This window comes from Mya arenaria, chromosome 12 (assembly GCF_026914265.1).
Source record: "Mya arenaria isolate MELC-2E11 chromosome 12, ASM2691426v1".
NCBI classification, from domain to species: domain Eukaryota; kingdom Metazoa; phylum Mollusca; class Bivalvia; order Myida; family Myidae; genus Mya; species Mya arenaria.
Genome location: NC_069133.1, coordinates 60,403,143 through 60,455,089, shown reverse-complemented (window position 1 = coordinate 60,455,089; position 51,947 = coordinate 60,403,143). Strand labels below are relative to the sequence as shown.

General features: G+C 35.9%; 4 protein-coding genes across 5 annotated transcripts; 2 read left to right on the top strand and 2 right to left on the bottom strand.

Moving 5' to 3' along the window:
- Positions 1-1,577: 1,577 nt before the first annotated feature.
- On the top strand, positions 1,578-11,750 carry LOC128210306 (solute carrier family 49 member A3-like). Its single transcript, XM_052914572.1, has 11 exons — positions 1,578-1,758; positions 3,297-3,455; positions 4,240-4,342; positions 4,773-4,886; positions 5,327-5,403; positions 5,678-5,812; positions 6,105-6,221; positions 6,884-7,036; positions 7,697-7,854; positions 8,724-8,860; positions 10,166-11,750. Exons 1-11 carry the CDS (start codon positions 1,606-1,608, stop codon positions 10,324-10,326), a joined length of 1,467 nt encoding a protein of 488 aa, XP_052770532.1. The 5' UTR covers positions 1,578-1,605; the 3' UTR covers positions 10,327-11,750.
- Positions 11,751-15,984: 4,234 nt separating this feature from the next.
- Positions 15,985-30,465, top strand: LOC128210853 (cell surface hyaluronidase-like). Its single transcript, XM_052915206.1, has 23 exons — positions 15,985-16,162; positions 16,252-16,427; positions 17,207-17,321; positions 18,369-18,557; positions 18,756-18,965; positions 20,119-20,223; positions 20,559-20,746; positions 21,046-21,249; positions 21,507-21,646; positions 22,201-22,408; positions 22,976-23,105; positions 23,339-23,402; positions 23,664-23,699; positions 24,258-24,362; positions 24,711-24,918; positions 25,245-25,466; positions 25,641-25,837; positions 26,468-26,647; positions 27,899-28,067; positions 28,346-28,402; positions 29,078-29,174; positions 29,486-29,596; positions 30,013-30,465. Exons 1-23 carry the CDS (start codon positions 15,985-15,987, stop codon positions 30,198-30,200), a joined length of 3,477 nt encoding a protein of 1,158 aa, XP_052771166.1. The 3' UTR covers positions 30,201-30,465.
- A 150-nt stretch (positions 30,466-30,615) lies between these two features.
- Positions 30,616-34,728, bottom strand: LOC128212391 (uncharacterized). Of its 2 annotated transcripts, none has more exons than XM_052917829.1 (5): positions 34,586-34,728; positions 33,147-33,522; positions 32,490-32,890; positions 31,419-31,574; positions 30,616-31,296 (listed from the first exon to the last, which is right to left on the bottom strand). In XM_052917829.1, the coding sequence occupies exons 1-5, from the start codon at positions 34,643-34,645 to the stop codon at positions 31,237-31,239; spliced, it is 1,053 nt and encodes a 350-aa protein (XP_052773789.1). In that variant the 5' UTR covers positions 34,646-34,728; the 3' UTR covers positions 30,616-31,236. The 2 variants fall into 2 exon arrangements, with proteins under 2 accessions (XP_052773789.1, XP_052773788.1); XM_052917828.1 differs by having other exon boundaries at positions 30,616-31,137.
- A 6,681-nt stretch (positions 34,729-41,409) lies between these two features.
- On the bottom strand, positions 41,410-47,819 carry LOC128210265 (uncharacterized). Its single transcript, XM_052914490.1, has 5 exons — positions 47,656-47,819; positions 45,505-45,880; positions 44,815-45,212; positions 43,974-44,126; positions 41,410-43,668 (listed from the first exon to the last, which is right to left on the bottom strand). The coding sequence occupies exons 1-5, from the start codon at positions 47,713-47,715 to the stop codon at positions 43,552-43,554; spliced, it is 1,104 nt and encodes a 367-aa protein (XP_052770450.1). The 5' UTR covers positions 47,716-47,819; the 3' UTR covers positions 41,410-43,551.
- Positions 47,820-51,947: the final 4,128 nt, after the last annotated feature.

The window sequence follows — 51,947 nt, the reverse complement described above, 5'->3', positions numbered from 1 at the left end:
TTCTCACTGACTGACGACCAAGCATTGCCATTGATTAAAGCATTTTTAATTATATGAGCCGAACGAATCTGTAGTTTCGAGTGAAGACAATAGAGAAAACTTCTTGCAAGGAAAACAGTCAAGAATACACAGTCAAAATGTTAAACTATGTTCTATATAAAATAACCACACTTTGAAATATATGACGCATATATCTTTGATTGCATTCAACAAAAAAGAATTTATAATTTAATATCTGAACAGTTCGAATTTAGGCAGATAATGATAGACTTCATTTTTTCTTCTTTTTTTAAACATAATATTATAATTATATTATTTCCAAGCATTTTGTGCGTACGCCTATGTCGGAGCATACCTGTTTCTTTTTATATATTATCCTTTCAATCATGTTTGTGCACCCACCCAATGGGCTATGGCGTAGCGAACATGTAAAATCATAACCATCGAATTAGCAGAAGAGCTTCTTTTTCTTTAAACATGTGCAAACACGGTACATTTGTAATCCTCTCACTGTTAGCAACTTGCAGAATAGCTTGTTAATTTGTTGAAGTAACTTGCTGTTAATTATTGATTTAGATATTCTTTAAATGTAGCACATTTTGTTTGAAAGATTTATATAATTCGCAATATATGTATCGATGCATGTAGGCAGTTACGCAAAACTGAAATTTATGGTGTAACCCAAAACAGCGGCTCGGCTTTGCGATGGTTTATCATCGGAAAGGTAAGTAAATGTATTGCCGCCTTTCCTGTCATTCAGATCGCAACTATTCCCACCTCTTTGTCCACGGACGATAAGGTAGAAGGTATCTGGCCCTGGTACCCGGACCACAAACTGGTGCACATCCAGCGGCTACCCAAACTTGACGCTACGCCAGCCATAGACAGGAAGCAGTCAAAAATGCGGCGTACCATATTGTTCAGAAGTGCTTCTATCAACAGCAGTAAGACACACAAATATAGCAAAAGCAGAACATTAAATGAGCCGCAGCTGTAAATTTATAGCTATAGCTGTACTATAAAGTACAAGAACATTCTTAAATTACAGCAGTAGCTATTTTTATAACAGTATGTTATACATGTACAGTCGCTGTCACAGACATGTATAAACCGACATGAAGAGGCAGGTGAAACGGACATTAATAATCTCCTATTACGTTATTGTACATCTGATATTTGTAACCATGATAAATATTTGAAAAAAAAATCATGAACAATTATTATTTTTTTATCTCCATGCTTTAATTCTCGTAGCCCCCCCCCCCCCACATGAGTTTTCACACGCACGCACGTACGCTCGCTCACACACACGCACACGTGTATCCCTTCCTCCTCCACAAACAAGGCTACTCACACTCAAACTAGGAAACAAAGTAAAGTAGACTGAGGTTTAAACAAATGGGGGACTTCAGGTTCCGTATCTCTCTGTTTTGTTATTTAGAAAGTTAATCTAAATTTAATTTAAAACATCTTGGGTCAAGTTATGTGCACAAACTAGTTTAATACGGGTATACAGAGAGACCGAATACCGGTGTTTACAATAATAATCCAGTGGAAACCAGAAATCCGAGTAGTAAACTAGACACGGAGTCACATGACTAAAAAATGGCAGCGCCCATGGAAGATACTGAACGAAAACGGTTATTAGATTCATCCAATTCAAGTGTGAATGATGAGGATGATTCAGAATTTAGAGTTTATGGAAGGAGATGGTTTATTCTGGCTGTTGTATTTCTTCTAAATCTAACCAATGGAATGGCATGTATTACTTTTTATCTTTGTTTTCTTCTGTGTTCTGTACCGTAATAATCTCTGTTTATTTGTGTGTTGAATCTGGGAGTAGTGTTATTGGTCTCAGGTTGTACCCTCAAGAAACATAAGTTTATTCACATGCTCAGTGTCCATAGAGAATACTAGGTAAGTACCAATGATGCAAAAAGTTTATCTGCCAAGGCGGAAGAATTTGTCGGGTAGACGCATCTCAGGGCTTTATCTGCCCATTTTGGGAAAAAGACCCTAGACATTTTGGGAAAATTTGCGTCATGAAAATGCGGAAATTGGGAAATTTTTCAGTGAATAGAAAAAAGCTGTCTAGTCTCCTGTGAATTAGGATATTATTTAATATTAGTTTATTTTCCCTTTAAAAGACCCACAATGGCTGAAATATCAATCCTTGGGGTGTAAATATCTATTGCAATAAATCATGACAGATAATATTTCATATCTCTAAATGTGATGAAAATCAATGATTTCTGAGTTCAATTACCAAAAATACTTCACATCACATAATTTATTAGGATGTTGAAAATGAACCAGTACAGGTAAAAAGAATTTCTAAAAAAAAAAAATATGTATATTTATTTATTTTATTTTTTTGATTGGGATTTTTTTCTGAAGATTGGGAAAAATATCTTATATTTTTGCTTTGGGAATGGGTCCGATAGTCGGACCCGTGGGTACTATAGAAAAAGCCCTGCATCTGCATTGCCAACTCTGCTTATTACATTCTTAATTTTTGTCCCTCTTGAGCAAAAATCATATATTGTGTTATCTGGTTTCTGACATGTTTGGAATAATTATCATGTAATTGCTCATTATATTTTTAATCGTAATCGTTGCCATGGATAAGGAATATCATGGGATTTTCAAAGCAAGGGACACAACTCATTGTTAGCTGATTGAGTAGCAAATGTAACAGATAGGAAAAACTTTGTACATCCTAGCCTCTGTTTATTATAGATTTGCATTGGATTTGGTATGGACTTAGAGCCTATGTCTTTTAAGAAACAACACTCTTATAACACAAAATGAATATTTTTTTCATATGTTTCCATTCACCTAAAACAATTTAAGTGTTCTAGCTGAGTACAAGTATATGCTTGTGGTGGAGACGATTTCAAAGTCACTAAATTAAAAAGTGGACATACATATGCAGTAAACATTTTGTTAGAGAAAATGGACCTTCTGAGGACCATCCAGACCCTGTATTTGCCACCATTCACATACATCAGAAATTTGAAAACTAAATGTAATATAGCCAGATAGATTTTATCAAATACAAATATTTTCGTTTTGTATGCTTCAATGTATAGAGGCCCTAACACTAACAGCTGCATCTGTATCAAAGAATACATTGGTTTAAGTTTCAGAGGCTCTGTTGCAGTATCAAAATACCATTAGTACATTTGATATCAAATTGGATTTCCGTAAAGATTTAGGAATAAATGAATTCCAAACACAGTTTATTATATGCATGGCAGCTTCTGTAATGTTTGTTGTTTTATGCTATATTTCAGATATGGATTACCTTCTCCCCCATCGCAGACACAGCTGTTCCATACTACAAGATCACTCCATTCCAGCTGAACATTCTAGTTCTAGTGTTTGCAATAGCCAGTGTACCATTTGGCTTTGCTGCATCATGGTTGTTGGATACCCTGGGACTCAAAATGAGTGTAAATACTTTTTGTCAATGTATTTATTACCATAACAGTTAAGACTGCCTTTTGTAAGTAATGATATTGGAAGGGTTGGAAGTGAAATGGATATATCTGCTTCTATATTTAATAACATTTAGGACCTTTTTGCTTTTAGTCTTTGATACATACAGTAATTCATTAATAATTATTACTTCTCAGAACATTTTTACTTTTACTCCTTCATACGTCAATCATTTATACTAATACTTCTCAGAATCTTTTTTTCTCTTTTAGTCATTCATATTGATATTTTTCCTGCAAAAGATTCATTTTTGTGAAGTTAAGTGTTTTAGAGAATAGTAAACGATACTGTAGATGTTTATTTATATTATACATTTATAAGTGATTGGAATTTATATATAATAATATTTGTAGTTTGTGGCTAATGTAAAATCAACATTTTCAAGCTGTGAATGTTCTCACAATAACTTGACTTGGAATATCGATACAAACATAGATTCAAAACAATAGGTCTACATGTTCTTCTTGTTGAATTCCTACATTTTTGTTCATGGAAGGAATTGTCAGAATAATAGCTCATGCAACAAATGTTTTTGTTGTTAAAGACATAACCCAACTCCAGAACTGATGTTTTTGTTGTAAAAGAAAAACAAAAACATATTAATATAGCTTCTTGAATCTTGGAATCATTGACCAGTTCAAAATGGTCCATTGAAAACCCAGATGTATAAAAGTAAAACAAATTTGATGCCATTTTAAGAACATTGTATATAAGATAATCATGTTGTTTTATTTTCAGCTTATTTTAGCAGCCTGGTTGAATGGTTTGGGAAGCTTTCTAAGAAATGTCAGCACCTTTGAATCTGTCCCTGTTGACTATAGGTTCACAGTCTGTCTGATAGGTAATATATTTTGAGGGGAGGGGAGCAGAAGGGAGGGGTTTAATTCTGACCACAAGATATTATCATTTATAAATGTGGCACTGAAAGGAAGAACTGCAATTGAAATATTTTGTTTTAAGGAAAGGTATTTATTCTACTGTTCCAATCCAGGATATTGAATATGTAATTTAAATTATATTGCCATGTTGTGTACTTTAGCTCAATAAAACTTGCTTTAACCAATTGAAATATTTTATTATTCAGTCATTTTAGTAGTATGCATGAAGTAAACATAATTTTATACCATTATTTTAATGTATTTTAAAATCTAAAGATGGTAATATGCATAATTTTATGAAAACACTATATCCCATTAATGATAAGACACATCTGCCCATAATTTCAAAAGGTAAAGACGCTGATTTTAAATTGATCCCTTTCTTTACATCAGGACAGATTCTAGCAGCCTGTGCTCAGCCTTTCATTATGTTTTCACCAACTAAGCTGGCCGCCCTTTGGTTTGCTGGGGATCAGCGGGCAACTGCTAACATGATAGCATCTATGGGTGAGATATTGTGTCTATATTGTAAATTAAAGTCTAACATGAAGGAGGCAGCCCAGCCTTTGATAATGGTTTCCCCTACCAAGCTGACACCACCTTGTGGTTTGCTAGTGGGACCATGATATGGGGGAGAGTTTAGTGCCAACAATAAAACACACTTACGTATTTTGGGATAAAGGCAGTTGAAACTGAATTTATCAACTTGGTTTCAGTATGTAACTTCAAAAGAAAAAAATGCCTCTATCTTATCTATTGTCTTTATTGCCTGTAAACATGGCAGACACGTGCATAGGGATTAACTAACCCAGCGTTCTTCTTAACTCAATAGATAAACATTTTATGAATGTTTTGAATAACATAAAGAAAATTGCCCTGTGTATATATAATTTATATGCATCTAGATCTATAACATTTGAACCTCAACTGTTTTTAAATTATTTCAGCTAACCCTCTTGGCATTTTGGCTGCTAATATTCTTGCTCCAGCTGTTGTTCAGCAACAGAAGGATATTCCAACACTGGTATGTTTGGTTTATGTGTTAGAAGAGGAAGCAAATGAGAATTAGTTTATTTTTGTTAAAATTAAGAGGTATTTTATAAATGTTCTAAAATGTTTGAAGCATAGAATTGATAGCTGTGTAATGGCCATGTAAACTGTGACTGTGGTTTATCACATGATCACAGGTATGTATCTATTAAGTGATGGTAATTCATATATTTTTCTACAACTTTAACCTCCAGTGTTGAGGAAATGTCTGGACCATTCTTATATACATGCTTTTACGTTTCTTGTAGTTGTGGGTAATAACTGCCCCGACTCTTTTTACCATGGTGATGGCCACATTCGGAGTACGTAGCTCCGTACCTCCTACCCCACCAACCTCAAGTGCTGAAGAAAAGTCAGAACCATTCTTCGCGGGGCTTAAAAAGGTGAACATGTTTATATAGAAACATGTAGTAACAAAATCTTCAATTTCAGGGTCTTAAACCGTGAAATGTTGACTGATTTTGTTATAACTTGATATGACAGCTTTTCAGAAATTGAATTTAGTCAAAATCCGTAGGAAATGCTGTTTATCTGTCCTTTTGTCATTATTTTGGTTGTTTAGACATTTTCATCCATATGTCTTTGATTTTTAGACTTTTTTTATACTTTCAAATCTTGTTAGAAGACTCATCTGCTTCTTAACTATGTAATCTTCAGCTGATTTTCTAATTGCAGATAATAAAGAACAAGAATTACTGGGTGCTGAACTTTGTGTTTGGAGCCGGCCTTGCCCTGTTTACTGTGTTCTCTTCCTTCCTGGATCAGATGCTGTGTCCTCGAGGATATACTGATGTATGTACTGGTAGAACAAATCTGCCTCGGGTGAACCAGTAGAAATAAAAACTGGTTGGTCCACTTAGTTGGTAGATTACACAATATTATGTAGACCACTAAAAAGTAAAAGACTGTTAGTATGCACTTACACAAAGTAAATGGTTAGCAACTGCCTCCCATATTACCATTTGTTTTAGTAAGTACATACTAACAATCTTTAACCATTACGAAGTATTGATAAATCCATTAAATAACATAAATACTGGTAGATGCTATTAATAACTAAGTATTGATTTAAAACCATAATTTATTATGATTGAATGCTATAAATAGCATTAATGGTAATGAACCATAAATTGCTTTAAAGAAATGCAACATATAACATCCAATTGAATTGAACAAAACAAATGAACTAAATAACTAACACCCAATTTAATTTATAAAAAAATTCTATAAATTAACACAATGAATTGCAATCAGTAACCCTGATACCACACAAGTATTGAATACAACACTAAATTCTCATGAAAAAATGCAATACAATGTACATAGCATACAACAGTGAAATACCCATATTGAATAAATCCATAAATGCAAGATGATAGATGTTAGATTTATACAGGACCTGTGTTCAATGACCCTTGATGGTCAATATTGCCAGGTCAAATGGTTGATTTCAGACATATGCTGGCATGTGTGGAGCGCTGATGATAGGAGTGGGGTCTATAGGGGCCGTGTTTGCCGGCTTGTACGTGGATCGCACAAAACGGTTTGAAGAGGTTGTGAAATTCTGTTGGTGCCTCAGTACTGTGTTTGGTATAGCCTTTACTCAGGTAAGATGAAATAAAAAAACATATTACGATAGTAGTCAGAAAAATATTGTTTATACTTGCAAGAATTTTTATTTTATGTGTATGATACATCTTCATTTGTAATATAATATACCTTATTGGATACCAGTAAAACATTTTAAGAACATTATAAGGAATTCTACTCTGTTTTGAAAAATAGGATTCAGTACCGGGATATGCTGTAGTTATTCAAGTATGTTCATTTCTGTCTGAGGTAGATTTATGTCATTTTGGAGTAAATAATATTTTGTCGCATTGTAACTTCCATTGGTAATATAAGAGCAGATTATGTATATGTACATGACTATTTTATAATCATTCGTCAAAAACATACTTTCACCAAAATTTGACTTTAAGCCAAGAATCCAAAGATGCTACACATTTTGGTAATAAAAGAGTTAAATAACACTTTTTGACATAATGATAAAGTAGGCCTTTTAATTTTGATAGCAATAATAAACTATACAGAAATGTTTTTCTTATTTCACCCAGGGTTCGAAGTTCCGTCACCATCAGCTCCTGGTGGTATTGTTGGCAGCATTGATCAAGGCTTTGAGTTTACTATCTACTAAAATGTTCATGTTTGCTTTATGTAATGCCTTACTTTTGAAGTAAACCTTTGCTATGATCTGTTCCATTCAGGTTTCGAGATTCAGAGACCAGCAAGTTCTAGTAGCTTTGGCTGTAGCGTTGTTTGGGGGTTTTGGGTTCGCCATCTATCCGATATGTATGGAACTAGCTGTAGAGGTCACATATCCTATAGCTGAGGCCACTAGTGCAGGTCTTATGGTCATATCAGGGTAAGAGGCACCATTTTGGTTTATATTTATTCAGTACATATGCATTCTATTCAAATTATGCTTTTGAGTATATTTTTGAAACCTTTACATTTCACTAAAAAATGACAGGTTTTACACAGTTCAGCCAGTTTTGATAATGTTAAAACAAAAAATGAAAAACATATGTATATATAACTGAAAAACCTTTGCTCTACTGGAGGTGAAACACAACATAACTATTCCATTTCCATTTATGAAACATATCCTTGGTTGATTTAAGTACAGAACCATTCAATTGAAATTTCAAGGTAATGTCATTGCAGTAAAATAAAGAATCTCGGTCACTATCTATATGAGTTATTTTAGTGCACAATATTCCAAACATTTAGCAATTTAATGTTCAAATTCAGTTAAATTTAATTAATCTTTGTTCTGTCTATACATAAAAGTATTTTAAGCTTGACTATTTGAAGATTAAGGTGGGCTATACTACTCGCCCTGAGGTCAGCGGCGACCGCCAGTTAAAGGTTTAGAGCAAGTTGGCATTTTCATTTATATAAACACCAATGCCTTTCATTTAATTTACTTCATACTTCAACAGTCATACAGGACCATCACATAATTAGGTGTAATCCCCCATGCATCAAAATGTGTGTTTTGATAAAATACATCTTTATGTAATGTTAATCTTTAATGATATACAGTAATTCAATTATATACCATATTATGAATCTAATGTGTCAGATTTAATGTGAAGAATACTAACAAGTTTAACGTATGTAATTAAAACATATTACTGATTTTTTATGATAGGCATTTGATATAGATAGTGACCAAGGTCCTTTCTTAGTGTAACCACATTACATGAAGCTAATCCTTACCTATTACAGGCAAATTCAGGGCATCATCTACTTGCTTCTTATGCAGTTTATAGCCCAAGATCTCTCAGAGGAAGAGTTGGAAAAGGGAACTGGTTGCAGCACCAGTAACCAGAAAGCCAATGACTTCACACCCCAGGACTGGACAGGTAATGTTATCAGCTTGGTTGCAGTTCAAGTACTGTGAAAGGCTTGATGTGGTCGGAGGCCTTGTTGTACTGAAAAAACTTTAACCTTTTCCATACCTCAAAAACAGTCATTTAACATGAAACCATCCTCATTCATCAGAGGTTCGATCGTAGTATGCATAGCATCATCAGGCTGGTGAACGAGAATGCATAAAACTTGTTACACTTGTTTCTAGTGACAGTACACACATTTATAGCAATATTTTATTAATTGTTGAGTTATGTCCCTTGCTTGACTGAAAAATAACTTGACTTCACCCTTGTAATATTACCGTTCACTGCCATATGTAATAGTGAGAGTGTGCATAGTACTTACTTTAAACTTCATATTTATTCAACATTGATAACTAAACAAGTCCTAACAGAATAGTGTGTATTTCCCTCGTTGACATGGTGTTGTGCAAGAGTGTGGTCTATACACAGATTTTTTTTTCACTTGGTGATCACAAATAGACTTCACATATCACAAGTTGAGAAATGAACCAGGGATGCCTTGTTGAAAATCGAATGCGTTAACCACTGTGCTAAATGTACAAAGACAGGTGATCTAAGAAATCTAAGAAATGCCTTCAGGAGCATAGTAAACCTGATGTATGTGGCCGATCTGGTCTTACGGAAACTCTCGCACTGGACTTTCAACCAATGAGTTACAGGATTACCCCCCGCCTCATTACTAAATCATTTTAAAAATCATCATTGTGGGGGTGGGGCTGGGGGGGGGGGTAAATGGGGTCCCTGTGTATTAGTGCTATATAGTGGTGCACATTCAAGAATCAGGATAGCTCCAAATATAGTGGACCTTGGTCTTATTTTCTGTTGTAGCTTACCTTTATTGTAAAAGATCAGAGCGATGTATGGTTATACATGTTTGTTGTGAAGTTGATAATTGTAGTTATTTCCTCAAATATGATAAAAAAAATCTTCCAACTAAAATAACTTCAACTTGGCGTTGACATTCATAAGAATGTTTAATTAAACCAAACAATATTGCTTTACCCTGTCATGTACTTTGAGTGAATTATTGCCTCTTTGACAATTCTTCACTGTCGTGCAAAAAGTAATTTTGGCCATAACTCAGAAACTGTTAAGATTATAACATTGAATTTGGTGCACACTTTCGCTATGACAATATGCTCATGTTTGACAGGTTCTTAATAGACAGTGTATAAACTATTTTCTCAGTTTCCCCTGCTTTGTTTATAGATTTTGCCCTGACTGACTCAGTTAATCTATACTTTCTTCAATGAAATTGTGTTTTCATTTCAGTGCCAGGAATGTTTGTGAGTGGAATCGCAGCCTTGTCTTCAGTGGTACTCATAGCCTTTTTCAGAGCTGAGTACAGACGCATGAACGCCGAACAACGAAAAGCTGCCGAGAAAATTATGAATCAAACTATAGTTATATCGCCACCTTCATACAACACGTGATAGTTTTACTTTTACTGTTCGGATATTATGGGTATGTATGGGAATGTATGGGAGTATGGGACCATTTTGATCAAATATCCTAAGATAAAAAAAAGCTTTAGATGAAAAACAAGCATCACACATTGAATTGTATGATTTCTGTGCAAAATCAATTAAACATTTCCAATAAAGCTATTGGTTTTGAAATAGATATTCACACTTCACAGAAATGTCAATTAAAAAAAATCAAATGATGCACTGTTAAGTTGACTCTGGTACTGTGTGCTTTGGCTGTTTAAGAATTGTTTGTTTGCAATGGCCCGTCCAGCCACATACCAAATGCACTGAATGGATTTTTGTTTTCAAATGTCTTTAGAGTAAGCATAGATTTTCTTTTTCTGTTCTAACTTCACTTTTTTAATATTCAGTCATGATGACACATAGTCAATATATCCCCATCCACAGGAAAGTCCAGGGTCAATATATCTCCATCCACAGGAAAGTCCAGGGTCAACTTTGAAAAAGATCTTTATGTACACTAAACTTTAGCTGGTATTTAAGATAATTACAAGGTTGAGGAAATGGAGAAATAAACCTTCTTGTCATTTGTGATGTTCCTACATATTTAAGTGTTTTTTAATATATGACTAAGGCAGGGTTGTGACCCTCTGGCTGTGCTAGAGTCTTAGAGATGTATATTTGTTTCTCAAGAAAGGTAGATTTGAGTTTCTTTAGTTGTTGTGTATTTTTGTGTGTTTTAGGTACACTTTATATAAACATATTGCCATGGATGCATTTACTAGATGGAAAATTCATACAAAAGAAATGAATATTAAAAAGATAGTGGTAAGCATTTCAATGGATACTTTATGGAGTAGCAAAAGAGTTCTTGTCTGGTGTTTCTTCTTGTCTTTAATGTCACATTTGTTAAAAAATCATCTAGTGCAAGGGTCGAATCTTATTTTGGGACGATTGTCATAGGGTACGAATGTGACATTCAGTTGTGTTTGGGCTAAACATTAGCTTGACTTTGTTTAAAACAATTAATATGCTGACATTTAGGAATTAAATAACATTTTAAATGACTGTCTTTGAAAAAAATCATTCATTCACATTAGAATGCTAAAAAACAAAATGACTAAGATCCATGGAATGGAATGGAATGGAATGGGGTACCTAGTTACCACTGCAAACAAAACAATACTTGAGTCTGGCCTTATCTTACGCTGAGATTATTCTGTGTATCAGTGCCAAGGACCTGGTGTTATACACCTTTATAAACAGTGTCTGTAATTATGACTTATTATTACATTGTATCTTGATTCTACCTATAAATGGCCGTGCTATTATGTTTGTAAAATACTCTTAATGATTTATATGTTTATATTTTTTTAATTTGTTGTTTATTGTAATGTTATTAATGACAATAAAGTGATCAAATTTTACTGTGCCTTTCGCTCCCTGTTTGTAATGGGGTATATATATTGGAGATCCTCGTATAACGAAACTCTTACATAATCGATTTTAGCTTGTTTATTATGAGTAAATGTTGAATCATTGAAATTCATGATGGGCATTTTAATTAATTACAGGGATATAATTAGTAATAGTAATTGTAATGTAAAATGAAAATGGGACGTTAGTATCATGTACTGTATTATTATATTGAATTTCATATGGTGACCTTCAAATGTGTGGTTATACCCCTAGCTTGTGCAGAATAATAAAGTATTGAACTGTTATAGAAGTACATTTAACCGCTGTATGTAAATATTGATGGCATGTGTTATTATGTTGTTTTATCGCGTAATCTTCATGAAGGACAATGGCCGTTCGCTGCCGCTTTCAATGTTTATTAAAACAACAGAATGCGTTTCAGATTTGAAAGCAATTTAGAATGATATGACATCTCACCAATTGTCTTCCAACGCAAAAACTTCGAAGTTAATTGTCATTTCCGATTATCTTTTTCACCAATCAAAACAGCCGTACTTTTGCTGATAACGCTATTATATGACATCTTATTTACGTATATCAGTGGGTGAATTACTCACGAGTGGCCGCCGGCATAAAATGTTTCACCACTCGCGTCGGTCAGTTTGTCTAAACAAGAAACTATCAACCTTGAAAGTACATTTGGTTTAACCAGTATTTATTTTGATGATATAATAAATTCTAAACACATATAATAGCAAGTAGACGGATCATCACAAAGTAAACATGATAGTCAATGTCTGTAAGTGTAAGACAGAAAGAATAAGGCCTACTAGCAATTAAAGAACACATACAGAATTGAGAAGTAAGCATACATTTTTTTTCTAAGTCTCTTCTTTCATCCATTTATTATAGCATTGATCATTCTGATTTCAAATGATTCTTATTGATTTGTACAATGTAAAATGTAATATAATTAAACGGACATTGTAAAATAAGAAGTGATATGCTATTATACCACTCATTTAATCATGTATATATTAGAATGTGAGAGTTGAGAAACGAAATATGAACATTCGCGCTCACCATGTGCTAAATTGTTATGTTACTTCAAATTTCCCTTCAATCTAAATTAAAACTTTATTAGATAAGCATACAAGTATGTTAACAACTTCATGGAGGCCAAGAGGGCTCAGACCGTGTTTAAAAATGCTATATAAAGTGAGATAAATTTTGTGTTAAAGTTATAGCACATATTATTTCGTAACATGTAATCTTTAACAACCATAAATGGTTAATTACTCTGTTTGAGATTTTCGCGAAATGTTGTTTTTGAAAGAATTCGAAAATATGGTTGAACTTCCTTGTCCTCAAACAGTATTGAACCATTGACGTGCTGCTGCAGCATTGTGTAAGTTCAGTTTACATTTTATTTAACTGAACATATCTATGTTGCGAAATTCGTGTGTGCAATTGTTGTCATACGAAATAATGTTTTGTTTTATTTACATGCCCATTAATGGTTAAACTAGGTAAGACTGACGTGGAGTAGTTGGACCTGGACGTACATGACCGGATGAATGCCCAAAGCCCAAATACGTTCAGTTTCATTGGCTGGGCATAGTTCAATAATTAAGCCAAGAGCGTCTAGCGTAAAGATCAAATATTATGATGACCTCGACCGCCCGCCATAAAATCTATTTAAAATAACAAACACCGCTAATGAACCGTGATGTATACGTACGAGCGTAGGCCACTGAATGTATAAAAGCCTGATACAAACCATACCTCACTTATTGGCTCACGAAATACTTCTGATATTAGTACTTTATATTTCCAACAATAATTTTCAAAAACTGCTTAAAACCTACCTCTTAGGCAGGCAATAGATAGAATAGACACTAACAGAAAAAAACTTCGTCATACGTACGGACGGACGGACGATGTTCTCCGGAATCGTGCTGATCACGTGCCTCGTCGGTGCAGCCTTTTCCAGTTGTCCACACGATGCCGGTTACCGACGCTGGTCCAGTACCGCCGCATGGGGAGGAAATAAGGTCGGTGTCTATTTATTACTGCTTAATTTTTTCCAAATTTCTGTCCATTTACCTTTTGGTACTGGCATTTTCTCGGACTCTTGGATCCGTTAGCGCTTCTTGGGAAATTCGCACAATCACAATCGAGTGTCCATGCGGCATTTACGCACGTGAAAATATGCAATCCCTGTATTTACAATTTCATGAGGATATCTTAATTGTTTTCCATTAAAGATAAAAAGTCCGGTAAAATTAGAAAATAAAATCTTTCTTTTTTTTCGCCATCTAATTTCTGTGAAAATGAAACGGCCGATATTTGAAACGTCGTTTATCACTGTTCAAATGAAGTCGCGCTTGTCCAATCACTGAATAGCAATCAAACTATTGCCGACACGTCCATGTATTTATCAATTACCAGATTGTTTTCTTTTTTTGCATGAATTAAGTGAATAAAAGTATTTACATGCAATATGAACGTCAGTTTGTCTCTAAAGAATATTACGGTGTTCCGTTTGGACCATCGTTTCTTCGCCCTTACGCGACAGCGTCAAGACGCGAAGGGACGAAGGCCAAAACTCGAAAGTACGAAAGCAAGGATACGAAGGCGCGCCTTTAACGTCGTCCCTTCGCTCTTCGTAATTTCGTGCTGTCGTGTCTTCACTATCGTCCATTTGCTTCTTTGCTTAAGGGCGATGACAGGGCGGCTCTTACGAAACATGGTACGGACTGAAGCACGAAAAAGAGGCAGTTATGCATATGTAGGCCGCGTTGAATTCCAGCGTAGTTAAGAGATGTGCCTACGCTGTCAAAATGTACAATTATACGAGCTCGTATATTGTTAAAAATCAAATATTATTGGAGGTTTTACCCGGAATACCGCCCAAAATGACCCGAAATCAAGCGTAACATGGTGGGAGAGGGGCATCCTCCAAGATTGAAAGCGTAAACAGTAAATTCTTAAGTTCTTTTATTTCCTTTCCTCTTTTGTGATGCTGTAATTTATAGGCCCGCGCAGTTCTTAAAACCCAATATGTGCAAAAACATCGAAATGCAATCTGGGCGTGACAATTATAATTTTCGGTCGCATTCCATTTTTTTTCTCGCTCCGTTTGTCCGCTTGTTATGTATAGAATATTTGTTATTTCTGTATAAACTACAGTGTCAAACCCATTCGTCAAAACCTAGGACCATCTTTAGTGTCACAGGGTTAATGTCTCAAAGAAATTTAAAGGTTTCATAATGCAACTATTATTAATTCTGGTTTGTACTGGATTACAATTAAACTTTTAGGCATTATGTTACTACAATGTACTTGTTTTATTTTTTCCCAAATCTCTCTTAACACATCCTGATGTATTTTGTATTGATTATTGTACAAAAATACCAGAAAAGCCAAGAAACAAATAAATATTTGAAATCAAGCTTCAATGTGACGTTTAATTCAATATTTAATGAGGCTAAAATTAAGTTAATGCTTGCAAAATGTAGGCTTTAAATCGAAATATGTATTCGAAGGCGAAGGGACGGAATTATGGGAGAACGATGGCGAAGGAGCGAATATTGGACGAAAGCGAAGGAGCGAATTTACCTTCGCCTTCTAGCTTTCCTGCTTTCGCGTCTTCGCGTTCTAGTATTCGCCTTCGTACTTTCGTACAGGCACTATGGCCCAAATGGAATTCCGTAGTCTAGAAAATGCTAGTTCACTATGGACGTTTTCCGTTCTTTGGGCATATTCACATGGCGTATATTGTCTCAATGATAGTCGGTGGAAGCATTAATGGTCTCAATTAGTTTAAGGACGTCGCTAGTATTTGTATCACTGATTGTCAAGCCGGAGTGGTGAAATCAAATTAATACTTTTTTATACAATGCTGCATGTTTCATTTTATGTAAGACTATAACATGTATACAAAATAATATAAATGGTATTTGTAATATACGAGGACATTTATTTTACCACATGCGACGAGATAATTGAACGTATGTTGGTTTTTCGTTTTTGGTGTAACATTATGTCTGTAGGACGAGACTGAAAAAAAGCAAGCATAGATTTAAGCGGTGTTTTTGTGACTAGCACAAAATGATGCAATAACGATATTTAAACCAACATTATGGCATTATGATTTCCTTTTTGAAGTTTAGTCGTCCTTAACGCTTAATAAATCCACAGCCTGCAGCTGGATCAAACGTGCTGATCGCAGACGCCGTGATGGTGGATGAGGCGACCCCAGATTTCTACAACGTTACCATCGCGGCATCCGGAGCTCTAACCTTTGACCCGGAAGTGGCTATTGAGTTCCGTGCCGCGAACATATTGGTTTTCGGTCGGCTTGAGATTGGAAGCAAGAATTGTCCCTACCCCGGGGATTTGACCATCACTTTAACAGGTACGATAAATACACGAGGCCGTGTCTATTGAAATTAATCTGTTTAGCGATTTCAACAACATAATCGCTATTTTTCCCTTGTTACATAGGCACCCGAGAAATACACACTGGGGAAACAAACCCGAAGGCGATCTTGGTTCACGCGGGTGGCACATTAGACATTCACGGGATGCCAAAACGAGCCTGGACCAAGTTAGATGGCAGCGCACTTCCGGACAGCCAGAATCCTAACATTATATACGACCACGAGGTAAGAAACCTAAAGAACTGTTTGTAATTTGCAATAATTTCTTAAATTTTGATATACGCCTCCAACATAAATGACGAAACGCCATTGGTGCAGAACAGGTCACGCGGTGACCCCATATTTTTCCATATTGGGTCACCAAATTTATATCGTACCAAAATGGCATGTTTTTGTCCAATTCCGATGAATATTCCAATGAATTAATGAAACATTTAAACATGAAAACGGGTTATCGACGTGATATTCACGTTACGGGGTTAGTAGGTATGGGGTATTCGGGCCAAAGGAAACCATATCGGGTGAAAGTGAAAATCTAAAAAACGTATCAATCCTCTTGAACTATATTCAACTGATAATCATAAATAACAGATGGGGTCTATTTTTTCATAATACTAAAGGTAATGTACATAAACTCAAGTTCCTCTGCAGCTCAGTGTTTTTTAACTGTTACATTGAAATGGAATGAGCCATTATCATCTAGTATTTATAAATATCTTTGACTTTGTATTATAAAAACAACGATTTAGGAGCTTGCATATAAAAGAAGTCACAGACTACCATGCCAATCGGTACATACATCGAAAAAAAAGCTACATATTGTATATATACGTTATTAGAAACGTGCTCAAAATAGGCAGGGCTCAAACGTACTAAAAGGGGGAGGGACCCCATAAATGAAAACTAAAGTAAAAATATAAAGTAGCGATTAATGTACGTCTACCTGTAAGTTCTGCAAAACGATGTTTTATTATTTAAAAAAAATAAATAAACATTTTCAGCGGGACCCACGGTTTGGCAACACGACGTCGGAAGGTATCGGTGCATACACAATGAGCGCCGACGGTACAGTTAAACGCTGGGGGTTGTATCACCTCAAGAGAGATGGACAGGAACTCGCCGACCACATGAATAGTAATTATATATAATGTGTTGTAATATGTGTATACATTTAAACGGTTCTTCTCGTATACATGACCCGACATTTAACAGGCCGACGTATTGTTAACAAACCATATACTATTATAATGACAAACCGCTCTGTAATGGACCAATTTTACGAAAGTTCCTATTCTGCTAAACGGCACTTGCAATGTTTCAATACTTCAGGGACCATATCTTTGTCCTCATTTTCATAATCATTCGCAAAAATTCCAGGCACAAATTACAGTGTAGTAACACTTTTTAACGATACGATTTAGGTTTATGTTCCAATAATATTGGGTCTGATCACACACAATTATACCAACATTTTACCATGTACACGACACAATACGTTGGCATTTACATTTTACTCTTTTTTAACTATTTTGCGACCAAAAAAGTTTTGATCTCAGAAATCAGCATGTTCATTAGACTTAAACACTTTTTTTCTTTTTCATAATAAAGACTTAAACACTTTCCAAAAAGATGGAACAGTCTTTCATGAGGTCGAAGGGTTCTTAAAATTGCTTTATTATGCATCCTTCATATATTCGAGGCAAAACTATATACGTACTTCCAGTTGTGTATATTTTCCACATAAAACATGCACTTGTATAGACATAAGTGCAGTTAATCTACAATTCAATCCGTGCTTGGTATTTCGCGTATCTGGTATACCAGATAATGTTCTAAGTAGAAGGTTGTTGTTTGTTTTTTTAAAACGTGCCTTTCTTTTGATAGCATTACGATTGAACAATTTGTTAAGATTCTGATTTTGGAGTTTCTGATTATCTCCCATTGGCTTTTTTGTTTCCCAAAATAATTTATTGTGTTGGATTCAAAACATGTTTTTGCCTTCATAGTCATATACTAAGGCATTGCAGACATATAAGTTAAAATATTAATACATTAAGAAATGATATCAATTCCCATTCATCACAGGTAAGATCAATACATGGATCTACGCCTGTGTCACATACGAACTACCATAATGAGTTTGAACTCTTCTTTTACACCTATTTACCCGTGTTCCTGCAGGCGTACACAGTGGCGAGATCCTGATGATGGCAAGCCAGAAACAAATATCCAAAGAAGTAGATCACCTGGAACAATTCCTCGTGTATGACGCACTGGAAACATTCACTTCCGGTGAGCCGACCGGAAAAAGTCTCCTACGCGCCGTTGCACCCTCCGACGGCAGCACTTGGGCGTTCATTGGGCAAAAGGGTTTGTAAATGCTTAAATCCGTTAGACTTTATATAAACGTTGCGTACAAGTCTTAAATTTGAAAACAGAAATATTTAAAAATTATTACATTGATACTAGATCACATTTTCAACATTTCATTGACCAAATATCAATTTTAAAGTAAGCATTTGAATGGTTGGTTCTGCAGTATATTTAACACTGTATCTTATAATCCAGGATCTCCTCAAAGCCACGTCGAGGTACACAATCCAGTAGGGGTCACGTCACAGGCACTCTTCACGGCCCCCAACGGATTTGTGTTCATGGCGGAAGCGACCGGAAACGAGATTATTAATCGCCAGGTTGACAATTTCCGCGTTGCGTCCGATCTGGACGGCATCCACCCGCGCGTCAGCGTCATCGATGACGTTACCACGTGGCAACCCGGTATGTACACTGTAATGAAAACAATTTTGACTAATTGTTACATAAATTGTCACGTTTTGGGATGACATTATGCGATTCTCAGAAGAAATCATTGATTCGGAAACTAACATGACGATTTGCCATACGATGTTTGATATAAATGCTATATGGTCTTAAAGATACACGCTTACTCCCTAATAAGATTTACTACAATTAATATAATAGTTTTAATATACAAAAAATGATGATAAATGTCGAAAATAATGGTTCATATGAAGAATTCCCAGTTTAATTTGAAAGAAAAGTGCAGATAACATGGTATTTCTACCTTATGAGACGATAGTAGACCACAGTAAATATTTTAGCACTCACCAATCATTTAATATTTGTGCGTTTTCAGCTACTAAATACACGGTCACAATCAGTAATTAATGTTTTTCATAAATGCATAACTTAGTAAGTAGTTAAAGGTTTTGTCTTATAAAATTTATGTTTGTTATACATGTGTATGTATGAATTTTGAATAAGTGTGTCACTTTAAACTATGTCTGATCATGAAGTATCACAGCTAGTGTCTCTATTCAAATGGTTCATGTCTACATTTATTTATTATTCATCATTTGTGCATGTAAAAGTGGTGCTAGTATCCATGGTTATGCGTGCCGGGACTGCGTGTAACCATTGGGGAAAGGGGAGCTGTTCGTAAATAGTTCGACGCCACTGGGTCAATTAACCAATCGGCGTTGGACTCAGTAAGCGTAGTAGTACGGTTAGGTTGTGGGACATAGCGTATGGAGATGATGTTATCCCGGTCAGAGCCACTGTGATGTGGTCCTTTAACGTGCACCGGTGTAAAGCACTGTGACACGTGACCGACGTTTAATGTATGTCCTGGAAGGCGGTTACTTTATAAATGCTAAGGCAGGGGATCAAACCTTCAACCCATGGATTGTCAGTGAAGTGTCACAAGCCTACAGGTCTGACAACTGTTAGTTAGTTTGCAGGAACCTGTTCATTTTTATAACAATTTCCTAGGTAACAAGTTGTGTAACAGAGTAGGGGAAGGTTTTTTTAATATTGAAGGACCACCAAACTGCCATAACATCATTTCTAAATGCCCCTTTCTAAATACACTTGTTCGATTCGTGTTCATTTTCGATTTATATTTTGCAAGGTGACCGTGTGGTGTTGGCGTCCACTGACTACGGCCCTGAGCAGGCGGAGGAAGCGGAAGTTGTGTTTTGTGACAACTGCTCCCCTCGACAGTTCCGCATAAACAGTGAGTACTTCCGGTATTCTATGCTTATGTATGTTAAAATATCCATTGGTATTTTCTGATCTTAATAAGTTGTGGTTTTCTTTGAATACTGTTCTGCGGAAAGTTCTACATTTACGGCGAGAACATTTATTTTAGTTCGTGTTTTAAAGAAAACTCCACACCGCTGGTTAGTTGTCATAGTTGTTTTGTTGTCGTCGAACAATAACTTGGACAAAATGGAAAATTGTTAAGGTCTTAGAATGACATTTGGTACACATGCTCATTTTGGCAATACGCATATATACCGTAAGTCCCATAAAACTGATTGAAAGATTGGATGACACTTTATTACTCAGAGCGTCTTGAGTACACCCATTTCGGGGAGCTCCTCGCGGGAGGCCGGATGGACATGCGCGGCGAGGTGGCGGTACTCACGCGTAGGGTGGTTGTGCAAGGGGAAATGGAACCAGAGTGTCCAGCGTTTAACGGAAACTGTGATAACTTCATTGTGGATGGGCGTGACACGTTTGGCGCGCATATCAAGGTAGCGTGAATATACTGTTTGTTTTTGCATGACTCTTAAAACACAACACTAATGCAGAATTAAGTTACATAAAAAGTCAATAATAGAATGTTTATCGTCAAAATTTCTTCATGAAATGATTTAAATATTTTGTTTTACATATAACAACAGGGCTGATATTTATTTTTTATCTCCATTGGATCTAAGAACGATGTAGCTAATCGGATTATTTGTTATTAATAACTGACCAATAGAGTATATGAAGTCAATGATGTATGATCATAAGGTTGACTAAAGTCACACATTGAATGCTACCCCAGATCCTGAAGGACTACGCAAATGCCCGCATGTCCAACTTCGAGCTACGTAACGCCGGTCAACAGACGGACGAAGGACGCTATCCGATCCACTTCCACATGACATGGAACAAGACGGCAGCCGCTGACACGCCTTACATCCGGTCTGTCAGCATCCACGACACGTTCGCGCGCTGCATCACGATCCACGGAACTAACGGTGTCGAGGTATGGCAGAGTGGGGTCTTCTTGTTAAGAAAATATTTAACCCGTATTTGTGTAAAATGTTGATAGCCGGTGACCCTAGATTTGTATTTATTTTTATTTAAAAGCAATTGATGAGAATAATGAGAACACAGCTTTGAGTAAAAAAAAGTCTTCACAATAAGTTTAAAAAATAGATTTAAAAGAAAAAGAAATTTCCTCAACAATCCAACACTGTATTTCTGATTCGTTATTTATCGTGTTATACATATATCTGTCAGATCTCAGACAACGCGTGTGTCAGGCACATGGGTCACGGTTACTTCTTGGAGGATGGAGGCGAGGAAAACAATGTGTTCGATGGTAACCTTGCTGTCAACACCATGAAGGGCACGGGAAACATCGAACCCGTCGATTTGACGTAAGTAATCGTACCGTGTCCCGTACCGGAACGACGTCTTTAATAAAAAACTTTAAGCCACCTGCTGTAAGATCCGTCAACGCGAAGTGACCGTTAGCTCTACAACATATAGGAACATTCGGACCCCAACTGCGTTATCGTATACTTGACATGGCGAAGATCAAGATTTTGCTTATAATTAATTGTTTCCACAAAATTGGAGGAAATATGTTTTTTTTGGAATCTCGCATCTAACAATACCAGTTGTTATTTTCATTTCAATAAAAACCTGATATAAGTTTTGTCATAATCGCTGGATAAGTGGCAGATATGTGCCCATGTATTTTGCTTTATTACTTAAACATTTTAAAATTATTGGGCAACGGGCAAAAACTTTTTATTATACACAATATTCACTGTGCGAGCTCCCCGATGAACAGTTAGGGGCTAAGTTTAGAGGAAAATGGTACATTTGGGTGTATTTACCTCCTCCCCGCCCCCTTCATGGCATCCGCTTATTGCAGATATACATGAGTTTTTATCCATTTATAAAGATCATCATACTATTATCATAGGCGTCCAGCGGCCTTCTGGATGACTAATCCAAAGAACTACTTCCGGAACAACGTGGCGGCTGGCGGTCAGGGCAACGGAATCTGGTTCCTGTTTCCGGACGCGCCTCTCTATCCATCCAGCGAGGTCGAGGGCGTTATGGGTTTCCGGGAGGCCCAGCGGACTATGATCTCCGAGTTCACCAACAATGTGGCACACTCGCAAAACTTTGTAAGGGCACATTTTTTTATGATTGTTTAGTTCGTACTAATCATTTTAAAATCATTAAAGAAGATAGCTGTAAGCTGATATGAGTCATTCACAGTGAGCTATTTCTGTATTGTCCCTTGCGAAAAAGGCACTCTTTTAAAAAAAAAATCATCATATTTTCCATATGTAAAACAATGTATTTATTAAAACTGAAACAAGTTCTTCACTAGATCAGCTTAGATGATTGACCACAGCATTCACTGTCTTTGATCTCTCACACGAGTGACCTACAAGTGGAATATTTACTTTTAGTGATCACGGGGGGGGGGGGGACTGTATTGCAGTCTTGCTCTGAAACAAAAAATAGTTTGCCTTTTAATAATATAAAATAATTGCAGTTTTTCAGAAAAGTCCGCCAAAGTGTATGCGCACACAACAACACGTGGCAGCACTGTGCGAGCTGTCGCTTGGTCGGACTAAAATGAACATACAGTATCAATATGATATTATCACTACTTGAAACAGTAAAGTTAATTCTCTGACAGATCTATGTAAACCAATGGAAAGCATGTAATTAAACTATTTCAGATGGGTGTCATGATTGGCAATATTTTGAATGATGACCGGACGACAAGCTGCTGTAACAAATGGCAGCCACTTGTAGACCCCAAGGACCCTACCTCAGAAGAGTTGAACATCCCGCTTTCCGGCGTAACAGGTCATATATAATAGCTTGATAGTCTTAATTTAAAAAAAATGTATTTGTCTGTCTATGGATCTGTCTACCTGACCTGACCTGAGTGACCGTCTGTCCGTGGACCTTGTTTGCCTGTTTATCATGTTTCGCCCAACGAAATATATGTATATCGGTCATTATTTCATTACACTAAAATTATTTCGCCTCAACATGCTGCAAGATTCCATAATCTGACCATGACTAATACCTTTCAGGCTACAAGAACCGAGTATTCAATGTGTGGATTGAGGGAGGACGTCTCGACGTCACACAGATCTCGTAAGTGCATGGTGTTTCATAACCTCAATCGTAACACTTATTTTACAAGATTCGAAACAATTTAAAACGACATTATAATTATAACGCTTGTGGAGCGCCAACATCAATCCAGGGTTAAACCACTGCTTTAAACGTACTCCCTCTCTCTCATTTAGATTTTTGTTTAGTAAAAGCAAATTTAATTTCTATCTATATATATGTAGCTTCCGTAGTGGACTTTAATATCTTTAGTGCTCTTAAATTGATATATTTAATTTTTAGATCTGCAGACAGTATGAACGGTGTTCTCGTAACTAAGTAAGTTCTAGTACTAGTCGAGAAAACTATTGAAGGGCCTTAAACAGTGCAAAAATGGGTGTGGGGTAGGCCAAAACTGAATATGTTTCAAATGTTGAATAGTTATTTAGTTTTAAGGAACAATCTTTTTCATGATTAAAATATACATCATTTGCAACATGTCTTTGGTATTATGGAGTTAATGAAATTTTAGGTAAGAAGATTTTATCAGATTTTAGATCCAAAAGTTTTTGAAAGTTCTTTTTCGATAAAGTATGTCGATAATAAAAATAAGTAAGTCAAGTCAGACTTTCCAGTCAACTCATATACTACCCAGTTAACACTGAGATGGTTTCTTGATGATATATTTTCAAAAAAGAAGGATATTCTATAAGATAATGAAAAAATGGATTGAATTCATTTCAATCGATCAGCGTACCGCGTCAACCCGCTTACGCACAGAACAATTTTTTTGTACATTTGCAAATCACTTGCTCTAAATGTAACCAATGTTAACACATGATTATGACCACATAAGCTTTAGGATACCCGAAAAGAAACCTACCATGTTCATTTCAGCGAGGGACAACAAAACGCCCGAGGTGGCAAGTTCAGCTACGGCGTTATCATCGGTGAAAGTGAGAACCGCGGAGTTCCGAGTGTCGACGGAGTGACACGAAGTTTGCCCAGCAACGGCGATACGTAAGTGAACATAAAAAACTAGTTAGGAGTTTGGCTCAACCTTATTGCACTTTGTTGAAATGAGAGATAAATAATCTGTGTTTTTAGTGGACTTTAAACGTGCGGAAAATTACTAAGAAAAAGACGCATCACTTCACATCTAACGTCCGAAATCGTCCATTGCATGTGCTGAAAACTGCCCGGTGTAATGATAAATCACAATTACATTTCCCATACCTAATACAACGCTCGCTTTAAACATGATTTGGCGACGATTTTTCTTTGGGTGGGCGCCCATTGAACTGGTTCTTCCCGTTAAATAATTATGTCATAACTGACATGATACTACAGAGATGGAACGTATTTGTATTACAGTGATGCCGTGCAGTCCGGTCTTACAATGTGGAAAGGTCCCACCAAGTTTTCCAACCTGTGGTTTGACAGTTTCCAGGACAACGACTTATACGACCTAGCCGCCATTGCTAAGAAACGCAATTCCCCTTACTTTTTCTCCGTTGTCAACGAATTCACCAATATCAGCTTTACGTTCGATGACGGGGTAGGTTTAACATCTCGACTTAACTTGGCTCGATTTTCTCGTTTTTCTCGATATTTATATAAAATAATTGTGAAGATGTCTTTATTCAAATGTTCATTTTGAATGTTCACGGCAACGCAGCCAAATGACGAGTTGTCAGAGGTTTTAATAATGTCCACATTGGATCAAAACTCGGCACTCATGGATGTGTTAAATTGCTCTGTTTCCGAAAATCAATCATTTGCTCGCAAAACATCGATGCAATTTTATTTTTACAATTTCTGATATAAATACTATAATATCATTTGTCTTATCTTTATTTATACGCTTCATCTCTAAATTTAAAGGTTGGTCAGGGGACATACGCCATTTCCGGCGATAAAACAGATCCTGGCTGGGAGAAGAGCATCGATGGCGAGCTCATTTCAGGGTTTACGTTTAACCGAGACGAAAACGGACTAGATGTAAAATATTACGTCGTTAAGCCTGACCCGCTTTCCGCCGCTGCAGCAGATTGCCGTGTCAGACCTAATTGGCGCCTTGCTCTGTGTTCCACTAAATATGGAAACGTAAGTATTTTTGTACGACACAAAATGCAGTTCTGTGTCTATTCCCTAATATATATTTACGAAATTAATTATTTTGGGTCCTCTGGTCTGATTTGGTTGCATAACTATTACACCAAACTGCATTAGAAAAATGTTTCCGGATTGCATGGACTATATTGGTCAGTATCTTGTCAGTTGAGGACATCTGGCGTTACCGACGCCACAGAAGACGTCATATTCGTGCGGGACCAGGTTCCCGGCTCGCCACTTCATTTTGATATGAAGACGACCACTGGACCACAAGTTGTCATGGACGGATCCTCCACATACACTGTCCACTTCCGGCCCCAGATGCCATCCTTTGTTCGCTTTGAGGCACCTGGGCTCGACAGGTAAGCTATCATGCACTTATACTTGCCTGAGTAAATCTATATAAGGATATTATATCCAGATTTACATACAAAACAGCTATAAATGGCGCTCATATGACTTACCGTGGTAACGTGATTAAAGGGTCCTATACGAGTCGTATAAACACATATCATTTCAATTCGACATGATTTATACATGCTAGCAGTACAAACCATATACCCGTGGTTGTGTTTTCTGTGTTCCTCGTACCACAAACCGACAGTATCCATGACGATCAAGTGTATGCCATCTTTCGAGTTTATAATCACAAAACAAGATTTCACATCCTCTCAAAACAAATACAGCTATTTCGTGTGCTTGTTCGTGTGTACGAGAATAGTTCGTGTTCGACACAAGGAAACTTCCGGACTCAGTCGTGTTCTACATCAAGTGCTTACACTTCTATGAGAGATAGACCCTTTTTCTTTCCTAACGACACGTTTGCCATATAATAAAAATAAATCACACATTTAAATCCCAAAATTGTTAATCAAAAACAAAATTTTGATTATCCGAAAATTAACGGCAATGTTGATTTGATATCCGAAAGTTAACGGCAATTTTTAAGTCGTTTAATGAAACTGAAAGTGTTTTTTTTTCATTATCGTCAGGGGTGACAAACTACGTATCGGCGTATGCACACCTCTTGGGGCGGAGCTAGAGGTACAAACCTTCCACCCGTACCGCCTGAACGTGAGGTCAAGGTTCACACAGGTTGACTCTCTGGCCGAATTGGATAAGGAGGATCCAGAACTGGACGGGAAGAAGTACTACTATGACAGCACGACAGGGTAGGTTAAATAGGAATAAGCAAATTTAATCACACAAACATATCGAGGGGTGAGAGCGAAAATGTTCTATCTGCTTCTTTATTTAATGTCACTTAGAACCTTTTCGCATTCACCCCTCGATATACTTGTACATGTATCTAAGTTATTATTTTGGCTTGTCCAGAATCTCGAGTGCATTTTCAAACTATTCCAAAACTCTTTTTAAAAACATGCTAAAATAAACAGTGGAATAATCATCAACAAAACTAAACCATACTTGCGTGCAATCACGGTTGTATAACATTTCGTAATATCTATATCTTCTCACTATCCCCATTTTTACTCTCGTCCCAGTCTCCTTCAATGCCTCATTGTATTATCTCCTGACCTCTATTTTCTGTTTTCATCTCATTCTTATTACCACTTTCTCACATTGTTCAGTTTCCCCTTTCTTTTCCGTCTCACGTTCGTGTCCCGACCATAACATTGACATTCATGGCGGTATTTCGAAATCATTTGGTAAAAGTGACGGCCATAAAATGACCACGAGTCGCGTTCAAGACCCGGGTCTCTAGCTCTAACATCCAAGTCGTTGTGTGCCTAAAATCCTTCGTCAGACTTGCATTGTGGCTGGTCCTTAAAATTGTCATTCGTGGTTTGAATTCGAAATAATTTCGCAATAGTGACCACCACAGGATGACAACATACGGGACGTTGTCAATTTTACTATATTAGTCTTACATATGGTTGTGGTTTGTGTTCAGTCACCTACATTGTCACTGTTAAAAATCCATGTTTTCTTATCCATTTTTAAGTAAACGCTTCCTTCGTTAGTCTCAGTTACTTTCCTTTTTCAATTACATCGCTCAAATAAAAGTGTATATTTATCTATATAACTACATTGTTCATGCCTTCGTCTAACTTTCTACTTTTCTTTCAAAAAATCTTTTCTGAAAAGACAGCTTTTATTAGTTTTTTAAGTGGTTGTTTACGGTTAAAAAAATATTGCATTTCCAGTCCTTTCTGCATTGAAAGCACATACATATATGTTACAAGAATATGGAACACCGAACCTTTAACTGAATCACATAAAATAGCTTTTAAAAAATGGTATTTTCTGAACTGATTGGTACAAAACGTGTCGAAGGAACCAATAAATATCCATGTTTAGTTCTTCCCATAAATCAATAAACATACACTTGTGTAAGAACCTTTGGGAACACTTTGGGCAGGACTGTTTTAATATAATGTTCTTATTCCTCGGTTCCCCAGCATGATGTATTACAAGTTCGTCAACACGGAAACGAGAACTGAAGACGAGGACCAGGTTTGCAACAACGGGAAATGTTCAGAATTCCGTATCAAGATTCTGTCTGGCGATCTCACTGACGCCGATTGTCGCCATCGGATATACACTTCCGCTCAGCTCGCGGAGACTGCTGTAAGTTTGAATCCTTGTTTCAAACTACTATAGCTACGTAACATACTCAATATTCTAGTTTTTGCAGTATTTCAACCAGACACTCACATATTAGTGGCTCATTATCGAATGTTTGAATCGTAATAAAAGAAATCAGCACGCGACCAAATTCAACATTCAATGGTCTGATGCAATGGTACAAATACTTAAAGCAAAATATATTATTGATTTGTTTCTAATTGTAAGATAAACAAACTTAAGCAAAGCTGCAATTCATTGAAAGTTAACTTTTTCAACAGGCCGCGATTCCCACTCTTGAAACCACGATTGAAGCCAAAGTCGGTCTACCTCCTGCCGTAAGTTCCATTTCGCTGTATGACATTAAAGTATCGGCTATATTGAAAATTGTCATGATTTTGCTTCCCTTTGTTCTGTGGCAGTTGCAATTAGATCTTCACTTTCTTGTTGATGCACTGTATGCTTTCACCATTGGTTCTAATGCTCCATTTATATTCATTTCACCGCTCATTCGTTTTGTGTTTTTCTCATCTTGTCATACCATTTTCTGATTTACCCTTACCATCCAACACGTATGCTGGCTTATCATTGAACCGTTTCACGTGCTATCGTCTGTGCTCAACACATCTAATCACAAGATCATAAATATCCACTGCTCTGAACTGCGTTATCATATATATATATATATATATATATATATATATATATATATATATATATATATATATATATGCTGCCCATAACTTTACGGGTGTACCTGAGCACTTTTAAGATCGTACTTTTACGACTCAGATATTTGTTCTTGATTCCCAAGATATATTCTGTATCCAACTTTGAGAAAACAGAATACCATTGAAGAGCCGATGGTAGAGGCGACGAACGGATTAACTGTTACTGTAGTTAAGGGGGGGGGGGGTCTTAGTCCAACCTAGAATACTTTAAGATTACCTAGTTCGTTACTTTGTGTTGCTGTTTTGCGAATTGTATACTTCATTTGTCTTTCTATACCAAAGGAATATGGCGCTGGACCAACGGCCCCGTTCCGTGAAGCGGTAGATGGAGGCTGGGGTCTGTGGGGCGGCTGGTCAGAGTGCTCCCGGTCGTGTGGAGGTATAAAGTATTCAGTTTATATACCCACTGCACAATCTCCAAGCTAAACTAAAATTCAACTTCAATTCCGACCGGTAACCATAACCTTATAATTCATTTCTGAAGACTCTAAAGGCAGGTATTTGACTGTGATTCCTGAACTCGCACTTAACATTCGCCGATATATATATGTTATTATTTTTCAAATTTCCATAGATCGTAAAGATGGAGGCGTTCAATATTATACATATAAATGTTTCTACATATACACACAAGTTTATGGGTGATTAGTGTTACATGGATTTAATTTACTTGTTTTTCTTTAATAACAGAGGGAACTCAGTACCGCCTCCGACAATGTAACAACCCACTTCCACAAGGTGCAGGCGCAAGTTGTGAAGGAGACGCAGCCCAACCGCGCACTTGCCAGACAATATTTTGCCGTAAGTATTCATACATTTTAAACTTTTCTTGTACATATTAAAACGATTTACACTTTTTTCATTTAGTTTATACGATTTGAATCGTGTAAGCGCATTGGTCGATTTATAATTCAAGTTATCAAAACTATGCCCCTTTTCTTGTTTCTAGTTTATGCATTCTCTCGGTTATTGTCTGTTTTATCATTCAGCCTTCAGCTTCCTTTATGATTGGCTAATGAGCGGGCTTGTCAATGTTGTTTCCTTGGCCATTTGCCACAGGAGCTCTTGTTATGATTATGCTATGCATGTATTCGATTTAGATGAAATGTGAAAAATATCTAAGAACGTGATGGTATAAACTAACTTTGCTTAAAGTGCTATGAAATATGCATTTGAAATCAAACAGTTCTAATAACAACATTCGTCTAAACTTTCAGCGATAAACGGCGAATTATCCGAATGGTCGAACTGGAGCGCGTGCACTTCGTTGCCAAGTAACGACGCCACATACAAATGTAGTGGGTATCAAGAGAGAACACGTGACTGCAACAATCCACCCACTCAGTACGACGGAGAAATGTGTGAGGGTTCCACGAGGGAGATCGAATCCTGTAGCCTTTGCTAAATGATGTTTGCACAATATTTGCACAATAGGCCTCTGTTCTTGTCCCAATGCAATTCATGTGTTACACTGTAAGTTGTATCAACTGCTGTAAATTTGAATCTCGCCTTCACGGTCCTTATGCCAAAACATCTTGGAGAAACCCTTTTTATAATATATTTCCATCTTACAGCCATTTTCTATTACTGTTGCATTTAACATAAAGACCATTTCGAGAACTGATTTGAAATATAATTCAAATCAATCAATTGCAAATAGCATTAATAAGATAAATAAACCATCATGTCATAAAAATATATCGAATCTCCGTTTGTATCGTTGGCGTTTAACAATATAATATATAAATATTATGTATCCGATTCCTATATCTATCATCCAATGTGTTTTGTTTACCATAATGAATAAAGAAAGATTCTATCCTTATAGTTTCTTGTTTTTCTAGTCAACAGTTCATACAAACATTATACATAAAAACATTGCAATTGTTAGAATATACAGTCAAACTATAACGCATATCTGACGAGTATTTTTTTTTTAAATAGATGTAAAGGTTTTAACATGGTTGTGAGATTATTTGGGGATTACATTTGATTTGACATATTTTTTATCATGTAAATATGTATTAAACGGAACCGCCATAACTAAAATGCGACGGTAATTCTTTACTGTTTTGTTTTTTCGGTAAAAGAAACACTCACAAAATTCACTCCTCGAATAAATAACTCGTCAACAGAACACAAAACACATTCTTAAAGTAAATTTTGCCGTCTGGTGTTAATGAGAATCATTGTAGTTGTACAATTCCACGATGACTCTCATTTCTTTAGGAAGCTCTACTTAGGGGTATGGCAGTTATCCTTTTCCAATCTTCGCCTGGTTTGCTAATGTCCATCCCTCTCTCGATGGCTTGGACGATCAGTTTCCATACATCTACGACACCCTAGAACATATAATACCACCACACGTCGGAAGCTTAGTTATATGATTTGCTGACAATCCTTGATGAAACAGTCCCAAAACTGGGTTTGAATGGCGCGTGTCACTGATGTCCAAAGTAATCGGATAGAAGTTTGGTCAAGTAGTTTGTAAATTCGTTAAGCTGAAGAAGCATATTATATTCTGCAGATTTGTTTAATTGCATCAGGATCGACACAATATAGATCACAAATGGACAAAAAAATGTACATACAACAAAACAAAAACAGACACGTTTGGTTTTACCTTCTGTTTTGAATCCTCAAAATTGTACAGCCCATCTCGATGCATTATTCTCAGGCGGATAATTTTCTTATCTTTTCTGACTATTTCCATGGTGAATTTGTGATTCGGATCCGCTGTAGCGCCGCTTGCCGCTTGCCGTACAAGAAAAGTGCCGACCTTAAATGGGTTTAAAATAGAACAATATATACTCGTGCATCAGTTTCTAACATTTATGTTCCAGTTAAATTTACAAAAAGCATAAAGTTATTGAAGAAGAGTACTTCGAAATCACAAAAAAAAACGCATCCAAGGTATGAACCAGAAGCCTCAGCCTCAGTTTCATTGAAGGTATGTTTTGACTAAGTGTCAAGTGTTTATATGTGGTCAAGCATGCGCTCTCTATGTTGAGAATGGAGAACTCTACTTAAGATAAATAGTTTGTTTAAAGTATGAAAAATGCTAATTTTAAAAAAAGTTGTTTTAATTTGAAAAATGCTTGCAAACAGAGAGAAAGACATGGATGAATATCTTGGAGATTAACATATTTTCTGCTGAATTAGAATTTTTCCTACTTCCGGCCAAATACCAATGGGCTACTTGAACAATCAGCGGTCCTTAACTGCAAAATGATTGAATTATAAGCAGCATGACATACATATTTGCATTGCTTCAATCAATTAGATTTGACCTGAATTTGAAGGAAATGTGTGGTTGGCATATACATGAAACGCCAGAAATGGCATTTTCCAGTCTGAAGTTTGCCTATATTGTTTGAAATATATATTGAAAAACAATCCGAAATAGTCATTGGGTCTAAAGTCTTTGTTTTACGTGGATATGTGTACATTTAGCATACATTTAGTGTAACCTGAAACGGTAAGATAAGATCAACACGAAACCTTTCCCACATGCACGGGTTAAAGCAGTAGTCTGCTTAAAGAAACAAATTCCTACCCAAAGGAAGTATCTGCATTGTACATCTTTTAGTGCATGTACCATTTTAGTCTTGTTTTATTTGCGGTCGAATTGAAAAGTTAAATAAAAAACTAATTTAATAAGATATAAATGCTGGACTTTTTATTTCTTATGTACCTCCTTTCCATTTAGTCTTTGCTTTGCCTCTCTGTGATCAATGTCCTTATGGTACCACAGAAACCTCTCTAGCAAAACAGGAGCCTCGTAGTCATATTCCCACTGTGTGAGTTTCAGATCGAAATCATTTGTCTTATCAAGTAGAAAATCAGCAACCTTCTGATGTTTAAGAATATCATCTACTATAATTGAACCGGCTGGCGCCACATATTCGAATTTGAGCGTTTGATAATCATCTTTGTTATCATCGCTGTGTTGAACGGGACTTCGTCGAGTAGGTTCGTTCTCTGTTCTATAAATTTGCCCCCTAGCATACTGTGCACTCTGAACGGTGCCCATGCTCAATGTAGACGAGTATTGGTGTTCCGTTGGCTTACGTTTTGCTGTCATTTCTACCCATACTGTAACAAGGCATGTTGAAAACTGACTGATAAATACAAACTACACTTGTAATCCAAGAAGTCAAATAGCCACTCCAGAAACACAAACAAGTCACACAAACGTCAAAATAGCTTTAACAATGAAGACACAAAGATAGTGGGACATACGAGCATGAAAAACTACTTAGTAATTATATTTAATCTCCATTAATGAATGTCTCCAAATCTACCGATAACATGTGTATAAATTTAGCTTTGTCAATTCATTGTGTCGTACCTCTGTTTTCCGGAAGATCCTCTTCTACCTGGACATTAACAAGCTGGCACACTCCGATTAAACTTCTGACATGGATATGTTTTCCATCTTCTTGTTTAACAAATTTCGATATCACCTCCTTGGGGATACAAATCATCAGTCCATGATCCCCTGTTCCCCTCATTATACCTTTGATGTAGGCATAGTCGGGATCTTTGAAAGTGTGTTTGCATGGCTTAGTTCTATCGTCTGCGAAACCGGGTATTGCATCTATCTGGTTTGAGTCTCGCGTTGAGATCGAGGAGTCATCAAGTTCATCATAAACGTTTCGTTCTATTTCTTGTTGAGCATATTCTAGATCTTTACGTAACCTGTCATGCGTAACTGGGGTTTTCCTCTGCAAAAACAACTAATTATCTTAATACAAAACGTTTAAATCATACAGACAAAGCAAAAGGTTAACTTTGTCATCAATTGCTAACCTGTGATCACATTAAGTGTGAGATTGAACGATTGTAAACTGATTTCAAGCTTATGTAGTTTTGACATAAATATAACTAATGTATGACTTGCCAGTGCGGTTACACCGACATATACAACTGTCGATGCTTTAACACTGTCTTGTAGCGTTATGTGTCTCTTGTTTGGTCCTGCTCTTTGACCCTTTTTATAGGATCTTGGTTCGTTTTAATGCCTTTGCTTTGCAACTTTGCATTCGCGCCATATCAAAACCTAACGAAGTGGAATATAATCAAAGTAAAATACATTCTGCTAAACGGACAATAAAGACGACTCCATGTATTTGTGTTGCGGATTGATATTAGTTTATACTTCAATTAAATCCCGGAACAGTAATGAATAAAACACAAATCACATATTTAAAGCGATAGTAAGGATAGCCGGTGGTAGACAGAGGAATGCTTATAAACAATTCAGTCTCATTCTCAATCGCACTGACCAGTATATATTCATATGATTAATCTAGACAATCATATATTTACTTGCAATCTAAAATAGTTGTTTTTTGCGAGCTAACCATACTACATAATTGAATTTTTTACCTTATTATTTCATATCTGTTTACATTATTTCATAATTATATTATTTGGTCTTGTTGTTTACTTCGCTGATCCTTGTGCACATAGACAGGATCTTGGTATATTTTGTCCCCGTAAGGTCCATTATATAATAGCATATATTATGTGCTGAAATGTATTCAATATATTTATTTGTACTGATATAGTCGGCCTGAATTTAGAATACTGTCTTTTTCGTTTGATGTGTGGTTACCATGTTATACATGTGTGTCCCTTAATATTAAACACCAATCTTTTTCATAGACAATAACATTGGATACAATAAACGATATAAACCAAAATAGACACACTAAAGGTTGGACCCGTTTTCCTCACTTAGGTTTAAACATACATACTTAAATATTATGTAGTACGTTCACTCACACACAAATCCGGCTGCAATCCATCCATCTGTCGATTATCGCTATATTCTTCACTTGCCATAATTTCCCAACAACTACTAGTACGTTGAATATCTCATCCTGTTCTATGGTTTGTTATGTTTCTTCCTTGTAATGCATTATATAACCGACTTTACGGCTAGCCAAAATAGCCAAGACAAAGAAATAAGATAAGACAATACATTCCACAAATAACGTACAGGTTTGTAATGTAATATCAAAACTGTTTATTAAGACAAAAGATTGAATACTATTCAATCAAAATCATGTCTTTAACGGGGTTTATTAATGATAAAAGAATGCTTGTTATTCAAAAAAATAAAATAAAAATGAAAGTAAACCCACTTGCTTCGCCCTGTGTGCAATAACGAGATATTTTGGCACGAAAGTTAAATCGTCCACGCGTTAGTTTCATCATGTGAGTGGCGGGCAATGGAAAATTGAGTTATAAAAACAATAAAAAATGATTGATGTTTGTACAAAATAGAAAAGCACAGAAAAATGAACAAATGTTGATATTTAGATTATTAGAATAACCTAGGTATGTTTGCAAAGTAGAAAACTACTGGAATGACCTCCTGAATTTTAAGTATGTATAATGATCAACAAAACATTGCACATGTTGGTACTAAATTTGATCGATAGGTTAAACATAAAGATAATTTTAAAGTACGAAAAGTACATGAGACATGTCTTTGAATATTGTGACAAAAATATTTTAATTGTGCACTGAATATATATGTCAGTGCGATTTCATAGCTGATTACACATCTACTTTCAATTTCGGGTTCATGACGTAAGCCTCAATTGTCTCCTGAAATTGGCACCCTTAACTGTCCATCATAGTTACTTCGCGGATGCGCAGAGGGCTTATCGATCTATGAAAAATAGAAAAATACTCTCTCCCAAAATAAATGTTTGTATTTTTTCCACATCTGATCATCATGATTTGGAGCTACAGTTGATAATGGTCAATCATCGATTTTCATTGGCCCACAAATATGTGCGAACACCTGGTTAGTAAGAATACGAAAAATAAACTAGATTTAGTGAACTCTTTCACATTTTATCTTTGCTTAAAACTAATTGAAATATAAGTAATTCAAACAATGCATAAACTTAACATCTTGTATGCATGTGGGGTGACAGAAGCATAGCGAAATTTGCGCTACGCTGATTACTTCATGCAACCTGTCAGCCATACTTTGACATATTATCAACCTAATGCTGCCAGGCTGTCAGAGTGCTTATTTCACTGTGGAGCTATTATGCTGCTTTGCTTACACTGTCAGGCTGTTATGCTGTTGTGTTTACGCTGCCAGACTGTAACGATGCCAGACAGTCAACTTCACTCTGCAAAGCTGCCACCCTACTTAGTTCATAATGCCAGGCTGTCAGAAAACCAACTTAACTCTACCAGACTGTCGCGTTTATATATAAGTATATGCTGCCAGGATGCCACGCTGTTAGGCTGCTAGGTTCTCGCTGTCAGCTTGCTAGGTTGTCATACTGCTAAGCTGTTGCTGCTAGGCTACCACGCTGTCATACTACTAACTTCAAGCTGCCAGTGTGTACGCCGCCAAGCTTTTAACTTCACGGAGTTTATTTATCCATTTAGTCCCTATAAACCACAGAAAGGATAATAAACATAACATAACATTATATTTATTTTCAATGGAAGCATCTAAAGCTTATTATCGCATGCAAAATATTATTACAACGTGCATTAAAATGGAATGTATACCGATAATACGATCATAGCATACAAAATGGTAAACCGCAATTATCGCGGGAGTGCGTAAATACATAGCTATACAATATATATAACACAGGAATGTTGATTAAAGAATTTCTCACTTTATTTGCCTTAATCACATAAAAAGCTAATTTATGTAACGATATTTTTGTCGTATTTAAGAAGTGTGCCAATTTAAAGACACACAGACAGACAGACAGATAGTTTATTTCGACTTGTACATTGTACATCGTCAACAACACATATGTATATAATTATCAATGTCAACGTGTATGCATGGTAACAAACAATGTAGTACACACGAGTATATATACAAAAAATAACAAAAAGTTACAATAAATTGGTTAAATATTGTAACTTTATATTCTATCTAAGTCAGAGGATGAACAACGTTTGTCATATTAATTATTCTTACATTTATCAAAGAGGATCTTACTTTAAGAGAGCTTTTAACAAACATACATAAGTTTAATAAGCTCGGTTCTATTATTTGATTGCGGCTTTTGAAAATATTTAAATACAGGCTTGGTCTTCCCCAATAAAACTTTGTTATATAGTGTTCCCGTAAATCCCTATAGGACAAATTAACACAAAGTGGAATTCATCTTCTAGATGTCATTATTTCCACAAATGGTACATTTGCGGTCACTTCTTGGAATGTTTAAGTACCATCCTTGTTCCACAAATAGACTATGTGATGACAATCTTAGTTTACATATTTCATGTCTATGTTTGATATTATCAATTGATGTCAAGTAGCTAGACATGACAAAGTTAGTCTTAAGCGCATTAAAAAGTGACAATGCAGACGATACCTGAGCGCCCTCATGCCTTTGTGTAATGTAAAGATCCTTCAATCTTACTTTGAATTGTTAAATGAAAAAAGAAACATTGATTATATAGTCTCTGAATGTCCACACATCACTAAAACCTGTCATTTGTAACATATCCTTTACATTTGAGATCCAGTTACATATGCCCTGGTTGCATTTAAGTAATAAAGCTCTAAACACAGTGTATAATATATAGTTTGTATTGCAACAATTCATAATTCTCTTTAAAATGTTCCTATGTAGTTTCTCTTAGTTATCGACCGTTGAAAACCCCCATATTTCAGCACAGAAATTAAGAATCGATGAAATATAGGCATCAAACAAATCAAACGATATATCATTTGTCATATTCCGAAGTGACATATTTGATTTCATTGCTCTACTCGCTATATTGTCAATTCCTTTACGAAACGATCCTCCAGAGCTCATGGCGAATCACAGGAAATTATAACTCTCCACAATCTCTATATTTATACCGTTATATGTAAAAACGTCCGTTTGTCGTAATTGGCCGCTCTTGTGAAAAACCATAACTTTAGTCTTGTCTACGTTTAGTTGAAGTTTCCATTGTTCACAGTACCGTTGTAATATGTTAAGGTGATTTTTTAGTGTTTCGGCCGTTTCGCTTTAAAGAACACAGTCGTCTGCAAACATTATAAAGAATATTGACAATTGGTCTAATGTTAAGCCGGAGTTTATATTTTCATGTAACATTGTTTCAATATCGTTCACGAAAAGGTTGAAAAGAAACGGCGAGCTGATCTCAACTTGGAATAAGCCGATGCCATTCTCGAAGAAGTCTGATAGTTTATTATATGTTTAACACATTATTTGACTTGGCTTTAAAAAGACTGTACATAGTGATACAAGAAAGACTCAATTTCTTCCGCATCCTCGACCTAAGCTTTGTCTGAGAGTTGCATGAAATGTTTAACAAAAGCATTTAAAGAAACGCTGGAGTTTGTTTCTGATTTTTTTCCAGAAGCTCTTAGGTTGAGATCGCCTTAAGTCATGCATTTGTCGACCCCTATTTATAGCATAGTTACGCTTCGTTCGTATTACACAATATTTGTAGTCCTTTCTACACTCTTTTATAGTTTTGAAATTAGCATCATTACGTGTGCAATTAAAACGCTAAATCAATTCCTTATACCTTAATAGGTTAACCCTACATTCATCGTTAAACCATCGTTTTCGTTCTTGATAATCTTAATCCTGAAATGTTCTCTTTTTCGAACGTACTTTCTTTTTTAAGTATTTATCTGCCCTAGAAACGATATACTCCGTAAAATATGCCACAGATTGTTTAACACCACGTACAGTACAAACTTTACTTTGTAATGTTTATCGCTCGAAGTGTGAAAGTGGGGCAAATTTAAAACGAAAAATAGTTAGCGTTTTTTTCATCGATGTAAGAAAGGAAATTTTAACCAGGTAAGCGAACTGCTGTTCCATTTCCATCACTTATCTGAGGGTTTAATCAGGCGACAACTCGATAGATATTCCCAGTTGATGAAAATGACTAACATGCAATTTAAAGATGCATTCTTACTCCCAGATAAGATTTACCACAATCAATAAGATTGTTTTAATATTCAAAAAATGATTAATAAATGTCGAAAACAATGGTTCTTATAAAGGAAACCGAGTTCAATTTGAAAGAAATGAGCGTTAAACACGGTATTTCTACCTTATGAGACTTAGTAGACCACAGTAAATCATTTAGCTTTCTGCTATTAAATACACAGGTACAATCTGGTAATCAGTAATTAATATTACCAATAAATGCATTATTTAGTAAGTAGTTAAAGGTTTATCAGTCAAAATTGATGTTTGTGATATATGTGTATGCATTGATTTTGAATTAGAGTGTCACTTTAACAAACAAATACTATAAAACCAACAACGGATGGATAAATAAATGGATGGATGAATGGATGGATGGATGGATGATGGATGGATGGATGGATGGATGGTTTGTTGATTGGATGGATGGATGGATGGATGGATGGATAGACAGACGATGAGCAATCATAAGTTGCATGACCAAAAAAACCTTCCCAATGAAAAAGGACAATATGAAAGGTTTTGCATTTTCCTTAACTAAGGGGCCTGAAAATGCCAAAACATTTGAAAAAGAAAACGGTGGATAAACAAGAGAATGAAGGTGGGGAAGAATGGAAAGTGTCAATGTTATTAAGATATTCTTTCTGTCTCCTCAAGAATAGTGTAGATGCCAACAGTTTTATGGATGTACCTAAACAACTTTGACGCGGCGGCATTAAACCTTAACAATTCCACACAAACAGTATTCTTCTTGTGCGTCAGAAACATTCTCATTTTGTGTCAGCTACAACCAAATCGCACGTATCAGTGTTTTGTTGCGTAAACGCTGCGTGCTACGCCATTCATCCTATGATCCTACTCTCAGACAGTATGTCTGGTGGGCCTTACTAGAAGACCGGTTTCGTAAATGCTCTATATATTCCTATATTCTTCATAAACAAGGATATATACTTCGAATGGTTCTAAACGTGCTTCATCAGGCATGCCGTCACCTCATATAAGATGAAGGGTCATCAAACATGAGTTTCCAAATAAGTCACTGCGCAATGGCAAACGACGTCCTCTTTCTCAGTTTACCATCCAAGACTTTTCTTATTCTGCAGACCCATGATGTTGCAATGAACAGGAAGATGATACCCGAGGCGTTTAAAGTCATAAAACAGGTCGACTTAAAGCTCATTGAAAATACATTTTGCTAGGTTAATAGCAATATTCCTTTTAAAAGTAATTATTGCAATGATGAGATGTAAGAAATGCCTAACTTGTCCGATCAGATCTTTGGGCGTCTAAGAATTCTGTGAGCGGTGTCTTCGATATTATCTTCGAAAACCCGTTCGCGATAAATACAAGTTCCGAAGTGTGGAGGTTATTCATTCGATCCGAATGCGATCGATAGAACCTCTTTTTTCGATCTTTGGAAAATATCTTCGCTTAAAATATTAATTTGACAAAGAATGAGGAGAAGGCAAACTATAATGTGGAACGAAGTACCACTCCAACTCACCATTTGCAGCTGATGACATGAACACTCTCGACGCGTCAATTATAATCGGTCGACAGGCTCCCGACCGTACCGTGTCAGATACGCTCGACCAGCTCAATTTTGTCATCATCGAAGAAGGCCTACTGACATTGGTAATGTCACAATCAGCCCCTATGACAGTCACGAAATTGATCGAAAAATGACAAGAACGAAGAATGGCCGCCTGAACTAGCACTTCCGGCCGTTGAACGCACCATGACACCGTGAAAACGTGTTGGTATGAAGAGTGATTAGCTGTATCGTGGACTATGAAAAAGACTCGCTTCCACAAAGTGTAGGCGTAAACTGCCAAGAGGACGCCGCTGAATTACGCACTTGACAAACAATGCTTTTGAGTATTAAGAATTTTTCATTAAAAAAATGGTCTCAATTTCAGCGATATACGGCGAAATATCTGAATGGTCGAATTGGCTTCATATAAATGCAGCAGTTACCAAGAAATAACACGTTACTGCAACAACCCACCCACTCAGAATGAAGGAGATGTGCGTGATTCCACTAGGGAGATTGAACCCGGTCACATTTCTTTAATGAAACTTGCAAAACACGCCTTTGTTTTTTGCTTATATAATACATGTGTAACATTGTATTTTGTATTAACTGCAGAAAATTTGAATCTCACCATAACGCACCTTGTGCTTTACAATTCTTGGAAGATGTAGTTACCCAATTTACATTGTATTTTATTCAACAGCCATTTTTTCCTTCTTTGTGGCAATATGATATGAAATAAATGTTCTTTTTCCATCGTCCGATTAGTTTTGTTTAGTTTACATTACTGTACAGTAATGTATAAAGAGATACTTGACCGTTCTTGTTTCATGGGTTTCTGGTCAGCAGTAATTACAAAGAATTATAAATAAGAGCAGTGCAATAGTTAGCGTATATTATTATACGTTTACATAACGTGACTTGTCCATGTAAAATAATTATGTACACGGCATTAGCCAATTATATATTACTGTTGCTTTATGATACGTATATGTTACCTTTGCAGTCTGAAAATAGACACTTTCCAATTTTTGCAGAAAAGAAACTTTTGGACTAACGGCTCACTACCTTTTGAAAAAGACTGACAGCGAACTTGTTTTTTTGTATGAACAGAGAACAGAACGGAGCATTATTTTATTTGACGTATAACCCCACGGTACATAATCATAGATTATGAATACATGTATATAATGTGAATTCAACATGGCACATAATACAGATTGGATACATGCAATGTCAATTTATAGATATGAATGATTTGTCATACTTGAAAAAATGTGCAAGATATGAAATATGAGGATGAGCTGATATACATTTATGTTTGAACTATTTTAAATTGAATGAAATTACTCATTATGACTTTGTGTTTGTTGAAGTTTGTTATAATGTAAATACGTTGAATTAAAAATCCGTGTTAGTAGACTTGAAAATCTAAAAATTAAAAATGTTATATTCCGAAATTGTTTTATAATATTATAATTGATTTGTCCACATGGGCCATGGCCTTCTGATTATTCTGTAAAAAATATTGAATCTTGAATCTATGACGTTATTATAACGCGGGAAACTTTAATCACTTTATAGTTTCACAAGTGCAGACGTAACCGGTGTAAACAATAGTGTTTGGGGGGTATTATATAATAAATATCAGATGTCAAGAAGTGTGATAGCATATTAAGTTAAACCTCGAAACGTTGAGGTTAACTTCGGCTAACGTCTTGATTGACATAAACGATTTTGGGTTAACATTTTATGCTATCACCCTCATGGCATCTGATATTTACATATAAACCAAATAAATGATCAAATTACAAATGAAAGATTTAGTAGTTTGAACAACATATGTATGAATATCAACTTGTATCAGCTGGAGTTTAATATCAGCTTGAGTGCCGCAATGCTCAATTCTTCTCAATTCGCTACTTTTTCTTAATAACATCAATGCCACTGTTTGCGATATACCACCACATATACGACTCTTTGCAGACTTTGTTTTTGGATAACTACCAATTTCCTTCACCTGTCCATCACTTTAACACCAGAATGAATCATCGCTTTGGTCAGTTATCCAGCGTTGGGCATTTGTCTCTTCTTTAAGTACTACTCTTTGGATCTCAAGAACCCTCATATCAGACGAACAGACATATCTTCTACAACGTCTAAAACTATAAATGTCAATCTAATGAGTTCGACAGTTTTGTTATGAATAAGCCTATGTTTTGATTCAATATCCACATTTCTTTAATAACTTAAAAGAGAAAACTTCCTGTTAGGCAGTGCTATAATGAACACGGATTCACGACCAACCATTGCCAGACAAGACAGTGGCTCTGGCCCTTCTTTATTTAATTCAAGATTCAAAACCGTTGACATATCAAGCGTGGAAACCATTATTATTAACACCCACTTTGTATAAACAAGAATGTTTACCAACGGACAAAGTCTTTTACATCGTCGATTAATCACCGTTTTGTCATAACCGGTTTTTGCTGTCTCAACGACAATTGAAAACTGACGGTCAACATGACGGACGTTGACATCATACGTACAAGCCATGTATGCAGGGAATGATGCTCTGACAGTCTTAACCGTGTGTTATTATTGTTGCAAAATCAGTAAGGTGGTCATATTGTCTTATTGTCGTCATTAGTAAGATAAACAAGTACTTAAAATTACACTTTGATAAAAGTAGAGCTATATTGTGATTGTTCATGTCTTACATTTGTGTGTAAAAGAGAAAAAGAACATGTCATTAAAAATATCAATGTGAGTTTGGTTTGTGGTCACCAAGCCGGACAAGTGGGTCTCCTCCGGGTACTCTGGTATTCCCAACAACACAAGACCACTCTCTCGCGTAAAATCGTAGCAACGAGAGTGATTACTATAATGTTGTTATACCTTGTTTCACTATCGTTGTAAGGTAAATAAGTTTAAACTATCAAAAATATCGCACTGATTTTGATAGCACAGTAACTGGTTAAGAATTCTTATTCATGTGGTATTAGACATGAACAACATCTACACATATTGTCCAGTTATTTACCATATCGCAATACTTTTTGACGAGTAAACGTATTGTTCATTGCATTTCATATCAGATGACACAATTATTAATAATAATTATTTTCGTAGCAAAACATCACACACACATATTACTCCACGAATACATGACTCGTCAACAGAACACGAACATATAATCAAGTAAACAAAACCGTCTACTTTTAATGAAAATCTCTTTATGTTCATTTCCACTTATTTCTTTAGGACCTATTACTTAAGGGTATTGGAGTGATCTTTGTCCAATCTTCGCCTGGTTTGCTAATGTCCAATCCTCTCTCGGTGGCTTGAACAATCAGTTTCCATACATCTACGACGCCCTAGAAGATATAATAACATCACTTAAATTATGGGCATTTATCTGATTTACTGACAAGCTTTTATGAAACAGTCCCAACATTAGCTTAGGATGGCGAGAGTTACTTCGAAATGTTCAAAACGATCGGATAGAAGTTTAGTTAAGTAGTTTGTAGATTCGTTATGACGAAGAAGCAATGTAAAACAGTCTGAGTGGATATTCTATTAATCTGCAGATTTATTTTGCCGCAGTAGGATCCAAACTGTATTAACACAAATGGACAAACAAAAGACACATCTTGAAAAAAACAGAGACGTTCGGTTTTACCTCTTGGTTTGAATCCTCAAAATTGTACAGCCCATCTCGATGCATTATTCTCAGGCGGATAATTCTCTTATCTTTGCTGACTATTTCCATGGTGAATTTGTGATTCGGATCCGCCGTAGTCTGTGCCGCTTGCCGTACAAGAAAAGTGCCGACCTATAAACGGTTGTAATTAAAGCAAACTTACAACAATACATTGGTTTCTAACATATTTGTTTCAGTATAATGCTTAAATGCATGAAACGTTTAAAGAGAAGTCCGTCGAAATAACAAAAAACTCCAAAATTTAAACTTAAACCTCTGTTTCATTCAAAAGTAAAAAAGATCCACTATCATCTGTTAAAACAGTAGTCTAAGAAAACTGATTCCAACATTTAAATTGTGGCAGAATTTTACACCTTCTGTTGAACGTGAATACAATTTCTTTATTTTTATAACTGTTTTAAGTGTTTTTATCCAAGGCATGTAAATACCAGTTGTATACTTAACCAGCTTACAAAGGGAATGAATCAGTGATATATGTTTCACAAACTGCACAGTGAGAGAAACACTACACTAGCTCACAACAGTATGTACAAGATGTTTTCCTAAAATAATATAACCATTTCAAGGGCCACAACCAAGTCATGTATTGGCGGGTTCAATAAAAGGAATCGAACTCTCATTGTTATCTTACTACTGTATGAGATTGATTGAGATGCGATCAAGACTGTATCGTGTTTACAAGCAATTGATTACGGACGGACACAAGGACGGCGAACAAATGCCATGGCATAAAGGCCAGTGGATCTGAAAAGTAAATTATTCAGTACGATATAGCTGATAGATTTGTTACATTTCTTACCTCCTTTTCTTTAAGTCTTTGTTTTGCCTCTGTATGATCAATGTTTTTATGGTACCAAGGGAACTTCTCTAGTAAAACTGGAGCCTGGTAGTCATATTCCCACTGTGTGAGTTTGATATCGAAGTTATTAGTCTTATTTAGTAGAAATTCAGCAACCCTCCGATCTTTTAGAGCCTCATCTAATGGACAGGCTAGCGCATCGAATTCGAATTTAAGCGATTCATATTCCTCATTGTTATCATCGCTGTGTTGAACAGGACTTCGTCGAGTGGTTTCGTTATCTCTTGTAAAAATTTTAGCCTGAACATACCCTTCACTCTTAACAGTGTCAGTGCTTATTGTAGACGCAGAGGATGTGTGCTCCGTAGGCTCACGTTTACCCGTCATTTCTACCCAGACTGTAAAAAGCATGTAGAAAAGTGAAGATTACAATTAAAACTACGGAATCAAGTAGTTATACAAAAATCAAGAAAAAACCCTGTCTGGAGGCACCAGGAACAGGTTCAGGCGACATTGAACAAGAATCAGAACCAGACCGCCTTCTCATCAAAATAGCTTTAATAATGAAGACACAAAGGGCATGGGACATTCGCAGCATAAACAACCTATTTATAGTATTTCTATATATAAAACATATTCTTAATTGATGGTTACATGTTGTGTGATTGTGCCATGCCAATCAATGTCTACCTCTGTTTTTCGGAAGCTCCTCCGCAACCTGGACGTTTACAAGGTGGCACACGCTGAGTCGACGACTGACGTTGATGTTTTTTCCATCATCTTGCCTAACCAATTCCGTTATCACCTCCTTAGGGATACAAATCATCAGTCCATGGCCTCCTGAATCCCTCGGTATACCTCTGGTGTAGGCATAGTCGGGATCTGTGAAGGTACGCCTGCATGCCTTTGTTCTATCATGAGGACATTTAGGTAAGACATCTATCTGATCTGGATCTCGTGTTGAAATGGAGGAGTTTTCGAGTTTCTCATAAATTTCTCGTTCTATTTCTTGTCGGGCAACTTCTAGATCATTACGTAACTTGCCATACGTAACTGGGCTTCGAATCTGCAATAATATCAAGTAAACTCTGCATAACATTTTCTTATACAAAGCAAATGTTTAACGGCATTATCTATCATCAATTGCTTACCTTTAAGCACATCAATTGTGCAATCGGAACACTTCGGCCATTTTCCCATCGAAAACAACCTCGGATGTACGCCGATGCATCATTATTCAAAGTAGGTCGTAAAATGGATTATGATACTATTGAATAATTGTAGTGTTTTAATTTGTATGACTGAGATCAAGTCTATTCCCAGTGAAGTATTTATTGTATAAATTATTAAGATTCCAAAGAGTAAAGACCTTAGACGAAACTGCTAAATTGAAAACACTACGCGATTTACTTGCAGCGTAGTTAAATGTAAAGAATTTTGACATTGTAAACCGTCCATATACATCTGAGGCTGCTTTCGGTGGAAATTTGGCCGATGTGTTCCGATTAATGAAGTTTGAGGTTGAGCAATTGTAAACTGGTTTAAACCCTAACGAGTTCGGTTCGTATTTGAAACATTGCTCATATGACTGTGTCAATGCGATTATATACACTGGCATATACTCGTGTCGATGCTTTGAAAATTGCCTTTTAGCGGTATGTGTCTCTTGTCTGGCCCTGATCGCTGTTCCTTTGAACGGGGAATTTATTCAGTTGAAACCTGTTGGGCTTATATACATGACGAAATTGCGTCGCGAACAACAACATCGACTTTATTTTTGTATCGAAATGAGTGTTTTTTTATACCTTTGTGTTGTCACCTTGCATTAGTGCTATATCAAAACTAAACAAACAGTGAATCATAATAAAATACATTCTGCTAATATTACTCAGAACAATTATCAGTAATATATGTATATCAACCCTATATATATATATACAGCATAGAATGATACATTCAAAGTGATAGTTCGAACCACCTTCTGGTGAGGTGGAGGATTGCTAATAAACTTACTATTACCCAATACCTCCCAAAACCAATCCATATTATTAATGATGATAATTTTGCATTAACGTACAGTTTTAAATCAGATGTTTTGCGTGTGAGAGTGATTTTACTATAATACATATTCATATGTATTTCATTTTGAAATATAATCTAGTTTGGTATTGGGTTTTCTAATTCATCTTACTGATAACATGTAAACATGATATTTGTTTAATGTGTTCCTGTATGTTTCCATTATTTTAATAAAATTCATTATTCAATATTTTATTTGTACTTATATATATTGTTCGGTCAGAATTTGGGATACGAACTCTTTTGTTGATGGTGTACCATTTATGTCTGTGGTTCCTTATAAAGCTGCACTCTAACAGATTGAACGTTTTGACAATTTTATTTTTTTGTCTTGGGACGAGCCAATGAATGCGAAAATGCATGGAAACCAGTAATATAAGATGCTGACAAAAATCAGATCGCAGATTTTCATATCTAAGTTCAAAATTAATGTTTTATGCATTTTTCTTGAACCATTAGTAACGCTGTTTAATAGCCATAAAACATGAATTTTCGAACGGAAATATGAAAAACTGCGACCTCATCTTTTGTCAGCAGTCTTATATAACTGGTTTTCAGATATTTACGCAAATAATGGCTCATTCTAAGACAAAAAATAAAACAAAGTTGTCAACACGTTGAGAGTGCAGCTTTAACATAAACCCAAAATATGACGTGGTATACATATACACGGTGATAACCAATTTAGAAATATTAAAATGTGTACCCGTCTTACTAAGATTGAACCCGCATACTTAAATACTGTGTAAAAAGTTTACTCACACACGAATCTAGTCGCGATCCATCCTTCTGTCGAATGTCATGATGTTTTCCGCTGGCCATAATTTTACAACAAATTGAAGTACGTTGAATATAACTTCCCGTTCTTATGTATGTTTGGATTTTCCTTCTAATATATATATTATATCTATTTAACCGTCTTCACAGCTAACCTATCTAGACTTCAACAAGGAAGTAGGACTACAAATGCACTACCCAATCAGAATAAGGGTCGCGTTTTATAATATCGCAACTGAAATAACGACAACCCATTGAATGATATTCATACTTGTCTTAAACGAGGTTTAATATTGATAGAAGTTGCTTATTATTGATCAATTGATTAAATAATGCAATTGTATTGATTTAATCACTGTAGCAGTTTAGAATAGAAATCTACCTTTTGCTTGGGTTTGGAACGTATACGGTTGTTATAATAAGCTGCACAAAACATGATTTTTTTTTCGTAGGATTATAAAAAGAAATAATAATGGGCATTATGTCGCAATTCTCGGATTATTTTGTACCTTTGCTATCGTTTTATATTTGTTGTATAAATGCTCAAGCTATACATTTCCGGCACAGCTTATTTAACGTTTGTAATGGTATTATGAAGAGTTTTTTTCGCAAAATTTGGAAGGCAAAACCCATAAAGAGTAGCTTATAACGAAAATCTATTTCTAGAGCTTCACTATTGCAGAAACAGTCATTTGTTCACAGCTTTCATCTACAAGCGTGTATCATTTTGTTCTAATACAAAGCCATCCTGCTATTTCATCGTCATGATTGACTCGCATTGTCCACATTGACTCGCATCGTCATGATTGACTCGCATTGTCCACATTGACTCGCATTGTCCACATTATCCACGTCATTACTCGTTATCACCAACCATCAGTAACTGAGGTAACTTCGTATCTGCAGTATCAAAAACATTTTTGTCGACTCTCAAAGCGTTTGCAGTCTTCGCCGAAATATGATATGAGCTCATGTGAGATGATTTTGATACGTGACTAAAGTGAACATCGTTTATATTAAAATGGATATTACATAATCACATGCCTTCGGTAGGCAATAACACTTTCAATATACTTTTAAATTAAAAAAACAACGTAGATTGTAAAGTTTACATTTTTCGATAATAAAGTTGCGAGAAAACTTTGATGATTCTGACAAATTTGTAAGGCGTTCGATGTTTTATTTCTTATTTAATGTTCATATATGTTGAAAGCTGCGCTATCACAGATTTACCGTTTTTACAACTTTTTTTTTATTATATTTTTTTGTCTTGGAAAGAGGACATTTTTGCGTGAATATCTGCAAACCATTTATAAAAGATTACTGACAAAAGATCAGAGCGCAGATTTGCATATTTCCGTTCGAAAATTAATGTTTTCAGGCTTAAGCCGTTTCTAACGGTTTAAGAAAATGCATAAAACATGAATTTTTGAACTTAAATATAAAATTCTGCGATCTATTTATTTCAGCAGCCTTATTTCACTGGTTTCATCGCAAAAAATGGCTCGTTCAAGAAAAAGTTGTCAAAACGTTTTATCTGTTAGAGTACAGCTTTAAAACGTATTGTTAGGTGAACGGGCGATATAATGATATAGAGAATTTTGTTCGTAGAGGTTGCTCGATGGACCCAAATGTGTTCACAGTGGATTATTGTAATGGTTCCATCCATTCCAAACAACAGAGGACAAGTTTGTTCAACTTGGAAGGATATACATGGAACATAAACAGAAAAATACGTCAAAGCGACGGTACGTTTCTTTCCATTCCTATGGAGTTTGTCGTGTTCCGCCATCCAAACACGTCCGACCATCTACGTGTCTTCATGAATCCCCTTTCCGGTCAAGCGAACGATGTTTTTTGTGTGGTAAATGATCCCGTAAAGTGAGTGTTAGATAAGGCGCGACCATCTGTCGGCGTACCAACAGAAACTCTACGAATAGAAATGTATAATCCCCCCCCCCCCGAACCGCTTACACTAGATAAACATTACAAATATGCTGCAGGATATGTTAATGACTCGTGGAGCTATTATCTTACATTGTTAACACAACAGCTCTACAAAGCAAGGACAAAAGTACTTCAATGATTGGGACATGGCTGTGAAAGTCATGCAGAGTTTCTCTCCTGAATGGAAATGTCGAACACACCAGGACCCCTGTTTTACACCATGTGCATCTGAAAATATATGAACGGATTGCAATGTGTAGCATTGCATATCATGGATTTGATCGACAAAATACTTTCCGTAGTACAAACTCAACATGGTGAAACGCCCAACGATACTCCTTGGACAGTGTTCAAAAATACTTAAGATGCTCGTCGTAAAGCAGGATTACCGGATATAATCATTCCAGAAAAGAACACATTAACATCCATCAAGACTATACTATGCAGTATTGACAAAATAGTAGAAAATCTCCTTACGAAAGGACAAATGAAAGGCAGTTTCAGGCAAAGGCCACACATATATATAAGAGGAGAATACATCTTCCTAGGAGATTCAATGTACACCATATACATACCATAATTAAAGGCTAGTGGAATGCTTCGAAAGATAGCACGCAAAACGATTTGAAAGTTGACAAGTTCAACCTAATTTTTCCGTACTTGGAAATATCATAGCAACCCATGCAAGGTTTTATGGGTCTTTTTATAGTTTCTCCTCTTGGCTTGAATGGATGAACATGAAGACGGTAACGGGAAATATTGTTATAATAATAATGCCTTCGAACTGTGAAACAGCCTGATCATTCTGTGGGAATGGACACCAGATATAGCTCAAAAAGTCATCAATCGATAAGCGTTTGGTTTTGACACAAGGACAGTTTTCTATCATTTTTTTTTGTATTTTATGGTGATATATTTAACAAAATCGAAGAGTTTTGAATTACTTGATACTGCGCAATATACGACTATGATGGAAATGTGTCTCCTTCTTTGTATAATAGACCAATTCTCGCCGAAAGTTGCATGATCGCTCACAAATGTTCAATTATGTGGTACGATTTCAAACATAAATCAACAAATTGGAAGTAGGAATAAAAACTGAATCGAGTGATTTCAGTGTTATTACATCTAGTTATGTGTGAAATATCAATATGATATCTTTTGTTGTTACGGAGATATTCATACCTTTTGATGCCCTGGCAGTGTTCTGGGGATAGATGAAGCATATAAATAACTGCACAGGGGATAGCTATTAAGTGGACTGAGGATAGTAACGATGTATTTAGAAAAAAAAACGAGACTGTGAAAATGATAACGGCTATTTATCTATACGCGAGCTCGAGGGAAATTGTTCGATGTTGTCCATATCGAGGGATGAGAGCAAAAACATGTTGTTGTTCTTTGTATCTGTATGCACTTAAAACTGTTTCATTCATACATATTAGTCAACCATGATGTGTTTTTTCACAAGCATCAATATCTAAATATTTGAAATACGCCGGTAATCTGATTTATTGAGAAACACAAAACATATGGCTGTAGAATTTATGTGGTGTTTGCTATTCATATATATATATAATATTACTTTGTAAATCAAGTAGGTACGTTTTTTTCAAACAGAAAGTCACCAGGAGGGATATTGTGATCAAATTTGGAACACGTAAAGCTTTGTTCTCATTGTTAACTAAAGTTTGCTCAATAATTTCTTATCAAATTGTACTCTCATTTTTTGCAGATTATTTAAAAGTTCGAAATAGACATATACATGTATAGTGTATATTAACAGTGTTACTATAAATTTTTGTCCCATTTTACATGTAATCATCAGAACACACATTTCTCAACTTCGAAACTACCCCCCCCCCCAGTACATAATACGGCTATCCCCAGTACAGTACTGTGAACATTTCTAAGGGCATATCTTTAACAGTTTAAAAGTTACATTGCCATTTCTTACAATAAAAATAGCTGAGCTTTTTCTTGTGAAATCCTTCGATTCAGATTTTTTATTTATTCGATATATTTCCTAAAAATAACAATACTTGTCGAAATTCAGTAAGTTTTGAGGTGATCATCTCGGATTTGAAGAAACCTTTTTCGAGGTCTGCTAAATCGTAAGCACTTTAAAGTATACCATAGGCCAAATTTAGCATTTTGCTATTAGTTCAAACACTGCTTCATTTGTGGATACGGTTGATATGCGTTAACACAGCAAGATCTTGCCTCTGGTAAATTAAAACAACTGCATAATTGTCTGTTTACTTATCACTTTTTGAGCTATATTCGGTGTCCATTCCCACACAATGCTGATAGTTGCCATAACTTTTAAA

Coding starts and splice junctions, on each gene's coding strand:
- LOC128210306 (XM_052914572.1), top strand. CDS start 1,606: ATGGCAGCGCCCATGGAAGATACTGAACGAAAACGGTTATTAGATTCA. Junction 7,855..8,723: donor GGTCTTATGGTCATATCAGG/GTAAGAGGCACC, acceptor TACCTATTACAG/GCAAATTCAGGGCATCATCT. Junction 8,861..10,165: donor CACACCCCAGGACTGGACAG/GTAATGTTATCA, acceptor TTTTCATTTCAG/TGCCAGGAATGTTTGTGAGT.
- LOC128210853 (XM_052915206.1), top strand. CDS start 15,985: ATGGTGGATGAGGCGACCCCAGATTTCTACAACGTTACCATCGCGGCA. Junction 16,163..16,251: donor TTTGACCATCACTTTAACAG/GTACGATAAATA, acceptor CTTGTTACATAG/GCACCCGAGAAATACACACT. Junction 24,919..25,244: donor GCTTTACGTTCGATGACGGG/GTAGGTTTAACA, acceptor CTAAATTTAAAG/GTTGGTCAGGGGACATACGC.
- LOC128212391 (XM_052917828.1), bottom strand. CDS start 34,645: ATGGCAAGTGAAGAATATAGCGATAATCGACAGATGGATGGATTGCAG. Junction 33,523..34,585: donor GATTGCAGCCGGATTTGTGT/GTGAGTGAACGT, acceptor TTGTTTTTGCAG/AGGAAAACCCCAGTTACGCA. Junction 31,575..32,489: donor AAAGACTAAATGGAAAGGAG/GTACATAAGAAA, acceptor AACCCATTTAAG/GTCGGCACTTTTCTTGTACG.
- LOC128210265 (XM_052914490.1), bottom strand. CDS start 47,715: ATGGCCAGCGGAAAACATCATGACATTCGACAGAAGGATGGATCGCGA. Junction 45,213..45,504: donor GGAGCTTCCGAAAAACAGAG/GTAGACATTGAT, acceptor TGCTTTTTACAG/TCTGGGTAGAAATGACGGGT. Junction 43,669..43,973: donor TTGAGGATTCAAACCAAGAG/GTAAAACCGAAC, acceptor TATATCTTCTAG/GGCGTCGTAGATGTATGGAA.